Source organism: Lactuca sativa, chromosome 7 (genome assembly GCF_002870075.4).
Source record: "Lactuca sativa cultivar Salinas chromosome 7, Lsat_Salinas_v11, whole genome shotgun sequence".
NCBI lineage: Eukaryota > Viridiplantae > Streptophyta > Magnoliopsida > Asterales > Asteraceae > Lactuca > Lactuca sativa.
In genome coordinates this window covers 206634238-206705450 of record NC_056629.2, presented here as the reverse complement: position 1 = coordinate 206705450, position 71213 = coordinate 206634238, and the positions used below count along the sequence as shown (strand labels likewise).

Sequence of the window (71213 nt, the reverse complement as noted above, 5' to 3'; positions counted from 1 at the left end):
CATTTAGATTCATCAAAGGAAATTTTGCAATATTAAACTCGAATGCTACATTATTAGCCCTCACGATTGAATAACTAAAGTTTTGTAGCAATCCTTACAATAACACATCAGGCACGATAGACATCACTCTAACAATCTTCATCCAACGAACCAACCTCCTCTTCATTTTTTCCCAAGATAGCACAAAAAATAATCTTTAATCTCGTGAATTCGTCTTTGTCTTTGAAATTCTCAGCTAACTTGAACTGAGTAAAAGTGAACATCATATGATTGATTGGGAAATCAAGCTGATTAAAGTTAGAGTCTTCAATTTCGTAATTTTTCTTGGGAAATCAAGTTGATTAAAGTTATAAGCCTTATAACAGTTATATACAACTACTGGCCTATAAACAAAATAACTTGATGGTTCATCCATCTTATGCTCTCGCGCCACTACCTGTAATACAAATAAAACTGAGTGGGTCAGGCTTGGGAGCCTGTTGAGCATATAGGGTTTTCAACCCACAATAAATAACTATATTTAATTTCACCAACCAACAATAACCCAATTACTCATTCCCGTTATTCTCACCTTACATCCCTAAAATAACATCTATTACCAGGGACCTAATCTAGGATTTTCATCGGGATAGACATTACTGCAAAGGGGTTTCCTCAACAATACATGTCCTAAAGGCAACCATGAGGGGGATAGAGTACACTGGTGAACACATCGTTCACAATACCTACAGGTTATGAACCTGCCATCGTTCCACTGGACCGTCTAGAAAGAATCAGTGGTCGTCATCCATACTTCGCTAGATGACTAGATTAACAACAACATCGAGGCCTCTCATCATTTTTATTTCATCACACATCACTATCAACCCATGTTCTACCCAACATATTTGTAGATAAAATATACTTGTTTTATACATAGTTTAAAACCTGTATTGCATGTTCATTCATATTCAATCCAAATAACAAATGATACATATACAAATAACACGTATTTCATAGAGAATAAATCATATTTATGTGTTTAGAAGATAACAATAATACACTCATATAAAAACATATACCTAATACATTCAATCGATACTTGTATTAAATCGTGTATATGAAAGGGACTATGCACTCACTTGATAAGATGATTATCAGACAGCACTTCGGCTCTAAAAGTAGTATTCTTTAGTGAAACCGGGATACTTCCTTGAAAACCGGGTTTCTCGCGGGCAGAGTTTCAGCGCGGGAACTTTGTTTCTCGGGATCTTCGGGGCTTCGGGACTCGCTTCGGGTCTCGGGATGATACCGGGGATTCGAGGGTATAAATTGCACGTAAATCGAGGTAATACGGGTGAGAGAGAAGAGATTGAGCAACCCTAAACGGCTGCTCTTGTGATCTATTTATAGGGTGAAGTTTGCCTCAAATGCAGGGCGTTCCCCAGAGGAACGTAGGGCGTTCCCTAAACGCTGGGCATTCCCTTCGAACGCGGCGTGTAGGAGCGAGGTTCTGTCTTATCTCTTATCCGTTTGACTCAGCATCAATGTGGCCAATCCGGGGCCAAGTTATGAACACGGGGCGTTCCCTTTTGAGACGACCCTGATGATTTTCGGGTCGATCAAGGAAGGGATTATCGAGCTGATGGAGGATCGCCTCAGAGCGTTTAGGAGTGAATGGGCGTCTAACCAGTTAGGGTCGCGCACACTGTCCTTTAAGGACTTCAGGGGATGTGTTGCGCCAGACTTCCACGGGGTGAAGGACCCCCTTGTAGCCAGGAGATGGATTTTAGACATGGAGTCTGCCCAGTTGACAAGCTTCTGCCCTAAGGGGTCGAAGGTCCGGCACGTTGCAGGTTGTTTGAGGGACAAGGCTAGAGATTGGTGGGAGTCGGTTAATGATTCTCTAGGAGCCCCGACTATTGAGGCTATGACCTGGTTGACTTTGTGATCAAGTTTAGGGCTGAGTTTGGGCCAGATGTGGAGCTTCAACAGCTGGCCAACGATTTTTCTTGACATGAGACAGACTACTAAGTTGGTGGCGGAGATTACCACCAAGTTTCGAGAGAGGGCCTTATTAGTACCTTAGTATGCTGGAGATGAGGAGATGCGGAAGACCCGCTATCATGACATGTTGAGAGCTGATATTCAAGAGCATGTCAGCTACTCAGCGTGCCCGACCCTGGATTCTATTATTGTCAGGACGAGGGAGAGGGATATTGACTTAGAGCACCTCAGGAAGAGGAAGGCAAAGACGGAGCAGATTACTGGGGTTTCAGGGAAGAAACCCAAGGGATTCGACTCTAGGTCGAAGGGCCAGTAGGGTCGGAGCCGTTGTGGGAAATGTGGCAGGTCACATGAGGGAGTTTGTCGGACTGGGGGATCGGACTGCTATAAGTGCAGAAAGACTCGGCACTTCACTAGGGATTGTACTGCCCTTACCCCTACATTCCAGACATCAGATTTGATTTTCTTCCATTGCAATCAGTGTAACACCGAAATTTTTAAAACAAAATTTCCGTTTAAAATCGTTTATCTCTTTAACACTTTTCATAAAAATCTCCCTTTTGTTTAAATTACAATACATGACTCTTTTGTTCAATCAATTAACATACCAGGATCCTCAAAACCAACGCTTCTTCTGGTGTGTACAATCGAGCCGGTGTCGTCCCGTGATCCTGAGAAAACCTGAAACATATAACACAAAACACTGTAAGCACGAAGCTTAGTGAGTTCCCCAAAATACCACTCTAACACATATTAGCCACTCAAGGCTATAACTCTGTTGACCCTCTGGTCAGTGTGTCTCAGTGAGACCCTCCAGTCCCAACTCTCTGTGGACCCTCTGGCCCTAACTCTATGGACCTAAAGGTCCTAACTTTGATAACTCTGAATCATGCATATCACATATCACAATAAATCTCATAAAATAACTATCATACAAATACACTGACACATAACTCTAAACCTAACTCTATGGACCCTCTGGTCCTAGCTCTGTGGACCTTCTGGTCCTAACTCTGATATACACATAGCATAAATCACATAGAAATAATGCAGTGTCACACATTGCATAAATAACATACAATAACTCTGTCACATAACTCTGTTACCACTCTAGGTAAAGTATAGTGAGAAGACTCACCTGGCAAGCAGAAAGCAGATATCCTCACACTTGAATCTCGAACTCGCCACCGCCTAACACATAAGGCCAATATCTCTAATTAACAATCGAAGTCTCAACTCTAATTAAACTGGCGATTACTCTTTCTGTAATGCCCCGTTCTTGAAATATCTATTTATGGGTTCCCGAGAGCAAGAGTAAGGGCGTTTCGGTTCTTGATGTGGATATAGAGTTTAGCGGGAACGACTTATGATGGAGGAGATGTTGTAAATATTGGCAGCAATGGTCCCTAAGGGGGGGGGTTAGCAAAGGGGTCCCATGCATGCCAAGCATGCATGCATGTGTTTGGCTGGGTACGCCCAGCGTAAGCTGGATATACGCCCAGCGTAGTGGAGAACAGGAACGCGGAGGCCTTTCCGCGTACGCCCAGCGTACGTCTATCATCCAGAAACCCTAAATTTAGGGCCAACCACTATATAAGGAACATAATGGTTCTTACCCTAGCCTCCATAAGCACTCTCTTATCCTCAGAAACCCTAGATAGCCGTCCCACCTCCATTGTTGGGTGTGTTTGACCTTGGAAAGCTTGTTTTGGCAAAAGAGAGTCTACAAGAAGAAAGAGGAAGTTGTCAAAGAAGGATTTGAGTGGCTGGAGCTTGTAGATCTGGAAAGACATCATCTTCTGAGGCTCTTTTGAGGTAAAAAGTCTCTGGCTTGACAATCATATTGTGTAGATTTATGTGTTGTGAAGTTTTGACATCATTCTTGTCCCAAAACCTCATCTTGATGCATGATTCGAGTTGGTTAAGTTTAGGTGTCCTTTTAGACCTTATGAGAGGTCTTGAGTAAGAAAAATAAGGTCCCAAGGGCTTTGGTTGTCTCATATGTGATATAGATAGGTCTTAATGGATTAAGACCTTGGATTAAGAGCTTTATGGACGTCCCAAGAAATAAAGTTTGAGACTTTATGAATCCTAGGCATATTCGGTCTACGGATCTGAAGTTTGGGCTTAAGAGCTTAAGCCATTAAGATCTTATGAGGAGTTATAGTTCAGCAGAATTACGCCCCGCGTAAATGGGAGTACGCCCAGCGTAGTGGGTCTGTGTCCTGATTCCAATCTGTGAGCATCGTTGTACGCCCAGCGTACTCCCTCTATTGGGTTTTCATTTTGGGCCTTAAGAGATTGGGCTGTTATTGGGCTATTAGAGCTTGGTCCATGACTGGACATTATGGATGGAGTATTGTGGACTCACTAATTATTATGGACCTTGGATCTAGGCCCATTTGGTGAGGTGGGCCCAATTTAGTAAATTGGCCCAATATTGGGCTTTGCTTCGGACTTTTGGTCTTTGGGCCATTAGTGGGCTTGAGAGCTTATCTAATGTTGGGCCTTTCATATTTTGATTTTTGGGCCCTTAGTCGTGGACCAAATTGAGTTAAGGGTAAATTGGTCAATTTACCCTTGGAAGGATATTATGCTTGGCCTAATGATTGTTTTGCTGCTTCGGATAGTTCGGGATTTTCGGTGAGGCGGTGATTCGGGAATCTGCTTCTTTAGTTCAAAATTTCGGCAGTTGCGAGGTGAGTTATCCTCACTATATCGACAGGGTCTACGGCACCAAAGCCGGCCCTTTATCGGATTGTAATCCGGGTATCGTTGTTATGTTTTTTGTTCTGCTCTGTTTGCATCCTGGTTAGGATGATATATGTTAGAGACCTGGTTAAGGTCGGTATCCTGGTATATAGGATGATGCTATGTTAGTGACTGGTTAGTTCGGTATCCTGGTTAGGATGATGTTATGTTATGTGATCTGCTAGATCGGTTTGATTGGATGTGAATTGCTATATGATTGAAGGTTTATGTGCACATGGTTGTTGGATTGGGGTTGGGTTGAGGCGGGTCCTGGTTTGTGCTGTAGGCCAACATACCCAGGGCGGACCGGTTATCCCGAAGGCCCAGCAAGCGGTCCGGATAAGCTGTAGGCCCCAAGAGGGCAGACCAGACGTACCGAGGCTCGGAGAGTGGACCAGGCCGACTGAAGGCCCAGTGCGGGCGGACCAGTCATACTGTAGACTCAAAGAGTGGACCAGGTGGATTGAAGGCCCGGTGCGGGCGGACCAATCACACTGTAGACTCGATGTATATGGCTAGACTTGGAGGGTGGACCAGGTGGACTGAAGTCCCGGTACGGTGGACCAGTCACACAGTAGACCCGAAGTGCATGGTTGTTCTGTGTTCTGTTATGATATGGCATGTTGTGAGTGTATGGTATATGTGGTTGGTATTTTTGGGGTATCTCACTAAGCTTTCGGGCTTACAGTTGTGGTTTAATGTTTTCAGGTTCTTCAAGAGACCGTGGCAAAGCAAAGGCGTGATCGTACCGCTCCTCATGATTATGTTTTATGATGTGGTTCTGGGAAGACTTTGATAATAATTGTATTGAAAACCTTTTTGTAATAACTTTATGAAATTGGGTTGTTTTTGAAAAGTTTAAATTGGTTGAAATTTTTAGAGCGTTTCAAGTTGGTATCAGAGCCTTGGTTTGAGTGAATTGGAGGAACATTCGTGTGAATCCAGTCTCAAACCAAGGAGAGTTTTCAAAAGAGATTTTAAAATGGTTTTCAAAAAGAGTAAAAGAGGACACGAAGGTACGATCAGCCGAAGCCAATAAGTAACCCCAAAATACCATACATGATATTTGTTTTTGAGCTATGATAGAACAGCATGCTAGTACTAGGCTAGGGATCTTCAGGATTTCATGATAATGTTGCCTGATTTATGATGCCTGCTAGCCTAGGGTTTCTTCTGTGGGAGATTTCCAGTGTTCCTCTAGGAGTGAGGGTTGAGTGCTTGTTATGTATGTTTTTCACTAGGGTGTTGTGGTGATAATTGATATAAATATGGGTAGGTGTGGAAGGTAGTATGGGCCCGTACTACCGAAAGCACAGGACCCATACGCGTATCAAAGAAGCCACAACCTCTAGGGTTGGGTTGGGGGTTGGTTCCCGGGATAGTGGGAAGTATCTGAGATCTCACGATGTTTTTTCAGTATGGTGGTTACGAGGCATGATGGGAGTGGATCCGGGTTAGGATCGGGAGCAGGAGAGGGCGGTTAAGGTGGGTCAGTACCGCTCGAGATTATTGGTCAGATGAGCACAGGCGAGTTGGACGCTAGGATTCGTGAGATCCTGCATGATGAGGTTACTGCGTTGTTCCGGGCCGAGTTGTCGGAATTGTTTGGGTCGATCAAGACCGCCATGGTTGAGTATTTTGATGAGCGTTGTGCGGCTCTCACAGAGACGGTTGCTGCGGCGGCTACAACAGCTGTAGCAGTGGTAGGGGGAGGAGTCGGTCAAGGTTTTCAATATCGGGACTTTGATAATACGAAGCCCTTACCTTCGATGGGGTTCAGGACCCGATTGTTGCTATGAAATGGTTGTCGGACGTGGAGGGGTGTTTCTTCACGTGTTCATGCCCTGCTGATCAGAGGGTGAGGTGTGCTCTGAACCTGTTGAGGCTCGGGGCGAAGGATTGGTGGAGATTGACCACGGGGTCATTTTCGGATGCGCAGAGGGTTGCGGTTCATGGGATCAGTTTCGGGAGATGTTTAGCACTCGTTATGTTTTGAGGGTTGAGAGAGAGAGAGAGAGGGAGGTTGGCTCAGGAGTTCCTGGAGCTGAAGCAGGATTCGAAGTCGGTGACGGAGTTCACCAGGATGTTCAGTGAGAGGGCGATGTTTTGCCCTGAGTTTGCTTCGGAGCAGACTCAGATGTCCCGATATCTGAGTATGCTCAAGAGGGATATCAGGCAGTTTGTGTCTACGCAGAGGTGCGAGACCTTGTTAGAGTTGTAAGAGGTCGTCAGGCGGCGTGAGTTGGAGATTGAGTTGCAGTTGAGAGAGCAGAGGCAGGCCCTGGCACAGTTGCAGCCGGCGCCGAAACGGTCCAAGACCATTGATTCTAGATTGGGAGATCAGAGCAGCCGCGCTTGTGGGAAGTGTGGGAAGGATCACACCGAAGTTTGTAGGTCCGGTGGTGCATGCCGCAAGTGCGAAAAAGAGGGGCATTATGCGAGGGATTGTCGGCAGACAGCCCCGATTCAGGATTTGAGGATTTGTTATCACTGCCATCAGGTTGGACACTTGAGGGTCAACTGTCCACAGCTTGCTGCAGGACCGGTGCAGGCTCCACCACCGGCCACTTTGAGGATTACGGGTGGGGGTCAGAGTGGAGCGGAGCCCCCAAGGTCTCAGGGTCGTGCTTTTCAGCTTACAGCAGAGGAGGTCAGAGCAGTGTCGGATGCAACTGTGGGTATGTTTCTTTCTTGATGTCTTGTTATCTCGTGATTATTATGGAGTATTGTATTTCTTCTAGTCTCGTTGTGTGATTTCTGGTATTGCAATCGTTGTTCCTTGAGGGTTATGGTATGGTTGAGGGCTTGGTGATGGGAATTTCGTTGGTTATCATTCATGATGATTATTAGTGGGGAATCCGTCTTTTGGTCTGAAATTCGAGTAACATCTTCAGTCTGAGGAGTGGTTTGCTGAATGTCGGGTTTCTTTCGATGTCCGAGATGATCTGTGTTGATATGTAGTTTTGTGAAGGTTGCTCGTCCTAGTGGGAATCAGTTCGCGTGTAAGGGATTGTGTTGTGTAGGGTTGTTAAGGGAGGTCGGTCATGGCGACCGGTGGTTGGTAGTCAATGCTCTAAGTGGGGGAGAATTGGAAATTCTCCGGAAGATCGATAAGCATGAGTAGTCGATTAGCTGTTGGGATTTAGCAGCGGTTCGGTCAACCAAGAGCGTAGGCTGGTATGAGCAAGTGACAGGCAGTCGGGACGGGATACAGACCAAGGGTTTCGGAGAAAGGGTGATTGATTGTGGAAGGCCTGGGATCAGGCCGGTTTTGAGTATGTAGGATGGAGTCAGAGTTCGGAGCCCCTAGAGGGCTAGAACAGTATGCATGGGAGAGTTTTTCCTGGAGGGATAATTCGGGATGTTGGATGCTAGTTGAGCGGACCGGATAGACTGAAGGCCAGTGGGCGTACCGGTTAGGCCGAAGGCTCGGAGGACGGACCAAACAGGCTGAAGGCCCTGGAGGGCGGTCCAGACCTGCTGAAGGTTCTGAGAGTGGTCCATAATGGCTGAAGGCCTGGTAAGGCGGTCCAGTCATGCTGAAGACTCTGCATGTGTTGATAGATTTGTATGAGGAGAATGAAGGAATATGTCGCCAGGATATGGTAATTGATATGGTCTGGCCCCAAGTATTGATCATGTTAGTGGAAGGCAGTGCATGGACCCGAGAGTCCTTGCGGGCAGAATCAGAATAGGTGAAGTTCGAGAATAGCAGTTGCTCTACATGGATAGTGTAGAGTGGTGTTTAGCTCAGCGGCACGCGCAGGTGCGTAAGAGTTGTTGAGTGGATTTCCTAGAAAGGAAAAGGCATGTAGCTTCGGGAGGAGCGTGGGTCCTCCGTTAGGGTAGGAAGTGGAGTAAATGAATGAACTTCGTGCCTCAGTCATTAGTAGGAGGTACTGGATAATACCGGATATAAGGAAGTACCTGTGGGTTGGCTGCTCGTTGAGGTAGCAGCAATTTTGAGTAATGCTCAGGCATATTTTCAGTCTCCTTGGGAAGGGAGGAGGTTAGTGGCTCCATATTGGAGATTTGGAACCGAGGAAAGTAAGACAGCTGGTTAACAAACTCGGGAGTAGTTTGGACCGATGCTGGGGAAATATAAAAGATTTCGGTCAAAGGTCAAGGACCTAGAGACCATGTTATAGAAGATGCAGTGGTCAGGTTGCAAGAACCTAAGTTGATTGAGTAATCGGAGTCTGCGGTGCAGAAGTCGTTCTGAAGGGTATGCTGCAGTAGGCTTCGAGGACGAAGCCTAAATTAAGTGGGGGAGAATTGTAACACCCCGTTCTTGAAATATCTATTTATGGGTTCCCGAGAGCAAGAGTAAGGGCGTTTTGCTTCTTGATGTGGATATAGAGTTTAGCGGGAACGGCTTATGATGGAGGAGATGTTGTAAATATTGGCAGCAATGGTCCCTAAGGGGGGGGGGGAGTTTAGCAAAGGGGTCCCATGCATGCCAAGCATGCATGCATGTGTTTGGCTGGGTACGCCCAGCGTAGTGGAGGACAGGAACGTGGAGGCCTCTCGGCGTATGCTCAGCGTACTGGATGTATGCCCAGCGTACGTCTATCATCCAGAAACCCTAAATTTAGGGCCAGCCACTATATAAGGAACATAATGGTTCTTACCCTAGCCTCCATAAGCACTCTCTTATCCTCAGAAACCCTAGATAGTCATCCCACCTCCATTGTTGGGTGTGTTTGACCTTGGAAAGCTTGTTTTGGCAAAAGAGAGTCTAGAAGAAGAAAGAGGAAGTTGTCACAGAAGGAGTTGAGTGGCTGGAGCTGGTAGATCTGGAAAGACATCATCTTTTGAGGCTCTTTTGAGGTAAAAAGTCTCTGGCTTGACAATCATATTGTGTAGATCTATGTTTTGTGAAGTTTTGACATCATTCTTGTCCCAAAACCTCATTTTGATGCATGATTCGAGTTGGTTGAGTTTAGTTGTCCTTTTAGACCTTATGAGAGGTCTTGAGTAAGAAAAATGAGGTCCCAAGGGCTTTGGTTGTCTCATATGTGATATAGATAGGTCTTAATGGATTAAGACCTTGGATTAAGAGCTTTATGGACGTCCCAAGAAATAAAGTTTGAGACTTTATGAATCCTAGGCATATTTGGTCTATGGATTTGAAGTTTGGGCTTAAGAGCTTAAGCCATTAAGATCTTATGAGAAGGTGTAGTTCAGCAGAATTACGCCCCACGTAAATGGGAGTACGCCCAGCGTAGTGGGTTTGTGTCTCGATTCCAATCCGCGAGCATCTTTGTATGCCCAGCGTACTCCCTCTGTTGGGTTTTCATTTTGGGCCTTAAGAGATTGGGCTGTTATTGGGCTATTAGAGCTTGGGCCATGACTGGACATTATGGATGGAGTATTGTGGACTCACTAATTATTATGGACCTTGGATCTAGGCCCATTTGGTGAGGTGGGCCCAATTTAGTAAATTGGCCCAATATTGGGATTTGCTTCAGACTTTTGGTCTTTGGGCCATTAGTGGGCTTGAGAGCTTATCTAATGTTGGGCCTTTCATATTTTGATTTTTGGGCCCTTAGTCGTGGACCAAATTAAGTTAAGGGTAAATTGGTCAATTTACGCTTGGAAGGATATTGTGCTTGGCCTAATGATTGTTTTGCTGCTTCGGATAGTTCGGGATTTTCGGTGAGGCGGTGATTCGGGAATCTGCTTCTTCAGTTCAAAATTTCGGCAGTTGCGAGGTGAGTTATCCTCACTATATCGACAGGGTCTACGGCACCAAGGCCGACCCTTTATCGGATTGTAATCCGGGTATCGTTGTTATGTTTTTTTGTTCTGCTCTGTTTGCATCCTGGTTAGGATGATATATATTAGAGACCTGGTTAAGGTCGGCATCCTGGTATATAGGATGATGCTATGCTAGTGACCGGTTAGGTCGGTATCCTGGTTAGGATGATGTTATGTTATGTAATCTGCTAGATCGGTTTGATTGGACGTGAATTGTTATATGATTGAATGTTTATGTGCACATGGTTGTTGGACTGGGGTTGGGTTGAGGCGGGTTCTGGTTTGTGCTGTAGGCCAACATACCCAGGGCGGACCAGTTATCCTGAAGGCCCAGCGAGCGGTCCGGATAGGCTGTAGGCCCCAAGAGGGCGGACCAGACGTACCGAGGCTCGGAGAGTGGACGAGGCCGACTGAAGGCCCAGTGCGGGCGGACCAGTCATACTGTAGACTTAGAGAGTGGACCAGGTGGATTGAAGGCCCGGTGCGGGCGGACCAATCACATTGTAGACTCGATGTATATGGCTAGACTCAGAGGGTGGACCAGGTGGACTGAAGGCCCGGTACGACGGACCAGTCACACAGTTGACCCGAAGTGCATGACTGTTTTGTGTTCTGTTATGATATGGCATGTTGTGCGTGTATGGTATATGTGGTTGGTATTTTGGGGGTATCTCACCAAGCTTTCAGGCTTACAATTGTGGTTTAATGTTTTCAGGTTCTTCAGGAGACCGTGGCAAGGAAAAGGCGTGATCGTCACGCTCCTCATGATTATGTTTTATGATGTGGTTCTGGGAAGACTTTGATAATAATTATATTGAAAACCTTTTTGTAATAACTTTATGAAACTGGGTTGTTTTTGAAAAGTTTAAATTGGTTGAAATTTTTAGAGCGTTACACTTTCCCTCTCTAATCATATATTGGGTAAAAGACCATTTTACCCCTCCATGGCCTCTATTACCTACGTTGACGAAACCCCAAAGTCAACAAAAGTCAACGGTCAACTCTGACCAGACTCGGCGAGTACACAGGTGTGACTTGGCGAGTCCATGCGTGTCTTCTAACTCTTCCAAGGCCTCACTTGACTCGTCAAGTGAACCTTCCACTCGACGGGTTTCCACTGGATTTGAATCGCGGGGCAACCCGACTTGAATCGTCGGGTCCAATTATGAACTCGGCGAGTTGCTTTAATGATCATACTCAAATGACCTTCTGAGGTCAGATATGTTCCTTTAATCCATAGATCTGACCTTCCCAAGCTTAATAAACACGTAAAGGTTCAAACTTTACGTTCATGCGACCCACATATAGCCATAAATGGATAAATAACCCTTAAAATGGTAACCTTAGCTCTAAATTCATAAAGGACTGCATAAAGCTGGGGAATAGGGACTCTCTGGACCTCTTAAGGTCCAGATCTGAAGATATAGACACAATAGGGCATCACATACTCTAGATCTCTTACCAAAAGAAGAGAAGAAACCCTAGATTCATGAAATCTATCACCCAAACGAAGATGGACATGAATCCTTACCTTTCACAGCAGCTCTGAATGAAATGATGGAAGATTTGAGTCCCACAGGGCATCCTAGCTCAAAATCCATCCTTTCCTTTGCTAAGACACACCAAAAGATAATGAATTAGCCCTCCTCTTGCACCACATGCTTTCTCTCTACTCTTTAGGGTTTCTCAGGGTGTAATGGCCGCAAATGAAGGCCATAAGGACCTTTAAATAGGTCCTAAACCCGAGAAATTAGGGTTTCTCTACCCAGCACCTACTCGGCGAGTCCCTCCTCAGACTCGTCGAGTCCACTCATTAAATCCGCGTGAGAAGCCCGACTCGACTCGGCGAGTTGGATCCTCAACTCGTCGAGTTTCTCCTTTAATCACAAGATTAACCTACACCATAATAACCCTAAGAATCTGGATGTTACAATCAGAAGGGCCTCAAGAAGGCCGATTGCCCGAGATCGACAGCATCAGCAGCGTTAGTGGTGGCGCCAGCTCTAGCGACCCTGCAGATTACTGATGGCCAGCATGGCAAGTCAGAGGCTCCAGTGGTGAGGAGCAGAGCCTTCCAGTTGTTTACCGAGGAGGTGCGCGCTGCACCCGATGTGGTGACGGGTATGATTTATTCTCCCTAGTTCTTATTATATGTTGCTTATGATATTTATGTTCCATGTTATGTGTTTTGTTTAGGATCGTTCCATGTGAACGGTATTCCAGTTCAGTTGTTGTTCGATTCGGGTGCTACCCGATCATTTGTCTCCCTTACACTTAGCAAGAGGTTCCCTAAGTCTTTGGGCATGTTGGATTGCCCTCTAGAGGTCGAGATTGTTGATGACTGATCAGTACAAGCATCAGAGGTTTCCATGGATTGTGTTTTGAGGCTGTTCGAGGAGCGCTATCTGGTATATTTGGTTCCCATACCATTGCATGGGAACAAGGTTATCATCGATATGGACTGGTTGAGCCCTAATGGGGTTGTGATCGACTGTGTGAAGCAGTTGGTACATGTCAGGACCCCAAGTGGGGGAGAGCTGGTGATTCAGGGCGAGAGGCCACAGCGTGGACCAGCTTTATGCTCAGCAGCGAGGGCTAGGCGCTACCTTCAACAGAGTTGCACCAGAGAGGGGTGTAAACGAGCCTAACACTCTCATCCGGCGTTCGTTTTCGACAGACTTTTTATCGTTGGACTCCTATCAATGAGATCTTCAACTCTCATTTAGATCATCTTGGCTAAAAATTTGTATCGATCTAGAATTTGATTTTTAACTAGAATACTGTTATGTCGAATCTTAGAAAAATCATAAACTTCCTCTCACGAAGTCAGATTTGGACGTTCTCTATATGCACGCTGTCGGTTTAACGACTACTACGACTTTCGTTTAGATTACTAAGGCTAAAAAGTAATTTATCGAAAATCTACTTTTTATGAGACGCAAAGTCGTGCTGGTTAAATCGAGAAACTTCGAAGACATAACTTCTTCATATAAAGTCGGATTTGAACGCTCCTTATATCTCTGGAATCCATATGACGTATACTACAACTAACTTAAGATTAATTGTCCTAAGTAATCTTTTATTTTTGAGGTGTATTTTAATTTTATTTATTTTATTATTAAATACACATAATATCCTATATAACAATTAAGCACATAAAATATATGAATAATCCTTTCTTATTTATTCATATAAAAGTTACAAGGATTAACAAAGTAACAGAATATAACTTCATCTGGCAAGCAACGCGGACGGCTTAAAAAAAAGGTCGATTAAAGCATGAATTTGGGCCGCAAATAATGGATAGGCCTCAAATCCCGTATGTATTAAGAAGTAAAAGGTACATGTAACTTTCAACAAATGGCAAAACTAACCTCCCTAATTTTCACTTTATTAATTTAGTTAGTCCTTAAATCCAATAATATGACAATTTAAGTTTCTAAAGTTTCTCTAATTTAGTCCCTTTACTTATCTTCCCCAATATAACTTATTATTATTATTTTCGGTATCTAATCTTATTTATTAAATTATCTCTTTCATTTTTAAATAAAAATAATTGAATTAAATAATTAAAATACGGAAATAATAGCATACCAGGAAAAAAAATGGGATGTTACATGCTTGTTTCAAAATCTACATCTCAAAACAACATTTTTTTCCATATATCTTTCATTCCGTCCACTAAGTTTATGACAACCACAATGCATTAAGCTCTTTAAGATTTAATGAATAGACACACGAAATATAATACATTGAATTCATTTCGTCCATTAACTTTAGGGCATCACACATTAACATTAAGGATGTGGTAGATTGGAATGCAAACTAATATTGACACTACATGTGTTGACGTTAATTTTGTTATGTTGTTTTGCTCTAAAAGCTTGCTCACAAAGGGTCTCCAACCCTCATTATGTTAATAATGAAATATTGCACAAAAAAACACTAAATTTTCAGAAAAAAATGATTTTGATATTGTGGTTCTTTTTCAATTAAGTCCATATATTTTATTTTATTTATCAATTTTCATACCCAAAAAGTGGTGTCACTAAAAATATTAGGTCATCATCTCATGTCAACGTTACGTCATCAAAAATTGATACGTCATCATGCCACGTCAGTTGCCAATTGGATTGGCCGGTCAAATTGTCAGCATCAGCATTGAAACAAATTGAAAAATATAATGTCAAAATTATTATTTTTTAAAAAACTAATACCTTAATTGTAAAAAAAATACAATATCAAAATCAAAATAAAATTTTTATATAAAATTAATGTCATTTATACATTTATCCTTTTATTTTGACAAATGATCTGAATCAATTAACTCTTTATATTAATATGAAATTATTTACGTAAATTAAATTAGAACAAAAATCAATGTGTTATTTTAGGGGGTGTTTGGATAGGAAAAAAAGAGATGTTTATTGTTTATTCCCACAATAAGCTAACTTTGAGTGTTTGGATAAAATCCAGCTTATTAAACTAAATAAGCTAATTTTAATAAACATCTATCCTCATGTTTATTGCTTATTCTCACCACAAATAAGCTAATAAACAATAAGCTAATAAGCTAATCCAAACACCCCCTTAATGGGCTTGACATGTTTGATGAAGACTTTGCCCTCTTCATACAACCAATTCCATGTCTCCACAACATCGAACCCTACTTTCTACTGTTTCTTCTCCGACCATTTTAGCTTGGCTTTGTCGGCTTAAATACGTTTTTACTTTTAGGCTTTTAGACAAAATTCAATGGTACACTAAAAAATTATCATTTTAGTGTTAGTTTTTCTTTTTAGCATTTCAATCAATCTCTAAAATACATTATTTTAGTATGTAGGATACACTCAAACACCAAATATGAAGATCAAAATGTTCAACCTCTAAAATACATTATTTTAATGTATGGTTGGATTATTACACCATTTTAGTATTTAAAACTCATTATTTTTATGTTTTACCATTGTAGTTAGTCTTTTAGTCAAGAGTCTAGCAATCAGGCCCCAACACTCTAAATCCAACAATCTACAAATAAATTTCGTTCACAGTTTCCTGTATTAACATAAAATGATAACCTCATTTTAAGCTTACCTTAGATCCGTCTTAAACATCAAGTTTTAATATTGCAAGAACATTGCAAAAAATTGTACCAAGTTTCATTGAATTTTTTAAATTTAAAATTGATATAACGGTAAAAAAATTTACATTGGATTTGATATAGAAAATGATATGTACTATATTTGAAAGCTAGATAGCCCTCCTTGACATTTATATAATTAGGTTGCCTACAAAAAAAAAAAAAAAAAAAAAAAAAAAAAAAAAACAATTCATATTCTTTTTCTGCATTATTAAATACTACGACTCATAACTGCCCATATCACAAAAAAGAGTCGAGACTTTAATGGAGGTTAATAAATCATTTTAACAATTTATGATAGAGATTAAAATGGAGATGATAAATTAACTCTTATAATATGTTTATCTTTTAAGATATCATGCCAACAGTATTGAACTTTTACTAGATTTGACAAAGATGTAGTGTCCTATTGTCAAAACAGGAGACGTATTGAAAGTGATTGACCTTTACCCAAAAAATTTAATTAACGTGTCCTAACCCGTTTGTTTTTTTAGAACGTCTGAATATATATATATTTTTTTAAAAAAGCTCCATTTAAATAGGGAAAATGGTGGGATAGATAATAAGGTAATGTGAGATGAGTGAGGTTTAGGTGTTTTTATTTAAATAAATTAAAAAATCAATGCTAAAATAACATTTTTAGGTAAGACAGTGACCAAACGCGTAACAAAAACAAAAAATATGGACCTTCTTGAGTTAAAAATAAATAAATTATGGTCCAAATATGCAAATTACCCTAAACCATAGCGTAACTAAAGGATTCCATTTAGGGCTAGACAAAATGGGCGGGCATGGACGACCTGGTGTCCGAGCCGATTGGTCAGACGACGACTACTTCACTTATTAGATTAGTATTAGCCGCCTGTTCCAGAATGGAATGGGATGGAATAGAAAAAACGGGAAGCGCTATCGGTTCGGTTTTTTTGGGAGGGAGAAGCTTGTGAAGAAGGAAGCTTATCCCCGCCCCGACTGTCGGCTACTGACACCATTCGTGTAATTACTAAAAAAATAAAAAATAAAAAGTAGTGTTAAGAAACTAGAGAAAAAAACAACTACAAAATAGTGTTATGACACTATATTTGCGATCCTAAAATTTGTTTGAGTTTGCACCACCTAATGTACTTGATCATAACTCAAAATTACACACAGTGTTCATGTAAATTACATTAACCTAAAACGGCTAAAGACACTAAAAAGTAAAAACAATTAAACACCAACAACCTCACGACTCAAAATTATTGATCTTCTTTACCCACCTCAATCATCCACCTATGATAGTGATATAGTATTGACAACTTCGTAGAGCTTCAACGTAATTGTTAAAATCACTTGCGGCAGTTCTCGGTTCCTAAATTTCTTTTTCGATTTTTTAACATCTAATGACCAATGTTCATGTTTTTATCTTTAGATCACCAAACAAATTTCCATAAAACTAGAGGCGAAGCCACTTACAAGCAAGGTGGGTCTTAGGACCCACCTAATTTTTTAATTTATATAACATTTGAATAGTAAAAAGAATATGAATTATCTTAAAAATAATTAGGACCTACCTAATAATATTTGACAAAATAAGAAAACAAATAAATAAAAAAATAATGGAAAACTGATACTTACATTTCAAAGCAAATGGTTAATACTTTCAAAACCTATGAAACATCGGAGATAAAAAAGAGAGTTGAAGCTATTTGATGTAAAAAATAAAGAGTAAATTACATGAATGGTCCCTATGGTTTAGGGTAATTTGCGGGTTTGGTCCCTAACTTATTTTTTTAACTCGGAAGGTCCTTACTGTTTGTTTTTGTTACGCGCTTGGTCCCTGTTTTACCTAAAAAACTTATTTTGCCCTTGATTTTTTAATTTATTTAAATAAACACACCACCAACCTCATCTCCCTCACCTTACCTTACCTACCCCATCATTTTTCTCTATTTAAATAATAGTATTTTTAGGTAAGATAGGGATCAAATGCGTAACAAAAACAAATAATAGGGACCAATGGCGTAACAAAAACAAACAGTAGAGACTTTCCGAGTTAAAAAAATAAGTTAGGGACCAAACTTACAAATTACCCCAAACCATAGGGACCATTCGTGTAATTTACTCAAAAATAAATTATGAATGGTTATTAGGAAATTAAAAAAAACAAACAACTCTTCTCATATTGTTGGCCGTATAAAATGATTGTTGCAAATGAACCTTTTAAAAAGAAAAGAGACTCGGTCGTGCAAAGTAGTTAATTTTTTTTTTGCAAAAATTAGATTTTAGTGTTAAGTAGACACTGATTTTACCCGTTTTTAACTATTCTATTGGTCACGTTGAACTCGAGTTTTTACTAACCGGTTGTTTTTTTGTTGGTTCGACTCGACCCAATCTGTCATACATAGAGTTGATTCTTTGGTTTTTTCGCATTCACTTAAGTAGGAACCACGTGCTATTTTGTTCTAGATTCGCCATAAAACAATGTTGTTTTCTTATATTTTTTTATGGTTCTAATATAAATGACAAATTTGTAAATTGGATGAAATCTTTTGATATATTTAAGAGTAGTACGAATGAAACATTTTGGATGATGAGGTTATATATCTAAACTAATTTCATATTGTTTATATATGATTTTATATTTATATTTATTTTATTTTATTAATTTCATATTATATTAATATTATTTTGAATGACATGTGAAAGAAAAACCCCATATCAACCGCGAAGAAAATGCTTCAAAATATATACTAATCACTTTATAATAAATTAACAAATATTATCAAAAGAATATGTCAAAGCTAAAAAGTGTGTAATTAGATCCAAAAAATTACTCCTTTTTATAAATAAAGTACAGAATGGTTTGGATCTCAAGAACATATTGTTTGAATAAGAAAATTTGGATAAAAGTAAAATACTTTCATGTTTCATTTTTATATCTACACTATTAAACACAAAAAAAAACGTATACATGGTTTTTAATTTCCATTGATATTGTTGTATTGATATAACATATATTTTGCTTTATAATTTATATTACATGGTTGGAAAAAAAATTTTGATAAATTAAATGCTCATTTATGTCAAAACGCCAAAACGGTGCATTCACTAAATAAACATTCTCACGTTCTCGTTCACTAATTATTAGTTATATTTATTTTTGTATACATTTCAAATATAAGGTATAGTTGTCTCATTAATACTTTGATCATATATGATATGTCTAAAAGCATATTCATCTGCGGGGATAGCTCAGTTGGGAGAGCGTCAGACTGAAGATCTGAAGGTCACGTGTTCGATCCACGTTCACCGCATTTTATTTTAATAATGTGTAATCCTTCGTTTTTAGGAAATATTGTTTCACTTTTAACCATGTAAAAAGTAAAAAACTAGCGCCAAAAGGAATAATCTGAAGAATGTCGTTGTATTAACATTTACAAACACAAAATTTTCACATATTTCAACAGTCGTCCAAACAAAAACATCATAAATTTCTTATCTTTCCACAGAAAAAAAAAAAAAAAAAAATCCAAACGAAATTAAAAAAGAATGCTTCACATTTCAGAATGTATAACTGTTTCAAAAGAAATCAAACTCAAGATAATTGTCGGATCCCTTCTTCTCAGGTGCAACCACGACAGCAGCAGCCTTTTTCTCGCAAAGGGATGTCATCGGAGAAGAATTCCGTTCAAACACCACCGCCTTTGGGATTTCCGGTGGGGTTGCACAACGAATCAACGCCCAATTAACACCTTCAAAGAAAGGATGTTGTTTGATTTCAGTAGCTCCTCTCTTGTATGCCAATCGTTGCTTTGGTTCTTTCACCAGCAAACCTCTCATCAGATCCCTCGCCGGAAAACTCACAACCGGCGACTCCGGGAACCTCAGCGGCTGCCCAACCACATTTGTCAACGTCGCTCGATTGCCTGTCCCTTTGAACGGAGTTTTCCCAAAAAGCAACTCGTACAAAAATATACCAAGCGTCCACCAATCCACCGCGCTGCCATGTCCTTCGTTTTTTATAATCTCTGGCGCCAAATACTCATGCGTCCCAACAAACGACATTGACCGGACACCGGTCGGCTCCGCCATAAGCTCCGGTAACGGACTCACCTGGTTCCCAATTTCCGATTTCGACTTCGATTTCTTATCTTTCTTGGATCTAAACATTCTCGGAGAGAAACAAGAGGTAGAAACCACACATGAGGGTTGGATACAAGACGAAGACGACGGCGGCTCGATGCAATAACCGCCGGAGCTCTTCTGTAAAGGATCGTTCTCTAAAGACGATGAAAATAAATTCACAAGCGTTGGACTGACTGAACAACGAAGTGAAAGATCAAAGTCGGTAAGCATTATATGACCATCTTCCCTAACAAGAACATTTTCCGGCTTCAGGTCACGATACACGATTCCAAGCATATGCAGGTACTCCATAGCAAGAAGTATCTCAGCAACATAAAATCTGCATAAGATTCAAAAGTTTATTGAAAAAGAAAAGATCTGGGAATATTAATTAGGTTGTCATATACTTACTTGACAGCTTGTTCACAGAATCGTTTTCCCGGCTGGCGTTGCCGGAGCATGTGCAAATCGCCGCCGGGGCAAAACTCCATTACCAAACACGAGAACTTATCCGTCTCAAAATGAGTATACAAACTGGGAAGAAAAGGATGATCCAAAGATTGAAGTATTTCCTTTTCTGTTTGCGCTCTTAATAACTTATTACGACCTTCAAGCGACACTTTATCCATCACCTTCATTGCATAATACGATTTGGTACCCGTAAGCTCACAAAGATAAACACTTCCGATGTCCCCGCAACCCAATCTTTTCAACAATCGAAAATGATTCAGACCCAGATTCCCATCTTGTAATCTAACACTCTGAATCGCTTCCCATCTTGAATCGTTTGATTTATGAGGTTTGCTGATGGTGGCGCTCAACGTGCTGTAACAACTTTCGTCGCTTATATCAGTGCTTGTACTTCCTCTACACATGCTACTCTTTCCACTCTCCACAAAATCTGTTCTTTCACCACCAATTATTGGATCTTTAAACGGTTTCATTTCTCCGATTGAACCCATTGTTACGTTTCAGGAGCAGCTTTCTACACACATATATATATAGATAGATAGAGAAAGAAAAGAAGATTAGAAGAAGTAAGAAGAAACGTATGATAATCAAGAAAACGAACACATGAGTCTTGATTCTTGGAACTGACACAACTTCCCTCCATAATACTATTAACCCTACAAAAACTACCCCCACAAACAACCATAATCTAAAAGACAATAGGGAGGGCCATAAAACCCACTTTGATTTACAGAAAGAAAAGTAGAAAAAGATATGAGGGGTCATATATAAAAGCGTACCTGAAAGTGTAGAAAGATGACAACTTTAGGGTTCTTGTTGAATGTTGATTGTTGAGGCATCAATGAACATTAGCTAGGAGAGAAGAGGAGAGGGAGCACTACCATTAATGGTGGGAGTGTGTGAGATAAAGAAAGAAAGAGAGGGGATCACTATCACTCTCTCCCATAATTCATAATGAATTGTGGTCTAAAGAAGAAGAAAAAAGGTTTCGAGTGTTGGGGTTGTCTATGTGGGCTACTACCATTAACATGGAGGAGAGAGACAACTATAGCCTGTGAGGATATATAAAATATCCTTTTTTTATTTTAAATTAATACTAAAGGTTTTAGGGTCAAATATTTGATTATGATTATGAAAAAACTTATTTGGATCGAATATAATATGCCAAGGATGTAAACTGTTTGGAACCGATCCGAGCATAAAGAACCGAAAATCGATTTAGGAGTAAATGGGGAACCGAGAACCGGATCGAATACCACTAGTCGATTCCAACCCTATCTAAGAAGATGTTTGGTAATGAAATTGACTTGAACCGGACCGGAAACCAAAGAACCAAAAACCGAAAATCATGAATTGGGGGAATTTGGAACCGGACTGAATACTGCTAACCGGTTTCAACCGCTTCCTGTTTGATTTTTCGATTAAAAAGCACATCCCTGTAATATTTTGTATTAATATGCAATTTTTTTTAACTGATTAGTTGAAACATAGTTATATAAATTGTTTTAAAAAAAAAAAAAAAAAAAAAAACAGTTTGATGTATAAAATCATAAAAAAAAAATGTTGCAAAAACCTATTTGACTCATTCACTTTTATCTAAAAATTTAGTTTTACTTATTTGACCTTTTAGAAACTGTATGATATAACCTAATCAATTTAATTTTTTTTTTTAAACGGCAACTACTCTTTAAATCCATCTATATCCGCGACGAGACTTGAACATTTAATCTGAATAAGGGATAACTATCAATGAAACATATTGAGTAGCATGAAATCAAAATGCACGTATTAAATGAGTTAATAAAAGAAATTAAATGTTGTTAGACATATAGATATAGACGTTAAACTGGTCCATGTCATGAGAAAAATGGTTCGTCGTTACAATGTGGGTTATTTCTATAATTTTACTCTTACATTGAGGATATTTATGTAATTTTTACATTTCATGCTATTACAATCTACACATGACCATTTACGTAATTTGACTTACTATAAATGATCTGTTTCTATAATTTTGCAAATTAAAAATTATATCCGTCTTTTTGTTTTGTTTTTAGATTATATCCCTCTTTTTGTTCTTCTTTTTGTCCATTTAGACCAAAATCCAGGCTTGATGATAGTGGAGAGGGTACTTTTATGGTCAAAATGAATACTAGTATTTTGGTGATATTATGCCACCCGATGTTGGTATGAAAACAAGACTCTACTTCTGTCAAACGCTATCGACTTTTCTATTGTTTTTTACACGACAATTTTCATGGAAACAGCATGCTTTTTTCAAACATATAATAATAGGATTGAATTTCAATCACAACAATTAAACAGTTACGCATCTCATGTTAATAAATATAATAAGATTATTTAAATAGTATTATTTTCCTTCTAAAACAAGCATGATAAATTTCATTTTGAGTTATCCAAGTCATGAAACGAGCCACTGTTTCCGTTACAATCAATGCTCTCGACCTCTTTCGACAGCTTCGATTTTAAATGTGAATTATGAGATTCCGCTATTTCATGTTTATTAAAAAAAACAATTTGGGCTTTCGGAATAAGCCCAAATTAAAATAAAAATCACACAAAAAAGGAAAATAACAGATACCGGAAGACAGAATACATGGTTTAACAATAATAAATATATATATATATATATATATATATATATATATATATATATATATATATATATATATATATATATATATATATATATATATATATATATATATATATATATATATACATCATTAAAAGGGTTAAATAAAAATAAAAATGAGTCGTATGAAAGTGGGGACATATAAGATCAAGTTGTATGATTCACTTGCCTAAAGTAGTTAAAGGGGCCATCTACTTTATTACTCATGTTCCCACCCCACCCCATCCATCATCACAAATCACAATCTCTTCTTTCATTTACAGCCATCATCTAATTTCCAACAATGTTTTTTTCTTTTCCAAAAAATGGTCATAAACTATGTTTTACACATGCATTAAAAAAAAGTTTGGATATAATGTAAATGTAACACTTTTTGAAACATAAAAATGAGACTACGACATCTCAGTTATAACACGTTCACACTTATCTTCCAAGATCTGCACAGCTTCAGTGAACAGCACCTCAGGTGGCAATGCTCCAGTCGATTCTATAGTGACTGAACAACAAAATAAAAATAATAAAAAATCTTAAATAATTAATAGAATGAAAGTATTTGTATCTGTTGGACTTACAGATAAAATGATCTTTGACACGTCGAAGTGCCACCTTTTCCTCCCATCCAGGCTCCCTAATGCATTCCCTACAAAGGGTACAAGCCCTTGGTCTAGCCACGGTTGCCCTCTTCCTACCTGTCCCATCATTTCATTTCAACAAATAATATCAAGACTAACTTTAACTTACATTTTTGGTCCCTCGGTATACCTATTTTTTGCAACTTTCATCCCAAAAACTTCTCTTGCAATTTTTTATCCTTGTTTAAGGACAAGGTTCTTGTGAAGTTTTTGGTCTCTGTTCCAAATAAAATGGCTATTTTTTGTGTCCTCGAGTATAGCTGATTTGCACTTTTGGTCACAAAAAGTTAAATCTTGCAACTTGTTCCTAATTTAAGGTTCTGGCAACATTTTTAGTCCCTGTTCCATGTAAAATGACTTTTTTTGGTACCTGATTTTTCCAATTTTGGTCACAAAAAGTTCTCTTGTAATATTTTTGGTCCTCGTTCCAATTGAAATTACTAGTTTTGATCCTCAAGTATAGCTATTTTTGCAATTTTGGTCCTTATTTGAAGTTCTGGTAACGTGTTTGGTCCCTTTTTCAAGTAAAATGACTATTTTTGGTCGGTGAGTATAGCTAATTATTGCAATTTTGGTCCCAAATATATACTAGAATCTACAAAAAAAAAAACTCAAATAAAGACCAAATAATGCAAGAGTACACTCTTTGGGACCAAAAACTGAAAATATCAGGCTATACTTAAGGACCAAAGATGTAATTTACTCTAGAATCAGAGTACATTGCTATTTCTTTCACTTATCGCTTATGTGAAGGAAACTGGATGTTACCTTTAGCAATATCCTCAATGTCAAACACATTCACCGGGCATTTCTTTACAAGTTCCTCAGCATCATCATCCTCAATGTCTTTCAACAATATAACCTAAAACAAAATGAACAAAAGTATGTTGCTATTCCTGTCACATGTAAGGATATCGTAGAGATTTATTTATTTTTTTATTTAAAAAAAAAAAAAAAAAAAAGGAATGTTTTTCACCTCAGGTAGCATTCTATACCAAGCAGTAGCCACAGGAGACCATTTGGCATGTGTTTTACCAAGGCCTTTACACGCATGTGCTTCTAGCTCAATCTCCTACATATACATAATTATAAACAATTAAAACAAAAGAAAAAGCTTTAAATTGAAATTGTATAAAAAAAAAATAAAGTTTTGAATCAAATAATCACCTGCCCGGGTCCAAGCTTTGATATAATGATACCAGGAGTGACAGTAATAGGATTGGTGGAGAACTCAGGCAATGAGTCCTGGCTGGAAGTATATGATGTGTATGTTTTTGGTTTTGAATTTGGATCTGAAGAATTTGAATTTTCAGTTGGCAAAACGTATTCACTACCAAATGGCAACCATTTGAGATCATTAGAGTACACTGTGCGTCGTTCACCGGATCCTCGAGGATTCTTGAAATGGAGTTTGAAGACAATGCAGTTTTTCTCATTAGGAACATCATTTTCTGAAGAAAAAGAAAAAGAAATGGGATACTTAACACTGTAAAAACTAAAGAGAACCACAAACAAGTGTGTGTAAAGAGAACAGCAATAAACCTGACATATAATCAAACAGCCTCGGATCCACTTTTATTGGTATGAGACCAAGTCTGTGGGCAAGCACTTCGTCTTGTACTACTGATGAACTGTTTGCAACAAGAACCTTCTCTATGGCCATGGTGGGAAGCTGTATACAAAGAACCGAATTTTTTTAAGTATCCATGATGAAGAAGTAGAAGAAGAAGAGGAAAATACCTCGGAGATGAGGATTCTTCTAAAAGCATTCGCGATAGAAGCATCAATCCCAATCAAATCAAACTCCATGTCATCTTCGTTGAGTTTAATGACCTTAACTTTGAAGTTTTTCTTAAACTCGTCAAGCCTTAAGCTGTTATCAATCCCCATTGATGCATATGCTCCAGAATAGTGTATATTCTCTGTCTTCATAACCAAAAACAAAAAAAATAAACCAAACTCAGTCATCGTTTTAACCTAAAGCAACAACTCTAATCAAAATTACAGGAACCATACATACATGAGTGGGAGCATCGTTGTTGCAGAAGACGCGAGTCTTCTGGAGTTGGAGGTGAAGAGGAAGCTCATTCTTGGGCAGTTCCGGCAAATCCCAAAGCGGAATTTTTGGCATCGCTGCAAAATCTTTTTTTCTGGGTTTCAATACAAATTCTGGTTTTTGGACAGAAATACCCTTCCTGTACATACATATTCATATCAATAAAGACATGGTTTCAGTAATAATTCTGATTTTGGGCAATCTGATTCAGAACAGTCAAGAGATCAAAACAATGAAAAGCGCCAGGGTAGAAATTATATAAAGGGTATAACAATTGTGTACGTTTATATACTCTTGGACACTTTATGAAGAACAAAACAACTTTCATGAAAGCAGGGGAATGAACAACCAAACAGATTCATGTAGTGATTTTAAAGGACCATATAGAATCTGCTTTTGGAAACATAAAAAACTACAGAAACTCAAAGGAAAAAACATATTACTTTGCAAAGAGGGGAAGGAATCGTCTCACAGAAAATCGATTTTCAGCAAGAAATTATAAAGTGGTACATTTTCCTGTTCAAACACATGAAATCGAGTCTAAAAACTGATTTTCAGCAACCAATTGATCCCGTTCTACATATCAAGCAATGTATTCTATGAAAAACACTGGTCAATTGATGTTTTTCTACATACCAGAGAGAGAGAGAGAGAGACCTATCGGTGCAAGAGATGGAGACGCAGTCGTGAGATATGGAGAATCCTTGGGGTTTAATGGGGTTTAAAGGTTAGGGTTTTGACAGGTGAAGCTAAAAGGGAGAGGCTAACAATTTGCATATATAACCTTCTAACTCTATATGTATGCATTTTACCTACCTCAACTGCCTATAATTATACTCGTTTTCAAATCTTGTTTTTTTGCCCACCCAAAATTGTATAAACATAACATTTCTCCCTTGGACTAGTCGCTATGTGCCCATTGAGGGGTTTTAGAGCCGATGTGATTCACCCTCAACGGCGTCGTAACAGGCAAAACACCCCCTCCCCCAACCAATTATGTTGTCATCCATTGTCATCCAAACAAGTCGTATCGCATATCTTTTTTCAATTGGAACGGTCAAATTTGAATAAACACATATACTCCACCAAACACAAACACATACGTTCTGATGAGTTTCGCGCCATGTGAGAGATATATGAACCTCCTTGACACTCAAAACTCAACACAAATATCATTTCAAGAAAACTATTTTAATTTCACCTCACCCACAATGCAATTTCATTGTCATACATGCAACAAAACCCAAATCTACACCAAAACATTTTCAATGCATTTGCTTCTATGCTGCAAACAACCACACAACCACCACCTACATAACAAATGCAAGACATAATTCCCAAAACGCAACTAGGAGGTAGTCAGAGAGGTAGAGGGAAATGGAACAAGAAAGGGAAAGAGATCGCGGAAAGTGAAGAACCTCCATTATGGTGGACACCAGAGGAGTAAGCTTTGGCGGTCGCGTGGTGCGGGACTTCAAAAAATCCAAATATAGGAAATTATATGAGGAGAGTTTCACATGTTTGTGAAGAAACCTCCATGTCACAATGTCAATATGCTTAGTACCAAGTGGACTCCAATTAGTCGTGCGTGCACCAAGTTTGATGGGATTTTCAGCAAACTTTATTTGCAAAAGTAAAGTGATGTGAACGATTTTGATGTATTTAGAGTCACGAGGGAGCAATATCACGTCAAAATGGGTCACGTTTGCGTGTATGAAAACATATGGGAGATTGTGAGAAAAGATCCAAAATAGATTAAAACGCCAACATCGCCGGAGGTACAATCAAAGAGATCTCGCAATATAATTCAAATTTGTTTGACATTTCGGACACACGAACTAACATCAACCTTAACGCTGACACCTATGACATCCCCGACGACATCGATATACCCCCCCCCCCCCCCCAATGTCTACCGGTCGGACACGACAAAGCGAAGCATGCTCAACGACATATGGATGAAGCTGAAAGAAGGGCATAAGAGCTGGCGAAAATGAAAGAAAAGTTTGATCATCACAATTTAATAGCAAAAGAAAGAGTCGAAATGCAACACCAACACTTGGAATTCCTTCGTTGTCAAGCAGATGGAGATCAAATAACGAATGATTTGATAATTCTTCAAACTAGCAAGGAAAATATGGTGCCATGAGATTTTGGAGTCCTTCATGCGATGAAGGAGAAGATTCGTCCACAAAAAAATATTTAGACTAAGACTATCGTATCACTTTTATGTTTGAAACGCATGGGAGGAACAAGAAATCATGCTTGGAGTCTATGAAGATAAATCTAAGTTATTCATTGAATTAAGGCAAATCACTTGTAATCTTGAGGAAACTCAAAATTTATTCCTTGCGACTAATTGAAGCCTTTATAGTTTATATCATATTTTCCCTTTGTTTGATATAGAGAAATTTTTATTAGTTTGACATAAAATGAAAAAAAAAAGTTGTGAACGATCGAGCATTGCCAGGTTTTGTTTTGTCATGAGATTTTTAGCTTATGATTTACTAAATCGTTATGTTTTTTTTACCATTTAAAGTGCTACAATGTATGAGTTTGATCTCACTGCACTAAGATATCTTGTAAAAATGTTGGAGTTTTTGTTTCTTCATAAAATAAAATGAGTGTTATTGAGTTATAATCATCCAACTAAGAATACATCATAGTTATCATAGTACAACGAATGATAAGGCAAATGGGCAACAAGTTGGAGTTTATCATAAAATACTTACTCTGCTTTAATAGATTGAACATTGATAATGTAACTAGTATAGACAAATTGGTTTTGTAACATCCATAAAAATCACAAGAAATCTAAACTTATAACATCAACCCAATTTCATAAAATGTTTATAAGTCATAGTTTTCAAAATATTTTTCAAACATCAGAGTCTCCCAAAATCATAAGTCATAAATAAGAGGATGTGTATGCTCACGCCTTCACCTTCTCGCGGTCATCCAAAGTACCTGAAACCATAATCCAAAACTGTAAGTCAACGCTTACTAAGTCCCCCCAAAGTACCACCACATAAACATAATAACAAACAACATGCATACATAGCCTTCAACCTGACTAGAACGCCGCACCGACCTACAAACAATCTGGACCGCCCCTCGGTCATCCGAAGTACCTGAAACCATAATCCAAAACTGTAAGCCAACGCTTACTAAGTTCTCCCAAAGTACCACCACATAAACATAATAACAAACAACATGCATACATAGCCTTCAACCTGACTAGAACGCCGCACCGACCTACAAACAATCTGGACCGCTCACAGAACCTTCAACATGATTGGACCGCCTCACCGGGGGTTCGACCTATCTGGACCGTTCTCTAGGCATTCGGCTTGACTGGTACGCCTCTCAGGCCTACAGTCTATCCGGACCGCCTAGGTCTTTTGGCCTTCAGTCTACCATGGTCCGCCTTAACCCAACCACACATAACATGTCGACATATACATAACATATAAACATACACATAACCAATCAACAGACAATCAAACATATCTACTAATCACTAAGCATAACATCATCTTATATACCAGGACACCGATATAATCAGATCCCTATGTCATGATAACATAATATTACATAACATGATATCTAATCCAATATCCAATGTGCCGACCTTGGTGCTTTCGACCCGTAATTACAACAAGGAAAACTCACATGCCAAACAGTTTGTTTTTATAAAGCTCGAATTAATATCAGATTGGTCTATGGGTGCAAGTTTGAGACTAGCAGTGGTATTCGTTTCCCTTTTGAGACAACGTTTTTACAGATACGATTATCAGAGTCGTTTATGTAGCATTGTAATTTCATCTATATTCGGTAACAATCAGATTACAATAAGAGGATTTGGTTAAAGGGTAAGTGTTAAAAACCCAACACTTATTGTCCCTCATGTATATATTTCACTTTAAAAACTAAATCATATATATCATCGTGTCAAAGAATAGGAAAAAAATCAAGGTCAAAGTGAAGGTCGGTGTCAAACACCATCATCAACTTTTTAAGAAGTATGCACACAGTCTTTGAGAAATTGTGAGAGCTGAGAAGCATACAACTTAGGTTCATTCCTAAAATGGTCAACATGTGGTGTTGACTTAAAGTTGCATGACCTGACCATGCACCCTGTTCTTTGTTGTGCCTCTATAAAAGACTTCATTGACCTTGCCGGAATCACTTTGCCCGCACTGCTATAGATGTACAACTGCGGCCAGCTTGGCTGTTCGAATTTCAGTTGTACTAGTACATTCGAAAGCCTCCTGAAATGTGAAAACATGTAAATTGAATAAACACAAGTAAAGTCAAGTTATATTTGGTTGGGTGGAATGAACCATTATATTCCTTCCTTCCTTGATTCCACCATACAAAATGATAACAAACTTATTGGTTAACTGATGGTAGATTTTAAACCACGCCAAAGAACTTCTCAAGAACCACCAATAGAGCTGATTCACTCGTTGCTGGTTCGGCAGAGATGTCACCTTCATTTCTATGTCCTTTTGCTGCAATACTGATTTTCTTCAGAAACAACGGAGAACCCTGAAGCCCAAACCTAAAAAAACCAAACCATTACTTAATAAATAAAAGAAATCTTACTTAACCAAACAATAACCACTTGTGGGTCCGGGGATGCAACAGGTGCAAAATCCACTATACATCCCTTAATCCACCCCATTAGCATTCAACCCACCCACCTATTCCATTCCTTTCCCCCTATTCAGATCTCTCGTTCTCACCCTTTCATCTTCTTCTCCGCCGATTGAACAACCTCCCTTTCCTCGATATCTCTTTTAAGTAGTTTTTTCGGCAACCTTGAACCTCTCACCACCAACACTTAATATGTTCGCTGACAGCCCTGAAGTTACCTCCGACCATCATCTAATTCCAGATTCTGATATGGAAACCTTCACCATCTTAACTCGAAGTTATCTAAGATGATGGTTTCAATATATTTGCAGATTTTGGTTTCAGAAAAATCGCAAATCGATCCCCGCTGGAATTGAATCAATAAAAATCCCAAAAGTCGATGGTTTCATAATTGATGCTTTAATTTAGTTTCCAACACACCGAAGATGAAAATGAACATCTTTGATTTTGTTAACAGTGCTTCAATAGGATTTCCAGAAGTTGATGCTTCAACAGGGTTTCAGAACTTGATGATTTATATGGAAGGAATCTGCTCTCTTATTACCGATGCACTATCTAGATCTGAGTGTTGGAATATGGTGACGCAAGGAGAATGCGGGTGTTGACTGTTGGTAACAAGTGGTGTAAAGCTTGGTTGTGTCGACTGTTATGGGGATGGTGATGAACACAATACAACATGTGAGGTTAGAGGATAGGGGTGACAATGGTGCTCCATTTTCCAGTAGTGGTGTAGACTACCGGTTGTGGTAGTGGTTAAGTATGACGGTTTCAATAGATTTGAAGGTATTGGTTATGATATGATTTTCAAATTTAAGTTTAAGGTTTGATTTCCAGGTTTGTTTTGATTTGATTTATTTGAGATTTGAATTTCATTCATATTTGATGTCGTTGGTTAGTTGTGGTGGTTAACTAGTGGTTAGTGATATTGGTTGCTAGAGGTGGACATAAATGTCGACTGGTGGTTGATTTCAGGTGGTGATTTTTCATATTTCCAGTGGTGGTGGTGGTGATTAAGTGTTCTTCACCAGAGAGAGAGATAGATAGAATTAGAGAGAGATTTCCTGTGAATGATTAAAAGATTTTTTTAATAATTAACAATAATTAGAAATGTAAAAATAAATGAAAAAGAAATTCAAAAGAGCATTATAGTCATTACATGTCTCATAAGGGATGAAACATACAAATTTAAACTAAATAGTGATGAATCGTGAAGCCTTTTACGATTTAAGGGCGGTTCAAGTTAATTTTTGAAAATAAAAACTGAACGTATATTTTGGCACTTGTACGAGGGATGAATCGTGTAATTTACTCAAAAAATTATTACAAATGCAATGTTTTTTTTTTTCACACATGTACTTCATATCATATCAATGTACTTTAGTTTGTTGGTTGGGTTCTTTTTAAAACATATGCTAAATGACAATGTATTTTTTTGGTTTTTTTTGTCATACCACTAAAAACAATAGAATATAATGGTGAAATTTTCATTTTCAATAGTCATCAGACGTATGATCAAAGAATATGGTTTCAGTCCGATATAAACACGTGTTGACTTAGTCAAAAACTATCAAAGAGTTGAATTAAAAATGTATATCAGAAAACATCAAATTTTTATAAGCACATCATAAAATATTAAAACATCTCAACAATACGGAAAACAAACCAACCAATCACAATAGTTTTTTTAATTCTAATTTAATACATATGCCTACACGTATTGTTAGAAAAAGTTATATATTTCAAATTATACTCCTTCCGAACAAATTAATCATTCAACAAAACACAAAAACTTATCTAAGCTTAATTTTATTAATATCCCTACTTTTTTATAAACATCCTGGAAGACCAATTAAATTGATTACATGTTTTGTATTAGGGGAGGATTGAAAGTTTGATTTCGTATGATAAATATTCATAAATTCAGGATCTTAGAAGATATTATTACCCTTTTCGGAGGCAGTTTTGATTCAGGCAAAACCGCCAATCTGCCCAATATCATATACCCTTTCAGTCGCCCATTATTCCCCTCTCTCCTACGAGCGCCTTGTTGGCCTCGCTTTTTCACCATGAGCGGCGGCGGCGTCACTAGGGTTTCGATTCCGCACAACGCTCGGAAGGTAATTCAAGAAATCAAAAAGACCATAGGATCCAAGCACAGCGATGAGTTCGTGTACACAACGCTCAAAGACTGTGATATGGATCCTAAGGAAGCTAGCCGGAGATTGAAGATGATTCATGATATCATAGAGATCGCTGGGAAGCACAACGTAGAGGATGTTTACACAATGCTCAAAGACTGCAACATGGATCCTAACGAAGCTGCTCAGAGGCTCTTATATATCGGTAAAAAAAACCCTAAGAGACTGTTTTATCTTTCTTTCAGTAACTGTTTGCATGTCTAAGATAGAAGTAACATAATTACTGTTGTAGTGTCTGTTTCAACGTATGCACCTGAATCAGGGTTCTTATATTTGATCGATAGGCAGTTTTGGACCTATCGTCACTGCATTGTGTTTTCAATCATAACTTGTTTAAGTACTTATAAACTAGTATTCGATGTTCTATATTGCGAGACTTTTGACTTGCTTATTTTGCTGAAAGTTATAGTTATTGACTTATTGCTTTGACTTTGCAGATACTTTTCATGAAGTTAAAAAGAAACATGATCGGCGTAAATCTGTAAATTATGCAATTGATTGGGATTTCAATACAAAAAACCTTGTAGTTTTCTTGATGAAACGACAACTCATTAAGTTGTTTCTGCTGTTTTATTCAGATAAGCAGTGATACATCTGAAGATTATAAACGGACACAGGGTAATCAATGGCGGAGAAATTTGAGTTCAGGGAAGGAATATGGTGTTACTAATCGCCAAGAGAGGGTTTCAAGGCTGATCATTCCAGTTGATTCTGTAAAAGTAAACAATGGTGCACATGTGGCAAAGTAAATTTCATCCCCTGCACCTATTTGTTGTTACCTTTGATACATTTGCAGTTGTAAATTGTAATTGTCTTTACTGTTTTTGCAGTTCTGTTGCCAATGGCAATGGTACATTGGTTGTATCTAATGGGAGCTACAGTGATAAGCTTGCACCTGAATCATCTTCTACTTCAGATACTGTTGTGGTTTCCTCTAAGAACACTTGTGCTGTTGGTACTATACAATGTGAGATTGTAAAACGCAGTGGCTCTACTAAATCAAATTCCAGACTTCCAGCTGGAACTGGAATTAAGGTCAGTGCTGATTCCATTCCGGTTGTTGTAGAACCTGCAGATTCTGACAATGCAAGACAACTAAAGTCTGATGTAGTTGAAGGAATTGAGATCTCTGAGTCTCTGAAGCCTCTTTCTTTATCGGCTGTCAATCCCAGTCAGGATAATCAGCCTCCTCAATCGTTACATGAGCCTGTAAAAGGTAATATTCTTGGCTGAGTAGCTTTTTATTCCTTGATGGTGTTTCCAAGTTTTCTTTCTTAAAAAATTCATGATAAATATGTATGGTAATATATATTTTGAACTGGGTGTAAACATGAATCATGTAGTTTCAGATAGTATTAAGCTGAAATTTGAATTTGCAACTGTTTTAATGCCTAGTTAACAAAATCACAATTATTGAATAGAGTAAGTTGCTGAAGAGTATGTCTAAAGTTACAGATTGGGTTCCTTGTGAGAAGTTTCAACCTTTTTTCTTCCAGTGGTTTCATTTTGTTGCAGAAGTTGTCCCTAAACGATGTAAAATGACTATAATACCATTATTTTATATTTTAATATGTATATGTATCATTTGTAGAATTATTTATTGCATGGGCATGAGAGGGGGAAGGTGTGAAGGGGAACAAATAATTTTACAAATAGTAAAGAAAGTTAAAAATATGAGATAAGGTTAGAATAATAGCAGTTTTACATGGATTGGGGACAATTTATGCAACAAAATGAAACCATGGGAAGAAAAAAGGTTGAAACTTCTCACAAGGGACTCAATTAGTAATTGTGGACATAGCACAGAGAAGATTTCTTAATCTACTCCAATAAATAGCTAGAAAGAAGGTAGAAATTTTGAGCAAAAGTACAGTGAACATCTCTTTTTGTCTGAATTGCAAATATATTTATTAGTTTTGAGGCTCATATAAAAAGATACAAAAATCATAACGAGAGGAATCTCAAACAGAAAAAAATGATAAATAACAAAGTAAAATAGTTTACAAATTATTGACATGGGTAAGCCATATACAAGAATCTGAGAATCTGTTATAACTTTGTTACAGTGAATGGCTGTTGGATCCCTGAAGAAAAACCAGAGTTGAAGGTATCTGGTGATGTGGGTGTAGAAAAGTCAAGCTATCAGGCTGTTATTTTCCCTGATCATCTCCAAGTCCCTGAAAATTTAAAAAGTCAGTTCACATTTGGAAGTTTGGATGTTGTCCAAGAAGCTTCTTCTTTAAAATCATCTCATCCTGATTCTGCTTTAAAACATGATGAGACAAAAAAGGTGGAGGTGGAGGTGGAGGTGGAGATGATGCCTCCATTAGGATTAGGAGGAGGATTTCAGAATCCAATTGTTCAAAGGGACTACAGTTTTGGTTATATGCCACATCTGATGGGCCCGGGCCCACATTTTCTACATGTTGATGTACCTGAGCTCCAGGCAAGTGACTTTTCATCTTTAATGACATAGATTATAGATATCATATAAACAAACTATCTAATCAATAGCACTAAACATGGAATTTCAATTTCAAATGTTGAGCCTTTTTTTAGCCGGTTTATTCCAATGTTTTAATGACTTAGGCTAAGCTATTTGAAATTAGGTCTTTTAGATTGGGTGTAAGCATCAAATTTTGTTACCTGGCAACTTACTTACTTACTACTACTACTGAACGGATATAGTTGCCATTGCCAATATAAATAAAAACTAATTTGCCAAACAAAATGTGAATTTAGGCCTCAATTGAATCAACAAATTTCAACTAGTATATATATGCTGGCATTAAACCAAACTGTTAAATAAACCGGTTACATTGCCAATGTTGTCATTTTTCTTTTTGTTGTTTAGTGTACACAGTTAGTTATTAGGTGAGTGAATGAAAGAATCTGACACAGTTTGTTACGGATTCATGTGTTATATATATATATATATATATATATATATATATATATATATATATATATATATATATGTTTTTGATCCTTATTTTACATTGTTTATAATAAATAAATAATAGTATAGTATATATATGCATGCAGAGTCAGAGTGGGAGTGGGGGCTCTGTGGTTACATCCGGAATAGGTCAAACTCCTGCAACACAATCTGCAACAGTAGGAGCAGCCCAGAATCCCATATCATTGTCTCCACCTCCTCCTCCTCCTCCTCCTCCTGTTTTTCCCTATTTTAGACAAGTATTTCCAAGTTATGTCCCTTATAATCCTTATTTCCCACATTTTTATATACCACAAAATGCTCACTTGTTCAACCATGCTCATGCTCATGCTCATGCTCATGGTGTATTCCCTACTCACCAACCACCACCTACATCAACACCAGTACCAGCAGCAGCTACAGGGATCAAATTCCCTGTTCCTCAGCTCAAACAAGGAAGTAATGATGACGATGTTACTGTTTCTCAATCTCAACAAAAAGATAACAACCTTCTTCAACAGGTTGTTCATGTCTTTTTCTAGATTTATTTTAGTCACTTTAATGGAACAAAAAAAAAAGTGACTCATACAGTTTATTGTTGGTTACTAAAATATACCCTTTACTTGATTATTATTAATCAAGCAATATAATTGGTGGTTTGGTTATTATGTTTGCATACAGATACAGGGTGAAGTTTGGGGTAGAGAGGTAGTGCCGAATTATTTTTACAACTTTGTTCCTCAAGCTCAAGGACATGGACCCATATATCAATATCAATATCAATCTGCTTCTACTTGTAATGTACAGCCAGTGATAGTACCGGTTCCATTGATGTATCAATCTCAGTCTACTACGACTGCTGCTGCTACAAATACAATTGAACCATCACCATAACTGGAACAGCAACACATCACTGCCACTGCATAGAGATAGAGATACAGACAGACAAGTTGATGGATGATCCCCTACCCCACCTTTTATTATTTCATCATATTCAGCTTTATTTTTGGAAAAAATACAATATTATATTTTCGGGGGATGATGATGATGATGATTCAACTAAGACTGACTGAGTGTATATAAACAAAAATTCCCTGCCTCTGCTGTGTTTAGACTTTAGACTTTTAGACTAGACCATGTTCCATACAGACAGAAATTTTACAACTTGTCACCCCGGATTTATGATACACACCCACCATTACCATTACCATTACCATTAACATCAAAATCTTTTTCATTTTCTTTTCTTTGGTTTGGAAGCTCATAATATAATAGCTTGTTGCTTTTTCTTTTCCTTCATGTTACTCACATCCCACATATTTATTGCAATCCAATCAACACTATTTAAATACCCTCTAAGAAGGACCACACATGTCTTGAATTCACATAGCTTCTACCTGCCAATGTACACCTCTTCAGAGCACCATCAAGGCTTGAAAAACCTTGATTTGTAGCACAATGTGCGTCAATACCAACAAAATCAATGGGTTAAGCTATGCTTCTACTATGGCAAAGACTCTCCACTTTAGTTCCACATAGGATAGTGGTGTAGTATCTATTTTGAAAGCATGGAGAGAGAGAGAGAGAGAGAGAGACCCTTACCACACACCTACCGGCCTTACTATGAGCTAGACTCATTTTTTGGTTTTATTGTATGTGATGTGAGTTTGTTGGTGGAAAAGATTTTTATCTCTCTCTCTCTCTCTCCATTACTGTCGAACCACTACCATTACATACTGAACCGTCTACCAGCCCCTCAGCCTACTAGACCACCCTATTCATCGGAGATGCCCCTTTTCGCTTGCACCATCCAAATCACCACCGATGACATAGATCTGAACATCCGATGCCAGATCTTCAACGTTCAGTTGTATCTACAACGTCGCTGATGACGACATAGATTTGGTCGTCGTCGTTGGAGTCTCTGTGTTGATTTGAACTTTGTTGTCTCTGTAACGAGTTTGCTGAACTTCGTCGGAAAAATATGAACCACCACCACCTATCGTAACGTCAATCTGAAAACCCTCGTCGGAACATTGTCGTTTTCGCACAAATGTCGCCCTTCTTCCTTCTAAACTTCAGAAAAAGCAAATACCACCACCACCACCACCAGCCGGATGAAAAAAAAAATCCACAATTTTTTTTTTCCCGAAGATAACCATCGTTGACACCACCTTTTTTGTTTGTTGGATCATACCATTCTCCGAATCGAGTCGCAAACTCTTTCCATGTTGTAACGCTTGGTCTAGGTATTAGTCGTTTCTCAGCATGTTTTTAAGGATTTGGGATGGAACTCGACGAGTTAGGCAGCCCCAAATCGACAAGTTGACGGCTGGAGATGAAACCCTAATTTAAGGTGTTGCATCTTATATAAATGACTTAACCTCCCTTGGTTGGCCTCCCTACCAGCCTCCCTGTCCAGAGAAACCCTAGATTCGTTTTCCATCTTGCATTTTGAGTGTGGTGAGCTTAAAATAGTCGTTTTTGGTGATTCTTGAAAGGAGTTGGAGGGTGGGAAGCATCAAGCTTGAATGAGGGGCTTTAGATCCAGAAACTCTTCTTCAAAGGCAACATTTTTGAGGTATAAAGTCATCACCTTGTCATGTATTCATCTGGATCTTCTTATTTGAAGTTTAAGCATGATTTTGGGGATTTTGGTTGAGTTGTCCAAAAGATGTGGGTTCGAGGAGTTGTCAAGCTAGATCTGACCCCTTCATGACCTCTTGAAGCTTAAAGTTGCAAACTTTATTGGTCCCTATGTCCCATTCATGCAATATGTCCATTATGAAGTCATAAATGAGCCTTAGAGGGTATTACATCCAAAACACTATCAAAAAGTTTTATCTTCCTCGTTCCTCATTCTAATTCCAATGGAATGAAGAATTCCATCAAAAGAACCACCGGATAGAAGTAGGATGTCAATATTGAAGATTTTGACCGGCATAATGTTATGCATGTATTGACCAAACCATAAGCAAAATCCACGACTACACTCAAAGCAAAAGCAAAGAGACAAGTGTCACTTTTGTAGGACACAGTGGCAAGAGAGGCATAGTCTTGAGAACAGTAAGTAGTATCCAAGTAATCGTGCAATGGATTAGCGTTAAAACAACACAAATTGCAAAGGAAATAGATAATGGCATAAGCAAAATACCAACCATAAAGAAATATAAATTCGATAGGTAGATAGAGATAACTGCCGTCATCAATTTTCAAGACATTAAACAGAGTATACGATGCCTTTTTCATACAAACTACAAACCTACTTAACATGATATTATAGAAACTACCCTGATTAGTCTTCATCGACTTTTTGTATGCATCACCTTCCTATGCTTCAAAATATAGTTCTTCGTCATAAACTTTCTGCAAACAACCAAAATATATTTACAACAGTAAAACTCATACATGTATAAAAACAAAACAAAACGATACCATTTGCAAGTCTTGCAAGGGTATATGCAAATTCGTAAGCAAGGACTTGCGCCTTCTACCTTTCTTTTGTGCTCTCAATAAGTTCACATTATATAATTATATAAAACAATTTTAATATATAAAAAACAAAGCAAAACTAAAATATCAAATTACCAAGACACAAAAATTAAGATATAATTCTATCTCGATTAAAAATGTAAAAACTAACTTTCTTTCTCTTCAAATTTGTATCCAAATAACAAAACACCACCATTTGTGTGGAAGATATGAAAGTTTTGGCCAATCAAGTCAAAGTTACTCTTCTTTCAAATACTTTTCTTGGAAAAACTAACAAGAAAATAAACAAACTGGTTCATTTGCAGGTCATTGTCGACGAAGAAAAGTTTTTGTTGCACCAGTGGCGAATCTAGAATAGAATAGTACATGGTTTCTAATTAAGTGAAATCGAAAAATCTAAAAAGTAAACAATCCATGTGATGAATCGGGTCGGGTCAAACTAGTAAAAACCAGTCCACCTGGCCCCTAAAACTAGATTTTTGTAAAAAAAAAAAAACATTTATTTTGCACGACTAAATCTCTTTTTTTATTAAAGAGTTCATTTGCAATAATTATTTTTAGAACCAATAATACGGAATGAGTTGTGTTGCTTTTCAACTTTTATTATAACCATCCACCATCCATTTTATAATATCAAATAATTACATCTCTTTCTTTTCATCTCCTATATGGGATAAGTTTTAATAAATATTAACTATTTGTTTTGTAAATTTAAATATAAATCCACCACCATTTTTTTCATTTATTTGTCTTTTTATCTTGTCAAAAATAATGTAAGGTAAGTCATATTTTTTCTTAAGATGGTTCGTAAATTTTATTCAATATAATTAATATTTAAAACTAAAAAAATAGTTAGGTCCTAAGACCCACCTTTGTTATATGTAGATCCACCCTTGTGTTGCACACCTTTTCTTGATGAGAAGTGGCCTCAACATGAATCTTTTCTTTGTCGACCATGACTTGCAAACAAACCGACCTCTTTATGTTTTCATGTGGATATTGGATGTTTCATATATAGACTCGGTGGAATCCGGGTTTGGGGAGGTTGTTTCTTTCATATATATATATATATATATATATATATATATATATATATATATATATATATATATATATATATATATATATATATATATATATATATATATATATGTTTAATGCCATAAACTCTTAGTTATTTTGAAAATAAAAGAAAACACCTGGGGTTGTTGCTTGGTAGCACATCAAGGACGGATCTTAATCGATGTTTTATTATTTATCGATTTTGAGAACATCAAGGGTGGATTGTTGTTTCTTAGTTGTGGCCTTTGAGGAAAAAAGTGTATATGAACAATGCAATCTGGGCGGATGTTTAAAGATTGTGTATAAAGTTGGCAAATCAAGTAGTTTTATCAATATAAGCTTTTTTATTTTTTGATCAACAAAAAAACATCAAATCAAAGAGTGTACAAAAAGATAATTATATTTAGTAATAGAGTAACCATTTATAATTCATCATTTATACTTTTATTTACATTTTATAAAAATCATAAGTACAAGTTTACCAACTGTTTAAAAAGATAAATATATCCCAACTTCAACAAAATAACACCGACTTGTACTTTCATGTTTTTTTTTTGTCAATTAAATGTTGTAAATGAACAATCTCATTGTAACCCTTAAATACTTTGATCCTTCCATTTGTTTTTCCAGAGAGATGACTATTAACAACATCCTACAATTTGTTCAAAGATTAATAAAACATATGGTTGGTTAACATGAGATAATTGATTGGTGCATAAATTGTAAAAAAGATGAAACATTGTTACATTATTTAAGCAATTAACCCAAAACTATCAATTCCAACTCATTTCCCTAAAAGGTGGGAAATCCTTGGGGTCAAATAGACATAAATAGATGACGACAATAGGAGCTTATTAGAGAGTTTTTGGGTCAAATAACCATTGTCATCATAATATAAGTTTGCTTGTGAATTTACAAAGCTCTTCATAATTTTGATTATATATTATTCTTTAAAACAAGGTTGAATGTGTAACTTTTGCATCTATGATCACGAATAGTAGATGAAAAAGGCAATAAATGGGGTACCAGAAAGGGAACTAAAGTGATATAGAATTGATGAGAATAGTGTTGAAAAAAGTAGATTAAGGAGGTTTGAAGATTTAAGATTACTACTGAAGCGAGGGGGAGATACAGAGAGATTGAAGGTAGTTGTTTTCTTTCCTTAAGGCATCAAGATCTGCCTGTAGTTTGTCGATATTTAAAGTTCGTGAAGCAATACTCGAAAGCTTAGTTTCAAGGTCTGTCATTTCTCTACGAGCTCTGTCAGTTGCAAGGATCTTTTCAGATATTTCTTCAAAACTCTCATGGATACCTGTCACCAAAATGTGTGCTTCTTCCCCCACTTGATCCTTCTTTGCTTCCCTACAAAAACAACTACATACATTTCACCTTCCATATTCATATCAGTAAAAAGTTTTCTCTTGCAATTTTGGTCCTTATCTGAGGTTCTTGTACATTTTTGGTCCATGTTAAAAGTAAAATGATTACTTATGGTTCCTGAGTATAGCTGATATTTTCAATTTTGGTCCCCAAAAATAGTCATTATACTTGGAATAGGGACCAAAAACATTAAAAATAAAAAAACCCTCAAATAAGTACAAGGCTTGCAAGAAGAAACTTTTTAGGACAAAAGTTGGAAATTTGACAATACTCAGGAACCAAAAAATCTAATTTACAATAATAAATAATTAATTAATTATAAGTTTATAACATATGATTACCTGAGTAGTGTCTCATCCACCACAGCGTAAGTTCGATGCAGGCGTTCTTGAATGATGTTACTTTCCAACTGAAGCTCTCGGGTCTCTTTTAAGATCCGTTCTATGTCAATCTCCTGTTTCCTGCTGTTTTTTGTGATCTCTTTTATCCGTTCAATGTAAGATCTCCTTGTTGCCAATTTCGCTACTTTCTCAACTTCTCTTGACACCTTGGAAATTTCCTCTTCCCTAGGTGTTACAACAATATTAGTAAATTACATTTTTCGTCCCTGAAGATAGCTTGTTATTTCAATTTTGGTCACAGAAAGTTTGCTTTCCAATTTTGGTCCTTATTTGAGGTTTTTGTGCATTATTTCAAGTAAAATTATATAATAGGGTCCAAAATTGAAAAAAATCAGCAATACACAGGCACCAAAATAGTAATATTACTTGGAACAGCAATAAAATGAAGGATACAATAACCTCAATTAATCACCAAATTTTCAAGAGAACTTTTTGGAACCAAAATGGGAAAAAAAAACTATATCCAGGGACCAAAATTAGTAATTTGAGTTGGAATAGGTACCAAAAACCTTACAAGAATCTCAAATAAGGAACAAAATTGTACAAGAACTTTTTGGGACCAAAATTGAAAAAAATAAAATCAGCTATACCTAGGGACCAAAAATATGATTTAATCTAACAAAATATCAAGAGTGCTCAGAAAGGCCTTTTGAGAATTTCATACAAACAAGCACAAGCACTGTAGTGGATGTTACTTTACCTCTGCTTTGTTTCAAACAATATGGACTCCAGGTCTTGAGACTCTGGCTGATTTGCACATAGTGCTTCTTCAAGATTTCTTTTTTTATCTTCTAAAGGCTTTATGATGGCTTTCCTGTAGTAGATAAACACTCTATTATAATAAAATCAAGATCATCATGAGAAACAACAGTGTTTTTCTGTTACCATTTTGACTCCAGTTTTGCAAGATTGTTTTTCCTGGCGTCTATTTGCTCATTTAGCTGTGTAATGTGTGAATCGATGTGTTGTTCATCACAAGCCATTTCCACTGCTGCTTTCAACAAATCATGAGCTCCAAAATCTTCTTCAGGATACTGAATTGAATTTGACACCGCTTCTTCAGTTCTCAGTTTTACGCCTTCGAATTTGGTATGCAAATCTTGTTCCTCATCATTGGATGATCTTTCTGATTTTTCATCATTTATCATTGCTTTTGCATTATTATCCTTTGTGTTTAATAATACTGCAGTTGTAGATGATTCAGAGAGCTTCCCAACCAAAAATCTTATCAACCTATACATGTCTTCTTCGGATGGATACAGGAACTGCCGTAAGCAAGAGATATATTCTCTTTCTAAGAATATTTCAGAACAATAATTATATAATATACTTATCTACTTTCATTAATAACATCATTATAAACTAGAAAACCATATGAGAATACATCCATACTCAAATTTGGGCGTCTCTATCTCTAGTATCAACAGGTTACTTTTCTGCCTATTATTCCACATGGTTTACAGAATCAACAATCATATATAGTAAGGGTACATGTATATTATAGTCACGACACCAATGATTGAATTATTACACTGAATCTTAAAAGGGAGGTACATTTTCATTTTCACCTTTAGGATAACACTAACAGCTTCTATGATGCAAATTTATATGAAATTTTCACAAATTAATTCTAGAATTTTCTGGAAGTCGTTGACTAGTTCTAACGAGCAGTTAACTATGAATTTCTTGGCATTGTATATTAATTTTGAAGTCGACGTCAAAATATAATTTGTAAAATTTTTCTCACAAGTCACAAGGGAAAAAAAATAGGAATACTGCCTCTAGGGATCTCTTTCAAACGGAACCACTCACAAAACTTGAATTAGTACGTAAAACATTGAATAGATCCAACACAACAATAAATAAGAGAAAAAAACGAGTATTCAAAATGCATCCAGTAACAAAAAGTCAAAGAGCAGATGAGCTTATAGTTAGCTGCTGAGAGGATAGATAAGAGAATAGAATAGTACCTTATGGAAGCTCATGTCGCCGATGTAACCTAGGTCTTTGACGGATGAGGCAAGATCGGTGCAGATTTTAAAACGATCGACCATAGAATCCGGCAAAGTGATCGGAAAGGATTCCGAGCTCGAAATTATACGAAGAGAATGAGCACAGATCGACACCAACGCTTCCGGTGTTAGATCTCCAACTGACAAAGCCTCCCGCGGAATCGCAACCCCAGCGTTCGCCAGCGATTTCAACAAAATCTCTTGCGATTCTTCCATATCTCTCCACTCAGAGGCAGATTACGATTACACACTCAACAATCCAGGAATCATCTTGTTTCCATCATCACTCTATGTTATTGACTTATTCTGACCTATTTGCCCAACTACATTGTTTTTACGATTCAATATTGTCAACTCTAACCCCTCTACTTTTTCTCCTACTTTTTTTTGGGCGAAAAAACAAAATTATATTGAGTTCTTGACACGTTGGAGAGTGCTGTCAAGGTCTTCAAATGATTAGGCCGGAGGGTGTGGTGCGGTTTCAGGGAGTGCCATTTTGCCACATAAGCAGCAAACATCTGGGTGCGGTTTGGTACGGTTCAAACCGCATTGCGGCAAAAAATGACGCGACTTGTGATTGGATGTAGATAATTTGACTGTTTTGTGATTGGGTGGGTAGAAATTAAAGTTTTTATTTATTTAAAAAAAAATAAAAATAAAATGTGGCAACACTCCTTGGGTGTGGCAAGAAACCGCACTTTTGTGGTAAAAATGACGTGGCGCTTGGCAACGAAGGGAGTGTGGTTTCGGTGGCACCACTCCTTCCAGCCTTAGAGCACCACCACTCCCTCCACCATCACTCGCCACTACCACTATACTGATGAATGTCACATCATCACTATAAGGGAGGAGGGAGTCGTTCCCTCCCAACCCACCGAAACCACTGCCACATCAATTTTTCTCTTTTATTTTTTTTCATCTTTCCGAACCCACAACACACGGAAATCCTATCTTTTTGAACCCACTCAGTTAAAAAAAATACAAAACAACTAAGGTATAAGTTTTAAAACACATGGTACAAGAGAAAATAAGAAAAAGAAAGTAGAGAGAGATGATGATGTGGGTTAGTGAAACCAATCAACCCATTTATTGAAGCGAGAATGGTACCGCCGATAACTCTATTGCTAATTAAGATTTTACATTTGATCGTTTTGTATTTTTTTTAATTGAATGAGTTCAAAAAGATAGGATTTCTGTGTGTTGTGGGTTTGGAAAGATGAAGAAAAATAAAAGAGAAAAATTGATGTGGCAGTGAGTTTGGTGGGTTGGAAGGGAACGACTCCCTCCTCTCTGATACCTATTATTAACCATGAGATACATATCACAATACAATTTTTATTTTTTATTTTTAAATAATATATACATATATTATTGTAGAGAGAAAAGAGAAAGTTAAAGAGAGATAGAAAGAGAAAGAATGTAATTGGATGTGATGATTCTAGGTATATACCACAATTTACCATGACCACTACTAACAACTAAGTACATGGATGGGGTTTGTGGTTATTGGTCGTTGCCACCTAGACCACGAAAGACTTCGTGGTATGCATATCTTATGGCCTTATAATATATAAATGAAATTTACAAAACTTATTTTATTTCTTTTATATATATATATATATATATATATATATATATATATATATATATATATATATATATATATTCAAATAAGAACCCAAAAAAAACTAAGAAACATTTTTAAATAATTTGATTAAAGACAAATCCAACCTTCATTAATTTTAAATATAATATATTCTTTACTTTTTCCCTTTACAGAAGGTGCTACGATACAAACAAAAAGCATTAATGTTTTGATTTAATTGTTTTATAATTATACATATAAACTTTTTTTTTTACAAAAAACATAAAAGTAAAATATTTATAGTTTAAAATATCATGTAAAAGTTTTGTCTACCGGGTAAAGGTTTGAATTAAGTATCTTTTTAAAATTCTAAAAAATATATATAGGTGTAGCCTAATGTCAGCTTTTTTTTGAAGCCCAGTACTATGAGATTTGAATTAAGTATCTTTTTAAAATTCTAAACAAATCATATCTACTCTTTTTATTTTTATTTTATTGTAGGGCTTTCTTTAGAAAATAAAAGTCAAACAAAATTTTTTTCTATTTATTTTATACTTTCTCTGTTAGCACGAGAAAAATAATCTCTACTCTAATAAAAAAATAGTTTTATAGACACGTTTCCTTTTTCTACGACAACAATTTTTATTTTTTCCGCTCATTTCTTTTGCCAATCAAATACCCAATCTACCATTTTCCCTTTCATTATCAACTCCATTAACAACTTGGAAAAAGACGATTTGTAACATTAAGAACGAGAAATCAACTTCAAATTAAATTCAAATCAACGAAAGTCTCGGCCATATCAACGTTATACATTCTAAGTAAAAGGCTATGACTACAAATCACGGACCGGTTCAATTTTTGCTTATAATTTTTCCCTCAATTAAATCATTCTCTACTGCACAAACATTTAAATTGAATAGATTTTTCAAAATTTGTTCGATCTAACTTGATTGAGCATATCCCAACATTTGAGGAACATAATTGATCCCTGAATATCACTATCTATAGGATTGAGAATCCGATTCCATATATTTATTTGCTCTTCTTGTTCACTTCATTGTTTGCGCATCCTCCCATAACCGGTAGTTTTTTTTTTTTTTTTTTTTTAACTTTGTTTGGTTATTTTCTTTCGGATATTATGCAATTTTCTTTTGTGAACTATAAAATCGATTTTATGTGTGTATGAGTTGTGTTTGTGCTAATGGATAATCTATTGAAGTGGTCATCCCTCAATTGTCTACAAAAATTGATAACAGAAGTTGAGATCATTAATTCATTGTTTGATCTGTTGATTACCGTAATTGTGATTCAGTTAACCTCCTATTAGTACTTTATTGAAGATCCAAGAAGAGTTAGAAACAGAGATGGCTCCTGAAAACGTTGGAATTCTCGCCATGGAAATCTACTTCCCTCCTACTTGTATCAAACAGGTACAATTTGTTCTACTTTTGTTTTTTACGTTAATGATTTATACATAGTATGCTTGTACGGTACAACTAAAAGTTCGTGTTCTTCGAGTTGATTGAGTTCGTTCTTCTATAACTGTTGTTTTCATGAATAGCTATGAATCCGTATTGCTATGGGAAAAATTATTGTTTTTTTAGATTTATGCAAAAAGTAACACATTTTGGGATACACGAAGTTCCGTTTCACTACAAATTAATTGGTGATGAGTGAAGATTGGCAGTTTAATTGGATATATGTAATCAATTTATCAAATATAATATTTTGAGCTCATGAATATTGTTAGACATATGCAACCATTGTTAGTATTTTTTTTTTCTGCAACCACCAAAGCATGGTTTAAAGTTTCATTGAATCTATTGAAGAAATGTGCATACTTTGATATCATAAGATCAATTTTATCACTAGGAAAACTTACCGGCTGAAGAAATATGCGTACTCTTGAGTTTAGTTTTGTATTTTTAAGTTAGACTCAATAGGAAGAGTACGTAGGGGTTATTTCTTTTTTACTTGATGAATATTTATATCTGTAAGTTTTTACTCCTACGAAAACTTATTTTAGTTTATATGAGATTTATGAAAATTGATCTTATCTATTAGTACTTGCCGAATAGTTTACATAAGTTTTTGCTAAAAGAAGATTATAGCCTAGAAAAAAATCCAATATCTTGCCTGGTAAAACCTATTTTGTCTTGAAGAACAAAAGACGAGTTCAAGAAAATTGCAAGTGGTGTACCTTGAACTACATGTTTTTATTTCAAACACCAATGTTTCCATTTGTTTGATACGGTTGTTTGATGTTATATATTTTTGTGATCCTTTCATTGATAGGAACTGCATAAGTTTACAAATAAAAGAAAATCCAAGATTGAAAAGAAATCACTAGGTTCTTTTCACAGGTAGCCTCATTTCTTCTTTATTTTCTTTGTTGTCATTCAATGTAATGCTATCTATCAATTGGTGTATGCCTTGAATTTAGTTTTGTTCTTAAGTGGGTTTGACTTCAAATGATGTTAGTATAGTTTAGTATTAAAATTTATAATCTTCTAAATTGTTAGTTCGTTGTTCTTTTTATCTAGCGACATATCATCAAATGTAATTAAACTTATCTTCTACAATAGTACCTAGTACTTGTAAGTAGTCTGAATGACTATATGTTTAATATGTTTAGTTTGGTAATAATCAATTATAATTTTATGTTTACTTATGTTGATGTTAGTTTTATTTCTAACATGCTATCTAAAAAAAACTGATTTTTAGTTTATTGTTTTTAGTTTGTTATTTTATATGTTTTATTTACGTAAGTGGTAATACAACTAATAAATTATGATAATGTTTTCATGTTTGATGTGCACCAAGTGTTCATGTTGTGTTCGAGATTAGATAAGCATACGACATTTGGAAAGAATTCCATTCTATCACAAGTTGTAATGTTTTTTTTCCTCATGTGGAGGAAGATACCAAGGCACAAACTTCCTTGGAAATTGATGAAGTTTATGAAACAAGACTCAATAACAATGTATTTTTATTTCATACATTAAATATCAATATACTATCACTTCCTTGTCCAAATTACCCTCTGTAGGTCTAGGTCGTTCTTAAAATTATCATTTAACTTGCATAATCTCAAGTTTCTATACTGGTCCATTCTTGAAGACTGTCATAGGGAGGTTTTATATAGGGAAAATTGTGGAAATATTATTTTATTGATATAATAGCTTAATAAATCACAGATTTATAATAGCTTAACAAATCACAAATCAATTTTGATATATTGTGTATATGACTATATGCACCTAAATTAAACTATTTTTTATTAATATGTTACCTTTGTGAAATTAAAATTTAACGATAGTATGCACCCGTTCTAACCAAAGTTAGTGTCCCACACAGATTTGTTTCGTTTTTTCTGTAGATAAATAGTTTCAGACAATCATTTAGAGATGCAGTTTATTGGTAAGAAAATGTAAGCATGTTGCCTATATTTAAAAAAAATGTAAGTATGTTGTTGTGATTTACAGATAGCTCTTATTGGTAAAAATATAGTTACTTTGTATTTTTTGGTTTTGGCAATTTTCATATTCTTTTCCAGTATTTATGTTAATTTGTTGTCAAGTTTTGATACACACTCCAACATTCGTTGCTCTTTCATTGATGCTCTTATTGCAAAGTAGAATGCCAATTATTGGTGTCGGTTTTATTATTGTTGCTATTAGCGCATTAGGTAATTTTAAAGCAAATAAACATTTCGTTCTTTTTGCAAGTCCAACAACTCTGACTTTGTCCTTTTTATTAAAAAAAAAAAACTCTTTGTACGTTTAAAATGATGTGTTAGTACTTGTAGTAAAACGGGGGTAATATAGAGGTATGTATAGGTTTTTTATTTGGTCATAAGTAACAATGTACTTGCAAAATACATTGCCATGTTAGTTTTTAATTTCGTTAATTTGATTTTTTTAGTTTTTATAAAATCATGCTACCTTAAACAAATGAAATTATGTTTCTATTTTTGTAAATTCTATTTCTAGAATCTACGTTATTTTAATCTATCATCCGTGTGGTACACGAGTTTTTAACCTAGTTTGAATATATTTCTTTCCTAAAAGCAACAGTTGCCGTATTCATTGTTTTTCTAACTTATATACATAAAACTCTTGTTTACTATTACAATTATTTTTTTACGACAAAAACATCTTAGAAAATAGAATTTAGAATTTAGAATGTTATTTTCACAATTAATTCACTCGTTCACAATTTGACATAAAAATTTATACAAAATTCACAATTTTAATAAAGCAAATTTATAGTTTAATTCATAAAATTTACAGCTTAATATATTTTATTCACAAATAATTAACATTATATTCACAACTTAATACATACAATTTACAATTTTGCTTCCTCATAACACCATCGAATCTAAAATTCATACCATGCCACAAAAATCATATTTAGATTAAAAAAAACAGGAATTCACAATTTATAGCATTGATTTATCATAATTCACAGTTTAAAATATTAGTTCACACACCTATTCACAGCTTAAAAGACTAGACATCCATTCACAACTTAATTGAATAATTAAAATACTCATTCACATCTTAAAACATACATTATTTTCATCAAGACATTTTTTTGAACACCTTGTGTGCCTACTGTTTTCAGAAATCAAAGAGAAATAAAGCAAAGAAAGGAGGTGGCGGTGGTGGAACCACCACCGGTCACCTACAGAAGGTGACTTCTCGTTACAAAAATAACCATATCTTATCATTAAACATCAGAAGGCGGTGGAATAACCAATAGTCACTAGGAGAAGACACATTTTTGTTATTTCTCATCAGATCTGACCACAATAATACTTTTTTGGATTTAGTTATTAGAGTTTTCTTCAGTGAAGTCAGTTGAAGGAAAAATTTGATGAAACATGAACCACAGGTCCGGAAGAAAGCGTAGACGAACTAGATCTGAAGGGAAATGTTGATACTCACCTTAACTTCATAGATCTACAGTAGAAAGTCGTAGATCTGAAACTGATCGGAGCTTGTATATATATTGATGGTGGTTCGTTGGTGGGAGGAGACGGAGGAGGTTATGGTGCGGCAGTTAACGATGGATCTGAAGCGGAAACACTATGGTGAGGTCGTTTTTAATGTTGGTTCCTGATCTGAAGCGAAGAAATGTTTCTAGCTCCATATTTTGGCAAAAGTTGTAGGGCTGATGACAACGTCGGTAGGTAGCATCGACGGTAGTCGGAGGTGGAGGTAGGTGGCGTAGGTGGTTTTAGGCTTTGTGTTGGTGAAAGAGTTTGATTGGGTTTTGATTGTGGAAGAGTTTGATTGAGTTTTGAGAGAGTATTTTGTAAAAAAGCGTTTGAAAGTTTTTGAAATATAATCAAACTTAAATATTTTAATATTAAAAATGAAAATTACCATTATGTTTTTGTTAGCTTTTTTCTAATTATCAAAACTTTTAAAAAAAAAATAGTAGAATAGACAAAAGTATTCCTAATAATAAAGTAAAAATAAATGGTTCTTAGTTCTTAACATTTTATGGTTCTCATTTGAACTTTTACTTATATATATATATATATATATATATATATATATATATATATATATATATATATATATATATATATATATATAACATCAGCATAATTACATTTTTTTATTCATAATAGCAAACTTAATTTTCTATAGCGTTAATAGCATTATGTTATCAACCATACTAAAAAATTTCACAAGTTTCATGTTATATTGACAAAAATTAAAGTAATAAATAAAACAAGGTTAAAGTCATAAATGAACTTTGAGAAAAATAGATTGTTAGTCGTTTATAAAATTAACCCTACAAAATAAAGTACTTTACCTACTATGTTATTTCCCTCCATTTTGCCCAAAAAAAAAATTACATTTGTGAAGATCATGTTCTTGACATGATGAAGTTTAAGTGTAGTTGGTCGATTGGTGCGCCAAGGGTGTGTTACAACTACAAATTTGCAAATCTTTTTGCAGCTAAAAATTGTTGGCATGCTGTTCAACAGCGAAATCGAAGAGACTATATTAGGATTGATCTTGTTATGTTTTTAGTTGAAAGAATTTAGATGTACAAACCCCATTAATTAAAGAAGACACTTGGTTGCATAATCCTATCATGGATTCCGGGAGCCAAGATGAAATCGAGGATTTGTCATCTTTATCTCCTCCTCCAGTGGGTCCCATGCACATAACAGGCAATAATGGGTTTGTTCATAACTTGGATTTGATGGCTGCTCAGACTTACCTTAGAAACAGATCAAGCTCTCAGATCGATATCCAAGATGACGCCTCCCCTATCAAAGATCGTCCACTTCCCATTTTCCTAAAGGTGAACTTCTTTAACACTAACACTTATAATTTGTTATGATCAGATATGTGAAGGTGGTTGTTATTGTAAATGCAGTTTGAAGATATAGAGTTTAAGGTGAAAGTGAGCAAGGCGACACCTGGGAATCCAGTGAAGGCGGTGATGTCGAAGGTGGTTTTGCAGGGGAAGAGTGAAGAAGAAAACAATTATAAGCAGATATTGAAAGGTATAACTGGAAGCCTTGGCCCCGGTGAAATCCTTGCTTTGATGGGTCCTTCTGGTAGTGGAAAAACAACGCTATTAAAGGTGATAGGTGGGAGATTAGGAGAAAACGTCAAGGGAACTGTCACTTATAATGATGTTCCCTACAGCCCAGCTCTTAAAAGAAGGTGTTACCTATTATTCACTAACTTATTCAACACGACTTTTAAAAAAAATTAATAAAAAATAAGAAATATATATTTTTCCACATCCACAAATTTACATTTTTGGTAGTATAATTGGTTTTACAATTTTAGTTTCAAAAAATTTTCTATTACCCTTTTGGTTCTTGGTTTTGTCTATGATCCAAGTAATTGACTATTTTTGTCCTTGTAACTAATTTTTCCAACTTTGGTAAAAAAAATTAGTCATTTCTTGCAAGGACAAACACCGTAAGAAAAGTTTTTTGGAACCAAAGTTGAAAAAAACATCTATACTTGGGAATCATAAATGTAATTTACTCTAAATATTGTCTATAACTAATTTTTATTATATAAAAAACATTTTATTTCAAAACAAACTAAATCAATTTTATTAAATATGAGAAAAAGTTGAAATAAAATACAAAATTATAGTCGTGTCTATTTGTACAGAAAAAAATTTGAAATAAAATACAAAATTATAAAAGCCTAATTCATCTACTCTAATAAATGAAGGTTTTTTTTGCCACATGTCCCTTTCTCCTTCATTTGGACACATGACATTTTCTAAAATTTTTAAATTTTCTATTTTCCACTTATAATTTTATTGTATTTTTCATTTTATTAAATTAAAATTACACATTTAATATGTAAGGTAATATATATGTAAGGTATTTATTAGAAAGAGTTTATATATGTAATGTATTCAATACATTAAAACCTCATTAATTTTAATAATTCAAAAAATTTCTCATTTTTCTTATAAATTCAAACTTTTTAAATTGTTAAAATTTTATATTTATTTTTTTTAAATAAACCCATGTAATACATGAGTCTCACACCTAGTAATTTATAAAGTTGAAATAAATGCATGATCAATTGTGAGATGGGTTCACTTATTTGGTTTGGTTTGAGGATTGAGATTGTAAAAATTTGTTATATTTTCATTTTATTAAAGAATTAATTTTATCTTATCGGCAAACTACAACATTGGTCATCAATGAATGAATGAAATGAAGATAATCTTAGGCTTTTAGCTATACCCAATATAATAACTCCATTGAAGAAGAAAATTAAAATTTTGATATATGTTTGCTGAGTTTATATACAGGATTGGATTTGTGACACAAGATGACGTGCTCTACCCGCAGTTAACAGTGGAGGAAACTTTGATTTTCGCTGCATTTTTAAGACTTTCGGGCAGCATGAGCCAAAGGCAGAAATACGAAAGAGTGGAGGTGATTCTTAAGGAATTAGGACTTGAAAGGTTGGTTTATACTTCCAATTATATAAATTATTATACCAGCGATTATGAAAAAATAAAAATGGAAGGAATATACATATACATATACATATACATATACATATACGTATTAATGTTTTCCTTACTAGTTAATTTTGTTATCATCTGAAAAATGAATAAAAGATGTCGTAAGACACGAGTAGGAGGAGGATTTATTAGTGGCATTTCGGGGGGTGAAAGGAAACGTACGAGCATAGGATACGAGATCCTCGTTGATCCTTCACTTTTGTTGCTTGATGAACCAACTTCAGGCCTTGATTCAACATCAGCAAATAAACTTATACAGATTCTCAGAGAAAATGCCAAGGTACTAAGACTCTCCATATCGCTTCTTTCAAATTCAATTGCAATGCCACCTTTCAATTTATTGCAAGACACGTTTCAATTTATTGCAAGATACGTTGGATTGGTCTTTCTATATTTGAAAGCCTTTCAAGCACAATTAACAATGATTGCATTTTTTTTTTCATTTTAATATTACACTCTTTTACTTTAAATTTTAGTAACATATATATATATATATATATATATATATATATATATATATATATATATATATATATATATATATATATATATTTTAACTGATCAAGGCTATAAAAAGAAAAATTAACTGTAAATATGATAAACATGCATAACTATGTAAATTTATTATTTTATAATTAAAATATATTATTCTAATTATAAATAATTAAATTTATATTTATTTATTATTGATTAACTATTAATGCTTAATATTTAAGATATATGTTGAAAAATATAAAGTAATTGTTGATATTATCATCATTAAAAGATACTGATGTAAAAGTAATTATAAAAGCTAACATGACATGTTTGAAAGATAAATAATATAGTATAGGAACGTACATTCATGGTCCCAAAAGATTTTTCTTGCAATTTTAGGCTTATTTGAGCTTCTTGGGATATTTGATTTTTGCAATTACAGTCCAAAAGAGTCATTTTACTTAAAAAAGTGACTAAAAACCTCAAATAAAAGCCAAAGTTGCAAGAAAAAACTTTTAGGGACCGACATTGAAAAAATTAGTTATACCGAAGAACGAAAAATGTAATTTATTCTAATATTGGGATGTGTTGTTTTGATTCAGGCAGGGAGGACAATCATCACAACAATCCACCAACCATCAAGTAAAATGTTTCACATGTTTGACAAAATCTTATTGATATCAGAAGGCCATCCTATGTACTATGGAAAGGCAAGAGAATCAATGAGCTATTTTTCATCTCTAAGGTTCATCCCCGATATACCCATGAACCCCGCGGAGTTTTTGCTAGATCTAGCAACCGGTCAAGTAAATGACATTACTGCCCCTGACGATATCGTGACTCCTAAAGGCACTAGTGAATACGAGAAGGCCGTCATCAAAGTAAGACCTCTTTTTCGACTAAATTACGTTGTACAGCTGATCTTTTCAATTTTTGGTCCCTAATGTTTTTGCTTGGAATTGTGTTCTTGTAACGTTTTGTCTCTTTTCCAAATACAATGACTATTTTTGTTCTTCGGAGTTTTGCAATTTTTGTGTAAAAAACGTAGTCGTTTTACTTTGAAAAGGGGGACCAAGGAACGTTGCAAAACAAAAATATATAACTTACCAAATAGTTTTTGCAAGTAGTATGTTCAAAACAGGTATAAAAGTGAACTGGAGACGAAAGAGAAAGAAGCACATCATAGAACAGGGAAGGCACCAGAACATCTTAGATTAGCGATTCAAGTGAAGAAAGATTGGACGATAAGTTGGTGGGATCAGTTTTTGATATTGTTCAAGAGAACATACAGAGAAAGGTGGAGAGATTACTTTGATATGCTAAGAATAGTTCAATCTCTTGGAGTTGCAGTCTTGTTAGGGCTTCTATGGTGGAAATCTAGCTTTGCCACCGAGGCTCACCTTAGAGATCAGGTCAGTTAAAATAGAGTAGATTACATTTTTTTTTTTTTCTTGTAATTTTATAATGACTACTTTTGATCCCAAAAAATAGAAGAAAAATGTAATTTACTCAAAAAGAAGCCACATTTCCCTTTTTTTATGCAGATTGGGTTGTTGTTCTATGTGTGCATTTTCTGGACATCTTCATCGATATTTGGAGCGGTGTATGTGTTCCCATTTGAGAAGTTCTTTCTGGTGAAAGAAAGAAAGGCTGATATGTATAGGCTGAGCGCCTACTATGCGTGCAGCACTTTGTGTGACATGATCGCTCACGTTACTTACCCAACTGTTTTCATGTCCATTCTTTATTTCATGGTTGGATTCAAGAAAACCCTGCAATGCTTCTTCATGACATTGGCAGCAGTCTTATTAATAGCCATAACAAGCCAAGTAAGTTTAAATCTAAAATATACATCCATTTCCATCCCCTTACACAATTTTTAATAACAATTCAGTTTTTTCTAAATCATATAGATTTTCGGTGATAAGACTTAAGAGCATCCACAATAGTACAGCTTTTCTATGATATCTAAGTGCCAACTCAATGTATCTCAACAATAGTTGAGCTTTCTCATCAAAATATATCCACAATAATTGATTTGTACCATGTTATTGTTTTTTTTAGGTTGGTCTATTTTAAAGCTTTTAACAAGAGCTTGCAACTTACGAGGCTTGTAATTTTAAAAGTTCTATTGAGTAAGCGTTGGTTGAAAAAGCTCTCACAATAGGTGAGAAGCTTTTTCAAAAAAAAAAAAAAATGAAAAAGCTGCTATTGACGATACCATTATGTATTTTATTTAAATAAGTATTATGTTTTGAATTACCCATATTAGTTTTTCTTTAAATTAGTTTGAAACATAATAATTGAATTTAATATATTTTATCAACAAATGCACTTTACAAATAATAAACTAATATGCATGAAATTTGAAGTTAAGCAACAAATTGCAGGAAAGTAACTTTCAAGTAAATAGTATAAAAACCATACAATATTTGATGTTTTACTGCTCACAAACACTACATCTTGTGTAAAAAATAGGATTTTGTGATGCCCTAAATGGATCTTTTTTTTTTTTTTTTTTTTTTTTTTTTTTTAATAATCTGAGTAGGGTGCAGGAGAAATGTTTGGTGCTGCAGTGATGAGCATTAGAAGGGCAGGAATGGTTGCTTCTTTAATACTCATGTTGTTTCTTCTAACAGGCGGTTACTATGTTCAGGTATGGACTTAAAATAATATAATAGCCTTGAAAAAAAATCATGGTAACATATATATAAATAATAAAGAGATGAAGGGAGGGCATAAAGGTCATTTTGTGTTAATATATATATATATGTGGTTTTGTTGCAGCATATACCAAAATTTATGCAGTGGATGAAGTACATATCATTCATGTACCATGGATTCAGGCTGCTAATGAAAGTACAGTACTCGGGTGATGATTTATACGAGTGTGAAAGCATCGGGGGATGCAAGTCACTGCAAACTTCACCCTCTTTTGATACAGTCAACTTAAAAGGAGGCTGGAAAGAAGTTTGGATACTGCTAGGAATGGGTCTCGTGTATCGTGTCATGGCTTATATTTGTCTTCGTCAAAAGATTAGCCTAATTAATCTTTGATTAATACCTCAAATAAGATTTCATTAAGCATCCATTACCATTTTGTTGTATGACTAATCACACAAGTTACATATACATCTACTTTCACAAGTGAGAACCCATGTCCTTTATGGGCCTTATAAAATGGATACATATATCTAGTACCTCCCCTCAAGTTTTGGGATACTTCACTTCATTCGGTTCCTAAATTTGTATTTTAAATTAAACATAGAAAATAAATCTCAAACATATGTATTAGGTTGTATACAATATTACAATGCACATATTTAAAACTTAATACTATTAGTTTTAGATTTTAAAGTTAAAACTCAATTGAAAAGCATAAAGATTAGTTATTATAGTTAGGGGTGTGCGCGGTGCGGTTTGGTGCGGTTTAGAGCCAAAACCGCAAACCGCACCGCATATGCGGTTTGAGTTATTTAGAAACCGTCAACCGCACCGCGAACATTCAAAACCGCATTATGCGGTTTACATGCGGTTTGACTAATTATTTACTTTAAATTTAATGATAATACTATCATTGTCATCACTAACAGCTCACTAAGTGGTCATTAAGAAATTTGGTGGTCAAATAATTGTGGTCATTAACTACTTATGAATATACATAAGGTAAGAAAACATAGTGAACATAAAATAATGGTCACTGAATCTTAGTTGAAAATGAATTTGAGACAAAAAAATATGGTAACTGCGTTCAATTTTGAATTAATTAAGATTACATTTTAAAAACTTAAGATAATGTCACTATTTTAGGACATGTCAAAATATTTTCAAATATATATATATATATATATATATATATATATATATATATATATATATATATATATATATATATATATATATATATATATAATCAATTAAAACCATTAATTGATTTTATTAATGCGGTGCGGTTTAAACCGTAATTTTGTAATCGTAAACCGCTAACCGCACCGCATAATGCTGTTTAACAAAAATACAAACTACAAACCGTACTGCGAGTGTTTTAAACCGTGTTATGCGGTGCGGTACGGGCGGTTTATGCGGTTTATTGCACACCCCTAATTATAGTTCACTATAACTTTGACAATATATACGGTAATTGTTTCTTTTTTACTTAATGGGTTATCGTGTTACCCACTTAATCGGACAACTATACATGTTTGTTTATTTTTTACTTGATCCGGATAAAATGACTTAATGTATTGAGCTAAAAAGAAACAATTAAAGATTGTTTTGTATTTTTTTTATACAATATAGTAGATAATATGTAGGGAAAAAAAATCAAATAAAAAAGGCAAGAAAAAAAAAGATATTCAACAAAAATAAAATCATTTTCATAACAAAGTCCTGCTTGATGTTACAAAAAAAAAGTTAACAAACATTAAATAAGTTTTTTAAGATACATAATCTATTTTTAAATCTTTTAAATTTGTAAACTATAGGATAAAATAATATGTAAGATGAGAAAAATATCAACTTAAAAAAAATGAAAGGTAACATATACATGCTTGTTTTAGATAGTTTTATGAGATAATGACAAATCTAACAAATTTTCCTAATTACTTCTCTTCTCACTTAATAGCCAAATTATATATATATATATATATATATATATATATATATATATATATATATATATATATATTTCATTTTTACATATGAAACTATAGGTGAAAAATTCACCTACGGTATGCTCTATAACCTACAGTATCTCAAACCGTAGGTGAAAAAAAACCGGAAACCGTAGGTTTCGGAAGTCACCTACAATGTATAAGTTTTTAATGCGCAATTTGTGTATTAACAACTTGTACACCGTAGGTGACTTACGAAACCTACGGTTTCCGTTTTTTCTTCGTTTTTTACAATTTTTTTAAACTATTGCTAATAGATTTCATACTATACAACAAAAAACAAAAAAATGAAGAATACGAGAAAATACATGGTTGTTGTTTGTAGTCGGAGCCGCCATGGTGAGAGTTTTTCTAGTTTCATAGAATGAAAAATGACCTAAAATGAAAATTCCAACTTTATATATTTTGGGCTAATGGGCTGTTGTCAAAGAGTACATGGATTCTGAAACAATAACCACCGAATGCCTCAAACGGTGGTTCATTTAAAAAGAGGGTTGTGAGTTGTGACCAAACAATAGTTTTCTCCCTAAAATAGTAGTTTTCGCTAATTATGTACGGTTTTGATAGTTATTTTTGGCTAACGGCTAATTTTTGGCTATTAAATGAAAAGTAATTAAGGAAAATAACTAGATTTGTAATTGTCTCTAGTTTTATTACAATCCAACTCGATTATCAAAATCATATGACCCGTTTATTTTGTCGTTTTATTCATGTTGGACACACCTAAGTTTAAATTCTAGATTCGCTGTTGCGGACCACCATATGATAATCGGTTCCGGTTCGGGTTTTTCGGTTCCAATACCCGCAAACCCGGTTTTCACATAACGACCTCCAATTTTCACATCAAAAGTTATGAACCATAAAATGAAACTGTAGCATAGATTCTTGATCATGATTTAAGGGTTGACACTAACACATTTTGGTTTATACGTTGGAGATTAAACAAAAAGTATTTTCTTGATTTGGTTTGTTTGGGGTTAAGGTTTCACAAAAACTCTAAAAGGAATTTGAACATATTACAGGATATAAATTTTGGTTTATACGTTTTTGGGTTTATAAGGGTAGTTTAGTCCACGAACAGGGAAGGAAAGAAAGATTCTTGATCATGGTTTAGTCCTTTTCCAGCAATTTATTCTTGATCATTATGCGAAACTACCCATATAAATTGTTGCAGGATGCAGATTTTGGTTTATACTTTTTTCAGTATTAAATTGTTGCAAGATTGGCGGAATAGTAACTGAAAAAAGCAAAAAAGTGCGTGACGGAGAAATTGGTACAAGATTGAGGATAACTTTACATCCTGGCATAAAGTTATATGGGTTAAAAACTAAGGTTTCACTAAAAGCAAAAAAATTGGGGTTTTGGAAGTCGACGTCGACAAACAGGTGGCACAAGGACTTTGACGATTTTTTTAAAATTAGCGGGACACAAATCTTGGTTTAAAAGTTAAATGCCTTTTAAAATTCAGGTCCTGTAACGGGTAAAAACCAAACCCGGTGGAACCGAAATCCAAAAGAAAGATATAAGTGGAACCGCGAACCAATCCTAACATGTGTAATTCGGTCCGATCCAGTTCTGGTTTCAGTACGGACCGGGTCGGTCCGCTCGGTTATCATGCCCAATATATGTAGCATTTTATCGATAAATATATTACTAGTATTTACCTATTGTTGAAAGAAGCGAAAAAAAATCACCCCCTAAAAGTTGCATGTCTTTCACATGGATTTGCTCTAAAAACAACAAAAGCTTGGATATCAAAATCAATATAATAATAATTTTGTTTTGATTTGATTATCATTAAGTAAATTGTTTTCAAATCTTATCTTTCTAAAGAAAAAAGATGGACCAGACTGTATCGACTTTTCCCCACTCTTACAAGGTATACTAAATTACTTGATGTATGTTTTCCACGAAAATCATCACTTACATATGAACCAAAACAACTTTTAAGATTTTCTCAAGGCTTAAAATGCAATTATTACTTCTTTATCCCCGTTTAGCACGTGTATCGTGCATTTAGAAGTCAAAACTTTCCAACTCATCCTGTTCACTGTAGCTTGGGTCATCTTCACAATATCTGTGTATCACAGATTCCAACTTTAATTTTAAACTATAAAAATGGAGCTGGTGCCTTATTCTGATCCTAACACCAACTCCAACTCCAACTCCTCCACCTCACCGCCGTGGCAAGACATGTCCCGATCAGCCTCCACCCGCCAACCAGATCCATCTCCCGAACCCCAACCTCAGTTACCGCCGGAATCCACCACCAATCCGGATAGGGATGACTCCACTTCTCTCTCCGGCGACTCTCAGGTTCGTCTCGCACTATACATAGCCATGGCACACGCCGGCTTAGTTTTTGCTCTTGTTATTATCTACGGCGTTTCTAAATTACTTGAAGAATATCTCCGCCCGATTCTCTGGGCTGTTCTTTGTTCGATTCCTCTTCGAGGAATTCAGCAATCCTTAGTTTCGTTTTGGTCTGAACCTTTGGAATTAGGTCTTACAGAAACTGTACTAGCTATACCTGTATCCGTGTATAGAGTTTTCATCGGGAGTCTCGTTGAGATTAGAGAATTTTTATATAAACTAATCCTTCGTAAGAAGAAGACAAGAGATGTTGTGAAGCGAAAACGAAGCGGGTTTTCAATTTTATTGAGATGGTTGGTGTCGTTTTGGGTTTTTGTAATGGCTTACGAGCAACTTGGTGTTCTTGGTGCCATCACTTTGTTAGCGTTAGGGTTTATGTTTACATCCAGACATGCGAAATCCACCATGGCTGCTGTTTCTTCCTTTGGAGGTCGTACTTTGAACCATAATCGGCATGCAGCTTTCCTCACCAGCCGGATTTTGAATCAATTGGAGACAATTGTGGCAATCGGATTGATTGTTGGTATGATTGTAGGGTCTCTAACTGGGACCCTGCTTTTCTCCTACAAAATTGGAGTTGAAGGAAAAGATGTGGTTTATTCCATAAAAACCCATGTGGAAAGAAACAATATAGCTGAGAAAATCGGGTTAAAAAAATGGATGGATGACAACAATGTGCCATTAATGGTGGATAAATACAGCACTCAATTTTATGAAACTGTAAATGTACAAATCGATACTTTAGCAATGCAGTATAACGTGACTGAAATCGTTCAAGAAATGAAACATATAATCATACCACGTATTATAAACCCCTCGAATTCATCCACACCTTCAACTGCAATAGCAATCCGAAACCCGTACACAGAAAAGATACAAACTTTGACAAAAAAAGTTGTAAATCGGGAATGGGCAGAGATTTATCCAGAAGTAAACGGATTGTTCAAAGACGCGCGTGTGCGTGTCAATAGGGAAGATATGATCAAGAATGCAAAAGCAATTGCTTTTCAAGGAAAAGATATTCTTCAACGTGTTCTTTCTAGTAGTAAATCCATTGTTGGTGGTAGTACAAAGCTTGTTTTTGTAGTTGTTGAATCCATTGTTTCAGGGGCAGCTGGTATTTTAAATTTTGTGTCCCAATCAATGGTTTTCACAGGGGTTTTGTACTCTTTGATAACATCGGATGCAGGTGGGGTTACTGAACAAGTTATGTACATGATTCCTATTTCAAGATCTGCTAGAACACGAGCTGTGGAGGTTCTTGATAAAGCTATCTCTGGGGTTCTTTTAGCTACAGCTGAGATTGCGTTTTTTCAAGGCTGTCTTACTTGGCTTTTGTTTAGATTATTTAATATTCATTTTTTGTACATGTCCACATTTCTTGCGTTTATCAACCCTTTACTCCCGATATTCCCAAATTTCTTCTCCACAATCCCAGCTGCATTGCAATTGGTTTTAGAAGGGAGATATGTTGTTGCTGTTTGTTTGTCCATTATTCATCTTTTGCTTATGGATTATGGTACTACTGAGATTCAAGAAGACATACCTGGTCATAGTGCTTATCTCACTGGACTTAGCATCATTGGTGGAGTTGCATTATTCCCATCTGCATTGGAGGTAATTAATATTAATAAACAACAATTAGAAATTTAGAATATGCTTCGCGTTAATTTAATATCACTTCTTTACTGTTTGAATTTTGATGATGCAGGGAGCCATAATGGGGCCTTTGATAACAACTGTTGTTATTGCTCTTAAGGATTTGTATGTAGAATATGTTTTGGGTGAACCAAAGAAAGGGAAAAAGGACTAAAGGAGTAGGGATGATTGACGTTTTTATGCAGGAGAATTTTTTTCAAGTGTTTAATTACCCGGAGCAATGTGTCAAGTTCCCTAAAAATTGGTCTTTTGGATGGATTATAGCGTAAAGTTGATGGGTCGCTGTACCTCTTTTGTTAAAAATTGCATTTTATTGCTTGATTCAACTGATTGTCGATATGTTTATAAGAATCTGCTTTTTGCGTTTCATAGCTAAACGATTATTGCTGAAATTCTGAGATTGAAACGAATTGAATATTTGCATTCATTCAGCAATTTTAACCACACTTATCTCAGAAGATAGACATCTTAGAAGTTCCTATCAGAGTCTCGTGTCTACCTACCACCTAATTCATCGATAACATCGACTCCACAACGACCAAATCATCGTATCACAATATGCAAAAATGGAAATAAAATGCTAAATTTGAAATTCAAATAAAGAAACAAATCTAACAATGTAGGTCTGGCACCATTCGTCACATATCCTCACAAAACTTTCTACGATTATTTCTTATGAATAAAATATTTATAGCAGAGGATGCATTCAAAAGATATATGCACGGCATTAAACCCTAAGAAGATCTAAGCATGAATTATATGAAATTAGAACATATAACGAAAACTTAGAGGAATCTTCAGTCAGGATTCAGGTACAATTTTATATAAAAACAAAGAGCGAGACGCTAGTTATTACCTTCTGTCGACGGCGACGCACTTCGACAGGAGATCGTTGGAAAGGAAGGGAGATATAAAAGAATAACTGCTCAGTTTTTTAACAACATGCTAAACCCCTCCTCAAATTAAATTTAAAGCAAGAAGCACTCTCGTGCCCTTGGTTTGCTAAATTGACAAGTCTACTCCTAATGTTTCAAATAGTTTTACGGAAATCAAAGTCTTAATATCTTTGAAAAAGTCTTAATATTTTGGGTCAGTTTACGGTTTAATTCTAACATTTAATTTTCAAACAGAAAAGTCTCGATTATCTAAATGTATATGATAATCTGTCATTTTCTGTTGAAAAAACAATAAAAATTATTTCATTTTATATATAAAACTTTTATGTTAAATTACAATGTACCGATAATAATCAATCATGTTTTGAACTTACAATCATTTTCTCAAGAAACTAAGAATGTATACATAAGCATAGATGATAAGTTTTACCTTTTTATTTATGAATGAGCCAATTCAAATTATGTTGCATCTCTTGGAAAGATGATAACTTTATTGTGGATGTTTGTAGTAAACAAGAACCGAATAGTAAATACTAATCGAAAGAAAGTGGAATCGATGTCAAAGTTGGTATTTGTGACAAATTTCCCTGAATCGATGAATGTAAAAGACATATGGATAGCTTGTGAAGGGTATGGGAAGATTACAGTCATCTAAATTGAATTCAATATCATAGTGTGCTTGTAAAAAGTTTATTCAATATGAAGACAATAAGTAGTACTTCAAGGAGTTGAGGTTAGTTTCAAAAAAAAACTTTATTGTGGAGGATCGTATGGTGTGGACTGAAATAGGACTTCCTTTGTGTGCTTGGTCATCACAGACATTCAAAAAGGTAGTTGTGAGGTGGAGTGAAGTCATGTTTATTAACGATGATTGGGATGAGGATGTTAGTATGGGTTGAGTGTGTATAAAGACGAAGTTAAAACAATTTATTGTTGATATGATTAAGGTGGGTGTGGTGTAACATCCGAATTTCCAGGTATTATGTTTTATCATTTATTTTGAGTAAAAGAGAGGGACTCGACGAGTTGACTCTTAGACTCGTCGAGTAGGATCGCGTGTGCTGAGTGGATTAATGAACGGTCTCGACGACTCGAAAAGGGTGGACTCGACGAGTCCGCGCTGTGAGTTGAAACCCTAAATCCCCTGGGCTCGTACCCTATTTAAAGGACCTTATGGCCCTTAGTTGCGGCTACCTTCGTCCTAGAGAGCACCAAAGCATCCGTGAGCTTTGAGAGAAGGGCCATTGTTCACCATTTCTTGTGTGTTTCAGCAAGAAGGAAGGATGTAGAACAAGCTAAGCGGGTTGAGGAGCTTGGATCCACTTCTATTTGATCAGAGGAAGCTGTTGGAGGTAACAATTTGTGCCATTCTCGTGTTTATAATGATTCTAGTGGAATCTAGGGTTTTCTTTATACCTCTTTAGTTTGAATCTGGAGTATGTGAGGTCCCAAGGCGAAATGGTTCATAGATCTAGACCTTAAGAGGTCCAGAGAGTCCTTTCCACTCTGCCTTATGCCATACCTTTTGAGTTATGAGCCTAGGAGGCCATTTTAGAGGCTATTTCACCAAAAGAAGCTTTGCGTGTGTTGCATGTGTACCAAGATTCGACGTTTACGTAATTATCATGCTTGGGAAGGTCAGATCTATAGGTTAGAGAAGCACATCTGACCTCAGAAGGTCATTTGAGTATGATCATGGAAGCAACTCGCCGAGTTCATAAGTGGACTCGATGAGTCGATTCGGGGTTGCCCCGCGATTCGTGACAGGAGGAACCCGTCGAGTGGAAGGATGACTCGACGAGCCAAGAGAGGCTAGAAGGATTTAGAGGACCCGCATGGACTTGCCGAGTCGCCCATGTGCACTCGACAAGTCGGGTCAAAGTTTGACCGTTGACCTTTGTTGACCTTAGGGTTTTGGTCAAGACTGATTCAAGGGAGTTCAGGAAGGGGTAGAATGACCTTCTACCCAATCTTAGAAGTGAGACTATGAGAGAGTATTGATCGGGGATGTTATTTGAATGATAGAAGGAGGCTAGGTCGGGACGTTGAGCACGAGAGCTTATCCGACTTCATTGAGGCGGGTCTTCTCACTATACTGTACCTGGAAGGGTACCTATGTGTGACTGGAAGGTCTTATATGCTATGAGATGTATGTGCTGTATGCTGTTATGTGATATGTATGTTATGTATGATAAGGACCGGAAGGTCAAGATGGTATGGACCGGAAGGTCAAGATGACATGGACCGGAAGGTCTACCAGGATTCGGGACGGAAGTCCCCTGAGACACTTGGATCGGAAGATCCCATAGAGTTATGGCCTGGAAAGGCGTATGTGTTGTATGTGGTATTTTGGGGAACTCACTAAGCATTTATGCTTACAGTTGTTGTGATATGTGTTTCAGGTACTAGCGAGGATCGCGGGAAGGCGCCGGCATGATCCGTACACACTCATGGAGATTTTGTTTTGAGATTCTGGGAAATTGCTTGTGATTTTGACATTGGATACTTTATGTTTGGATATTGTTTTATGATTAAAAGTATGATTTAAAAATGAAAATTTGTTTGAAATTTTTACGTCATTATATGTGGAAGGGATGAAGTATGAAGTTAGTGTGCCTGAAATTATAGGAAGGGATCCAACAATTCAAAAGTTTAATCTGCCAATCCAATTGAATTCTGATGATGAGATGAATGAGGAGTTCTCGTCTAATGAAGAACAATAGAATATACCTCCCAAAACCAATCATGAAGGTCCAATGCCTTAAAAAAATCAATGTATTTAGCGGGATCTGAACAAAACTCAAGTAAATAGCCAGTTGGTTGATGATTCTCCTGAAGAGGTGTAACATCCCGAAATATCAAGAGTAGAGTTGAAGGGCTAAAAGAGTAAATTGAAAAAGGGAACTCGGCGAGTCCATGGGTGGACTCGGCGAGTAGGGTCGCGAATGGGTCGCGTGTAAAGTGGCCGACTCGGTGAGTTAGCGGATGGACTCGGCGAGCAGGCGCTGAGTGGAGAAAACCCTAATCCGGAGGTTGAGCCTAATATAAAGAACATAACATCCTTTCCCCCAACCTCTCTACTCTCTCTTAAGTCCAGAAACCCTAACCTTCGTGTGTGAGTGGATCAAGTTGCATTTGGAAGCTTGGAGAAGCAATTGTTGAGGAAATCTTGAAGGGTAGGAGGCTTGGAGCAAGGGGCTTTGCTTGGATTCGAGTTTCCTTGCTGTTGGGGCGTTATTTTGAGGTATTATCTCGTTCTTGGGCTGTTACTCATATAGATTCTTCATTTTTGGAATGGGTGAGAGGTTTGGCTTGTGTTATCTTGGAATTGAAGGATAGATCTGAGGTTGCTACCTCATATCTGGTAGGGAGAAGGTCTAGAGTGCATTAAAGTCCCTGTGTTTGAGTGTTTAGTGAAGCCATCATGTCCCAAACCCTAGCCCTAAAGTGTAAAAGGCCTAGATCTCTTTGGATTCACGTAAAGTTTGCCACTTTACATGATGGATGGGTTGTAGGAGGCTAGATCTACGTTTTGGATCAATTGCATGGCCTGGAATGCTTCTGTATGGATTCAGACCGGTGGTACTCGGCGAGTCACATGGGTAGACTCGACGAGTTGCTTGAAGATGAGCTGGAACTCGACGAGTTGGAAGAACAACTCGGCGAGCTGGATGAAGATGGTCTGGAACTCGGCGAGTTGTAAGAACAACTCGGCGGGTAGGTTGAATATAGCCTCAGACTCGGCGAGTCTGTTCTTGGACTCGGCGAGTCTTGTCGAAGAGTCCCAATCTTTTCTGGTTGAGCCGTGAATCGGTGAGTCAAGGGATGACTCGGTGAGTTGTGTGAGTGTGGACTCAGAGTTGTTGGACTCGGCGAGTCTCGGGGTGACTCGGCGAGTGGGGTCGCGGATTGAAGGAATGCTGAGCATGGGGACTCGCGAGTCATCGGGTTGACTCGGCAAGTAGAGTCAGTCAGGGGTTGACTTTGACCTTGTCCTTGACCAAGGGTTGACTAGTGGTTTCCAGGGGCATTTTAGTAATTGTTGGATATTGTTTTGAGTTCAGTGCCTGGGTGATTGTCCAGTGGTGGAGATCGTATCAGTGATCGGAGCAGCTTGGGTTATCTGTTCAGTCGGCAGTTTCGAGGTGAGTTATCCTCACTATATCAACAGGGTCTAAGGCACCAAGGCCGACCCTTATCGGATTGAGATCCCGGTATTTATTGTTATGTTATTGCTTGATATGGTTGCATCCTGGTAGCTAGGATGGTATATGTTAGAGACCTGGTTGAGATCAGTATCCTGAGAGATAGGGTGATGCTATGCTAGTGACCGGTTAGGTCGGTATCCTGGTTAGGATGATGATATGTTATGTGATCTGTTTGATCTGCTTCTTGACTGTGAATTGATATATGATTGTATGTTTATGTGCACATGGTTGTTTGGACTCGAGTTGGGTTGAGGCGGGTTCTGCTTTGTGCTGTAGGCCAAGATACCCAGGGCGGACCGGTTGTCCCGAAGGCCCAGCGAGCGGTCAGGATAGGCTGTAGGCCCAAGAGGGCGGACCAGACGTGCCGAGGCTCGGAGAGTGGACCAGGCCGACTGAAGGCCCGGTGCGGCGGACCAGTCATACTGTAGACTCAGAGAGTGGGCCAGGTGGATTGAAGGCCCGGTGTGGGCGGACCAATCACATTGTAGACTCGAGGTATATGAGTAGATTCGGAGGGTGGACCAGGTGGACTGTTGGCCGGTGCGGCGGACCAGTCCCACAGTAGACCCGAAGTGCATGGCTGTTCTGTGATCAGATATGTATGGCATGTTATGCGTGTTTGGTATATGTGGTTGGTATTTTGGGGATATCTCACTAAGCTTTCGGGCTTACAGTTGTGGTTTAATGTTTTTCAGGTTCTTCAGGAGATCGTGGCAAGGCGAAGGCGTGATCGTACCGCTCCTCGTGTTTGTATTATGATGAGATTCTAGGAATACTTAAAATAAATTGTATTGAAAACCTTTTTGTAATAACTTTAATGGAATCGGGTTGTTTTCGAAAATATTTAAATTGGTTGAAATTTTTGGTCATTACAAGTTGGTATCAGAGCCTTGGTTTGAGTGAATTGGAGGAACACTCGTGTGACTCCAGTCTCAAATTGAGGAGAGTTTTCAAAAGAGTATTTAAAATGGTTTTCAAAATGAGTAAAGGAGGACGCGGAGGTACGATCAGCCGGAGCCAGTAAGTAACCCCAAAATACCATACATGATATTTGTTTTTGAGCATTGTTAGAACAACATGCTAGTGCTAAGCTAGGGATCTTCAGGATTTCATGATAATGTTGCCTGATTTGTGATGCATGTAGCCTAAGGTTTCCTTGTGAGAGATTTCCAGTGTTCCTCTAGTTGTGAGGGTTGAGCGTTGTTATGCATGTTTTCACTAGGGTGTTGTGGTAGTACTTTATACAAATATGGGTAGGTGTGGAAGGTAGTATGGGCCCATACTACTGAAAGCACAGGACCCATATGCGTATCAGGGAAACCATGACCTCTAGGGTTGGGTTGAGAGAGATGGTTCCCGGGATAGTGGGAAGAGTCTGAGATTTTGTGTGGTGTTTTTCAGTATGGAGATTCCGAGGCATGCTGGGAGTGGATCCGGATCAGGATCGGGAGCAGGAGAGGGAGTTCCGGGCGGGTCAGTACCGCCCGAGGTTATTGGTCAGATGAGCACGTGCGAGTTGGATGTGAGGATTCGTGAGATCCTGCGTGATGAGATTGCTGAGTTGTTCCGGGCTGAGTTGCTAGAGCTGTTTGGGTCGATCAAGACCGCCATGGTTGAGTATTTTGATGAGCGCTATGCGGATCTCACAGAGACGGCTGCCGCGGCGGCTACAGCAGCTGTAGCAGCGGCAGGGGGAGGAGCTGGTCGGGGCTTTCAGTATCGGGACTTCGATAATACGAAGCCTCCCACCTTTGATGGAGTTCAGGACCCGATTGTTGCTATGAGGTGGTTATCGGACGTGGAGGGGTGTTTCTTCATGTGTTCATGCCCTGCTGATCAGAGGGTGAGGTGTGCTCTGAACCTGTTGAGGCTCGGGGCGAAGGATTGGTGGAGATTGACCACGGGGTCATATTCAGATGCGCAGAGGGCTGCGGTTTCATGGGATCAGTTCAGGGAGATGTTCAGCACTCGCTATGTTCCGCGAGTTGAGAGGGAGAGATTGGCTCAGGAGTTCCTTGAGCTGAAGCAGGATTCGGAGTCGGTGACTGAGATCACCAGGATGTTCATTGAGAGGGCGATGTTCTGCCTGAGTTCGCTTCGGAGTAGGCTCAAATGTCTCGATATCTGAGCATGCTCAAGAGGGATATCAGACAGTTTGTGTCTACGCAGAGGTGCGAGACCTTGTTAGAGTTGCAGGAGGCCGCCAGACGGCGCGAGTTAGAGATTGAGTTGCAGATGCGTGAGTTGAGGCAGGCTCCAATGCAGTTGCAGCCGGTGCCAAAACGGTCCAAGACCGTTGATTTTAGAGTGGGAGATCTGAGTAGCCACACTTGTGGGAAGTGTGGAAGGAGTCACACCGGAGTTTGTAGGTCCGGTGGTGCATGCCACAAGTGCGGAAGGGAGGGGCACTATGCGAGGGATTGTCGACAGTCAGCGCCGGTTCGGGATTTGAGGATTTGTTACCATTGTCATCAGGTTGGACATTTGAGGGTCAACTGTCCACATCTCGCTGCAGGACCGGTGCAGGCTCCAGTACCGGCCACTTTGAGGATCACGGGTGGAGGTCAGGGTGGAGCGGAGCCCCCAAGGGCTCAGGGTCGTGCTTTTCAGCTTGCAGCAGAGGAGGTCGGAGCAGTGCCGAATGCAGCTGCGGGTATGTTTCTTTCTTGATGTCTTGTTATCTTATGATTATTGTGGAGTATTGTTTATGTGCTAGTATCTTTGTGTGGTATTTTTTTTTGTTTTTGAGGGTTATGGTATGATTATGGGTTAGTGTTGGGAATTTCGTTGGTTATCATTCGTGGGGTTGTTAGAGGGAATTTGGCGTTGGTCTGAATGTCGGGTAGCATCTATTTTCTGAGGAGTGGGTAGCTACAGATTGAGTTTCTTTCGAGCGGGATGATCAGTATGGAAATGTGATTTTGTGAAGGTTGCTAGTGCTAGTGGGGAATCAGTCCGCATGTAAGTGTGGTGTTGTGCAGGGTTGTTTTGGGAGGTCGGTGCTAGCAACCGGTGGTTAATAGTCAGTGCCCTAAGTGGGGGAGAATTGGAAAATTCTCCGGATGATCGATGAGTATGTGAGATTGTTGAGCTGTCTGGGATTCAGCAGTGTTCTATCAGCCAAGAGCGTAGGCTGGCATGAGTAAGTGGCAGGCATGCGGGGCGGAATACAGACCAAGGGTACCTATTTGCGGAGGGTCTGGGATCAGGCCAGGATTGAGTTGTGTGATGGAGATAGCGTTCGGAACCCCTAGAGGGATAGAACGGTATGCATGGGAAGATTTACCGAAGAGATAGCTCGGAATGATGAATGCTAGTTGAGCGGTCCGGATAGACTGAAGGCCAGTAAGCGTACCAGTCAGGCCGAAGGCTCGGAGGATGGTCCAGCCAGACTGAAGGCACTGAGAGTGGTCCAGATTGGCTAAAGGTTCTGAGAGTGGTCCAGATTGGCTGAAGGCCTGGTGAGGCGGTCCAGTCATGCTGAAGTGTAACACCCAGATTTCCAAAAATAAAATTTTTATTTAATTAATCAATTTAATATTAAAAACACTTGTTTAAAATCTTATTCACATTCAAATTACAAAACGTAGTTTCGTTTCCG

The 71213-nt window shown here is 36.8% G+C and overlaps 5 protein-coding genes, 1 long non-coding RNA gene and 1 other non-coding gene across 10 annotated transcripts; 3 read left to right on the top strand and 4 right to left on the bottom strand.

Moving 5' to 3' along the window:
- The first annotated feature begins 18857 nt into the window (after positions 1 to 18857).
- On the top strand, positions 18858 to 18930 carry TRNAF-GAA (transfer RNA phenylalanine (anticodon GAA)). Its single transcript has one exon. It is a non-coding gene; the product is annotated as a tRNA-Phe (tRNA).
- Positions 18931 to 19021: 91 nt separating this feature from the next.
- LOC111907973 (serine/threonine-protein kinase D6PKL2) lies at positions 19022 to 21212 on the bottom strand. Of its 2 annotated transcripts, XM_023903788.3 has the most exons (3): positions 20992 to 21212; positions 20153 to 20726; positions 19022 to 20081 (listed from the first exon to the last, which is right to left on the bottom strand). In XM_023903788.3, the coding sequence occupies exons 2-3, from the start codon at positions 20701 to 20703 to the stop codon at positions 19196 to 19198; spliced, it is 1437 nt and encodes a 478-aa protein (XP_023759556.1). In that variant the 5' UTR covers positions 20704 to 20726; positions 20992 to 21212; the 3' UTR covers positions 19022 to 19195. The 2 variants fall into 2 exon arrangements, with proteins under 2 accessions (XP_023759556.1, XP_052621402.1); XM_052765442.1 differs by lacking the exon at positions 20992 to 21212 and having other exon boundaries at positions 20153 to 20950.
- A 1892-nt stretch (positions 21213 to 23104) lies between these two features.
- LOC111907974 (uncharacterized) lies at positions 23105 to 26366 on the bottom strand. 2 transcript variants are annotated; one of them, XM_023903790.3, is made up of 9 exons: positions 26214 to 26366; positions 25521 to 25695; positions 25241 to 25426; positions 25043 to 25172; positions 24668 to 24951; positions 24477 to 24572; positions 24269 to 24362; positions 23441 to 23557; positions 23105 to 23364 (listed from the first exon to the last, which is right to left on the bottom strand). In XM_023903790.3, the coding sequence occupies exons 2-9, from the start codon at positions 25629 to 25631 to the stop codon at positions 23261 to 23263; spliced, it is 1122 nt and encodes a 373-aa protein (XP_023759558.1). In that variant the 5' UTR covers positions 25632 to 25695; positions 26214 to 26366; the 3' UTR covers positions 23105 to 23260. The 2 variants fall into 2 exon arrangements, with proteins under 2 accessions (XP_023759558.1, XP_023759557.1); XM_023903789.3 differs by having other exon boundaries at positions 26193 to 26341.
- Positions 26367 to 32123: 5757 nt separating this feature from the next.
- Positions 32124 to 36450, top strand: LOC111907975 (GBF-interacting protein 1). The gene is made up of 7 exons (XM_023903792.3): positions 32124 to 32558; positions 32851 to 32894; positions 32992 to 33158; positions 33244 to 33629; positions 34480 to 34859; positions 35459 to 35872; positions 36033 to 36450. The coding sequence occupies exons 1-7, from the start codon at positions 32282 to 32284 to the stop codon at positions 36243 to 36245; spliced, it is 1881 nt and encodes a 626-aa protein (XP_023759560.1). The 5' UTR covers positions 32124 to 32281; the 3' UTR covers positions 36246 to 36450.
- A 4345-nt stretch (positions 36451 to 40795) lies between these two features.
- LOC111907976 (uncharacterized) lies at positions 40796 to 44040 on the bottom strand. 2 transcript variants are annotated; one of them, XM_023903794.3, is made up of 5 exons: positions 43657 to 44040; positions 42572 to 42951; positions 42387 to 42500; positions 41627 to 41851; positions 40796 to 41279 (listed from the first exon to the last, which is right to left on the bottom strand). In XM_023903794.3, exons 1-5 carry the CDS (start codon positions 43912 to 43914, stop codon positions 41015 to 41017), a joined length of 1242 nt encoding a protein of 413 aa, XP_023759562.1. In that variant the 5' UTR covers positions 43915 to 44040; the 3' UTR covers positions 40796 to 41014. The 2 variants fall into 2 exon arrangements, with proteins under 2 accessions (XP_023759562.1, XP_023759563.1); XM_023903795.3 differs by having other exon boundaries at positions 40796 to 41267; positions 43657 to 44031.
- Positions 44041 to 51403: 7363 nt separating this feature from the next.
- On the top strand, positions 51404 to 57035 carry LOC111907977 (ABC transporter G family member 26). Its single transcript, XM_023903796.2, has 9 exons — positions 51404 to 51616; positions 51692 to 51984; positions 53108 to 53263; positions 53423 to 53606; positions 54406 to 54684; positions 54931 to 55215; positions 55348 to 55632; positions 56352 to 56459; positions 56591 to 57035. Exons 1-9 carry the CDS (start codon positions 51404 to 51406, stop codon positions 56858 to 56860), a joined length of 2073 nt encoding a protein of 690 aa, XP_023759564.1. The 3' UTR covers positions 56861 to 57035.
- Positions 57036 to 60228: 3193 nt separating this feature from the next.
- On the bottom strand, positions 60229 to 63514 carry LOC111907980 (uncharacterized). Its single transcript, XR_008225149.1, has 2 exons — positions 63365 to 63514; positions 60229 to 62455 (listed from the first exon to the last, which is right to left on the bottom strand). It is a non-coding gene; the product is annotated as an uncharacterized LOC111907980 (long non-coding RNA).
- Between the last annotated feature and the right edge of the window lie 7699 nt (positions 63515 to 71213).

What these genes read in the sequence shown, in the direction of transcription:
- LOC111907973 (XM_023903788.3), bottom strand. Translation starts at nt 20,703, where the DNA reads ATGGGTTCAATCGGAGAAATGAAACCGTTTAAAGATCCAATAATTGGT. An exon ending in TTCTGTGAACAAGCTGTCAA is followed by an intron (nt 20,082 to 20,152) that starts GTAAGTATATGA and finishes AATCTTATGCAG; the next exon opens with ATTTTATGTTGCTGAGATAC.
- LOC111907974 (XM_023903790.3), bottom strand. Translation starts at nt 25,631, where the DNA reads ATGCCAAAAATTCCGCTTTGGGATTTGCCGGAACTGCCCAAGAATGAG. An exon ending in GAAGAATCCTCATCTCCGAG is followed by an intron (nt 25,173 to 25,240) that starts GTATTTTCCTCT and finishes CTTTGTATACAG; the next exon opens with CTTCCCACCATGGCCATAGA. An exon ending in CAAAGCTTGGACCCGGGCAG is followed by an intron (nt 24,573 to 24,667) that starts GTGATTATTTGA and finishes ATGTATATGTAG; the next exon opens with GAGATTGAGCTAGAAGCACA.
- LOC111907975 (XM_023903792.3), top strand. Translation starts at nt 32,282, where the DNA reads ATGAGCGGCGGCGGCGTCACTAGGGTTTCGATTCCGCACAACGCTCGG. An exon ending in AATGGTGCACATGTGGCAAA is followed by an intron (nt 33,159 to 33,243) that starts GTAAATTTCATC and finishes CTGTTTTTGCAG; the next exon opens with TTCTGTTGCCAATGGCAATG. An exon ending in TTGATGTACCTGAGCTCCAG is followed by an intron (nt 34,860 to 35,458) that starts GCAAGTGACTTT and finishes ATATGCATGCAG; the next exon opens with AGTCAGAGTGGGAGTGGGGG.
- LOC111907976 (XM_023903794.3), bottom strand. Translation starts at nt 43,914, where the DNA reads ATGGAAGAATCGCAAGAGATTTTGTTGAAATCGCTGGCGAACGCTGGG. An exon ending in TTGTTTGAAACAAAGCAGAG is followed by an intron (nt 41,852 to 42,386) that starts GTAAAGTAACAT and finishes TGTAACACCTAG; the next exon opens with GGAAGAGGAAATTTCCAAGG. An exon ending in GTGGATGAGACACTACTCAG is followed by an intron (nt 41,280 to 41,626) that starts GTAATCATATGT and finishes AAATGTATGTAG; the next exon opens with TTGTTTTTGTAGGGAAGCAA.
- LOC111907977 (XM_023903796.2), top strand. Translation starts at nt 51,404, where the DNA reads ATGGATTCCGGGAGCCAAGATGAAATCGAGGATTTGTCATCTTTATCT. An exon ending in AAGGAATTAGGACTTGAAAG is followed by an intron (nt 53,264 to 53,422) that starts GTTGGTTTATAC and finishes AATGAATAAAAG; the next exon opens with ATGTCGTAAGACACGAGTAG. An exon ending in TAATAGCCATAACAAGCCAA is followed by an intron (nt 55,633 to 56,351) that starts GTAAGTTTAAAT and finishes TAATCTGAGTAG; the next exon opens with GGTGCAGGAGAAATGTTTGG.